The following is a 54,143-nucleotide window of genomic DNA, read 5'->3' as shown; positions in this document are numbered from 1 at the left end:
TTTAAGTAAAGAAATGTATTGCATGAGAAATGGAAACATTTGTTTTAATTATTAGACATGCCAGCAGTATGGCTCTAGGGATGGCAATGTCAATGGATCCACCACGTTGGTCCCGACTGAACAACTATTGAATTATAATTACCTTGGTGATCCCGACTTTTCATCTTGCATCATCATTGGGTAAACATTTCAATGTGCCCAATACTTTATTTTTGTCTAAATTAAAATAAAAATAAAACGTCATACTTGCTTAGCATCAGCCACATCAGCAATGTCATTATGAACATGGTAGCATGCATTTTGCTCAAACCACTGCTGTGTCTGTTTATAGTCTTACAGAGCTGCTAGCTCAGGCCTTAGTCTTCTTTTGGAAAGTTATCAAATGTCATGGCAGAGGTGAATATTGGGACATCTTTCCAATCAATCATTTTCTGTACAGATAGTACAGAGTGTGATAGTAAAGTGTGCAACAGTTCATTCTTTGCAGACATATTTTGTTTGGGAACCTACAGGGTTCATTGTTGGGCTCCATCATATTCCCATGCATGCTTCGGATTTGGATGTTTTAACAAATATGTCAGAAGTTTAAACTTTTATGGCGACCTAATACCCGAGTGGTTAACCACATGCCTTGAACAGCAAGTCCCCAGTTTGATTCCCGGCTGACCAAACAGTTTGCTGCATGTCATTCACTTACTCTCTTTCCCCACATGTCCGCTCTCTCTCTACTATCACTATCAAATAAATGCATTAAATCCCCCCCAAAAAAAAAAAAGTTTAAACTTTGTAGAAAGAGTTTAAACTTTGTAGAAAATTATTCTTCATTTTACATGTTTTTTTTTTGTTTGTTTTTTAAATGACACATTTTGCATCCAGTTTTGCATTCCATGCCAGCAACTTTGCCACAAAAAGTGCTGGTTGTTATAGAGATTGCTACCAAATGAGGTTTGTTTTTTAGATTTACCTAACCACCATGAATGTCGTTGTCAATGGTAAGCCAGTGGCCAGAAACATGAATGAAAATGTTCGTGTTATCTGGATTCTGGCAAAACAGAGTTGCTCTTATTTAATTACATTAAATTGTTTTTAACATTAAGCTATACTGAGATGATACACCCTGCTTATATTTCTTACTCCTCTTGCACTTTCAGTTTGTACAAAACTTAGTAGCTTTAATTCTAACTAAACAAAAAGATAGGCTCACAAAACCCCAATTTTAGCATTGTGACATAGTTTGCGGTCTTACTTAGATGGCATAAATGGATCTTGACCACCTTAGATTACAGACCTGTTAACACCACATTAAGGAGTGATGAACCTTTTAAAAAAATGTTAGAGAGAACACTTAATAATAATAATAATAATTTAGTGCAAATGTGACATAGATATAAGTGATTTCAAACATCAGCTCACTGACTGAGGAGGGATAGGACTAAAACATGCAATAACACAGAAGTCAAAGGTAGCATAGCTCTTTAAAAAAAATATTCATGAGTCATGTTAAGAACTTTTCAAAAACAAAAAAAAAAAGTGTAAAATAAACATGTTTATTTATTTTAAGAACAAAGAAATAGAACAAAACACTGGAGTGTTATTTTTACATATTGTGACAATCAGTTTTGACTTAACTTGCTTTTTTAAATCCCAACAATTTATTTGAGGTGCAACCACTTCAGGTAAACTTCGAGGACTCTCCTGTGCAACCTGTCCTACCTACATTAGTTAACAAGTGAGTGACACCAAGGTCAGAAGTGAGGGAATGTACACTAGTGAATCTTGTTGAAGAATTCCCTATTAAAACTAGCATCAAATTCATTATCTAAATTCAAACTACTCTGACTGGAACACAGGCTGACACTGTGTAGCACAATACTTTTTTGTAATGCCTCTTAAAAAATGACCTATGGCTGAATGATGACGTTATGTCTTAAATTACATACATGATTTAAATTTGATCTAAATATTCTTTTAAAAACGGACCAACTAAAATAGCTTCCACAGGAATAATTACTCCATAGATGTAGCTTAAAATGATGTCATCCAGCTCCTTTTTTACACTACATGATCCATTTTTATAAAAGCTAGAAGTTAATATAAAGCTAATATTTCACATTTTCAAATGAATCATGATTACATCTTTTTAATCAATTAGTCTTCTTTGGGAGATCTATTTTACAATGATAAAAATGAGTGTTAAAGTGTAGACCAGAAGAGTAAGCTGTCATAACCAGTTATGGCAGTTAGTTCCCTCCAATAAAATTGACCATTAACACTTTTTAATACTGTAAAATGACAAAATATTGTAATATTATCTGACAAAATTGTCAGTTGGCATGACACAAGGGGAAATAGGGCCATTACTCCATCCTAATGTTGGAATAATGGTCAAACACAGACAATTACTTTGCAAGCTCATTCAAAAGTCCATTAATCCAAATACATCCCTTCAGTTCCAAGGAGAGCCGCTCCTTCAGTCTATCCGATAAGTTAACTGAGTTCATTGACGGTGACTCACTCCTGCTTGATCAGCACGTACAGTACAGGTCAAACTATGTGGTCTGTGTCTGCTTCACTTTAATTCTGTGGAAACAAAACAAATAAGTCTGTCTCGAGTATGAAAACACTTTAAAACAGAGAAAACATTTTTGAGTTTACTACACAGGTACACTGCAATTTATTCAGTATTTTTACGCAGTTTAATCTGTCCCAATCACAGTAAATCTCACCTCTTTTCTTACGTGTGTCGCTGTTGATGACTACGGTGGAGAGGCCGGTGGACTAAATTAGAAGAGAAAAAACAAATAAATTACAAATCCATTCATGACTCGTCAGTTCAACCACAAGACCAGACCACCTATGATCTGCCTTAAAAGGGGAAATATGGTCAAAAATATTAAACAGAAACAACTCTCTTCCAAATCCAAACACGTTCCGTTTCACAACTGTGAACACTACAATAGAATAAAACTAATTTGGGTCTAAAAAAAAAAGAAAGAAATATCATCAATGGTCTATGGAGCAGCTACAGACTTTATACTCGATGACATGCCAAGTTTGAGACTTCTCTGGTTTCTGGCTTTAAGAGAGAGTAGCTCCTGTTCACAAATATTGATTGAATTTTCCTAGGCCATGGCAAAAAGATATTGGAATTCTTAAAGAAGTATTTTACTGTTGGAAAGAGGGTCTTTTCGTAAAACTGGGCTTACTATGCAGAAGAATTGCAAAAAAAAAGTAAAATTGGTTTTGTGTTAAAAGTGTAACTTGGAGGTTTTTCTGCTGGCCTGTGATTAGGGAGATCTGGACACTGGTATGATGGAAGGAAGTTTAACATGGTTTATTTACACATTATTATGATAGAAAGTTGGTTGAAAATCGGCAAAGTATCCCTTAGGTGGTGTTCCCCTTTAAGGCCCATGTCTGATAACCGCGATCTTGCAGGTTCATGCATTTCACACAAGATTAGTTTAGTTTTAGAAAGTATTGGGAAAGTGCGACTGCAAACAGGTCAAACTGTGCCTGGGTGATTGTAGCTCTTCAAAGGGCTAACAAGTAATTGCTAGATCTAAATATATATCTACACAATATTCATATTATACAGCTGTGGGATATATTAATCACTAAAGTCACAATCGGTGCTTATTCTGTCCAAAGGCCAAACAAGACCTTTATATGTCAGCAGAGGCCACATGTTAATGTTAACTGTAAGTCACACTGATAGAGGAGATTAAAATAAAGAAAAAGATTTGATAAAACTTTCACAAACACTTCCAACGAAAGGCATTTTTCATTTACAGGCTTGATGACTGCGTGTACAGAGAGGGCAGCAAGGACCTTAACTTTGACCATCCAAGAAAATAATAAAAGGGGAGACGTGTGTGTCCAAAGAGCCTAACTTTAATCTCCTGTTGTGTTTTTATGAACTTTCATCTACTGTCCTGTAAAAAAAATGCATGTCTGATTAGAAAGAAAAAGGACAAAGTGGAGCACAGAAAAAACAAGTGACTTTAACATACCTGCCAACGTGCCGGGAGGCATTCTCAAAAAACTTTGTTTTAGAGGCGACACTGCAGAAAAAGAAGAAAACCGACATGATGGTATTGTAGATAAATATATGATTAATCTTATAGCTGAGATTCTTCATTAAATCCTTTGTGATCCACCAGTGAACACATATTTGGTAGACTGCACTTTGTATACTCCACTCCCTGCTTACAGTATATGGTTCTTAAATACTTAGCTACGAAAGCCAAGAGCAGCCACTAATGTTATAATTATACCTGTGCTTTTCATGTTAGAACAATCAAGTCCAAATGTCTTCAAAAGTTCAAGTTAAGTAGCTTGTTTTTCAAATATAACAAAGCTGACTATCTTGCTAAAAAGGCCTTATTGGGATAAGATAGGGAGCTAATTATTATATTACTCTAAGAAAACAACTTTGTTATTATAAGATAAGATAAATAAGTTAAACATATAATCTGAGTTTTTTGTTGACATATAATGACCTTTTAAGTTGTTACGGTAAATGTGTTAACAGTTGCTTATTTATATTAGCAACATTAGCATTCATTATGAGTTGTGTTTTTGGCCACCTAGTTTATTTAAGTGAAATATTCACTCCTTTTTTTACCTCTGTTTTTGGTCTCTACCACCTCCTGAGGGAAATATCGAATTATTTAGTTGCTTAATGCTAAACTATGTTCACCAGCTATTTGCTAACTTTTTTAGAGCTTTTAGCCTGAAAATTATGTTGATAAGAGTCAAACAAAACAGTAAAGTTTAGGACTGTAAAACCCAAAACAATGAGCTGAAAGATCCACAGATAAGCAGGAAGAAGAACTGAAGTATCAGGTGTTAATTGTCTGTGGGTTTGTCACTACAAGCAACTCCTTTGACATTCAAGTAGTCCATTGTTTACTCATCTTGGGATAACCAAATCTAAAAAAATAATCGTCACCTCGGCTGCTACTGGCAACATTTTCATTCTTTGATCAGACAGCTGGGATTATCAAAGCTACTAATGCCTTGAGGTTTGCTGATTCTGACACTCTGGAATTTGCCTGTCTGGCACCATTTCCCAGTGCATTCCTTTAAAAAAGGTTCGTTCCTGATCATATATATGATATATTTATTTCTGTATACAAAATGCAAAGGGGAATTTTTATTTTTTCAGTCTGGGATTTGTTAATGACCAGCAACAATAATAGCAGCAATAACCCTAGTGGAAACCAAGAAAATAGCATGTATTGCCCCATACACAGGGCAAACATGAGAAAATGGCTCAATCTGGTGGAAAGTAGTAAAAATTACAAGTTTGAAGCTCTTGACTGAAAGTCTGATATAATGAAAACATGATTTTATGCTGTAGGATTTTATTTTGTGGAATCATAAATTGGGATTTTTATGAGTTTTAAATGGGACCATTATTGCCCTTAAGGGTCTGATTGTCTGTATTTTGGCTACACAGTTTATTTTAGACTTATCATAGGAGCGGAAGTTAAACAAAACCCAAAAAACAAAAACTCACACCCTTGCTAAAATGTATGTTAACACAGCCAAAATTATTGAAAAATGTAAACTAGTGAAAAATGTTCCTATAGTGACACACAAGGGTTATTATTAAGATCCGTATCATTGGATATTTATTGGAACTCTTGACCAGTATCCCAAAAAAGTTGATGTCTGAAGAGCACTAACTAGGATGTTGCTGAGCTCTCGTTGCTGGCTGCACTCGGGGTCTTCTGTGGAGCGGGGCTTCTGGAGGGCGGCTCAGGAGGCCTGACAGGGGGTCTGCAAATGGCATGTTTCTCTGTGGGCCTTGTTCTGGTCAGAGCATCAGAATCCCCTGAAAGAAAAAGAATAAAAATTAAAATGAAAGCAAAATTAAAGGTTGTGATGGGTCAAGAGGTAAGGAAACACATTTTGACATTCACTATAATATGGAGATGCTGAGAGTTGGAGTATGCTTAGATAACTATTTTCTAGGGAAAATAACACTGTAAGAAAGCAACAAAATCAGAAAAAGACTTCATGTCTGCAAACAAGCTCTGAATAGCGACTGCTTCATCACTGACCATACAGTAAATGCTTGCATAACACTCATTTGATTTTCCGTTGATTACCAACTTCTTAGTGACATTGTTCATTTAAAATAAACAAGCTAAAAAAAAGAAAAATCTAGCTTTTGTTTGATTAAAAATAAATAAAAGGGTGGAAAACCAATTACAGATAACTAACAGCAAATTTGTAAAACAAGGATGCAGCAGCTGGACATGTTACAGCCCACGTCATAAAGCAACACAACACACTACTACAACAATAAAAAAAACAAATCCAAAAGGAGATAAGACTTATTTTCAAGGACTGGATGTAGCCACATGACAAAGGGAAAATGAGAGCTGAAAATCAAGAGCAGGCAGACAATGTCTATGACCTTGTCATGTCCTTACATATCCGACCAACGCATCACAACTTTACCTTCTACATTACATTATATCCCCGTCTTCCCTTTTTTGAAAGCATACCTTCTCTGGTGGCTGGTGTTCCTTTAGGAGGTGGTCTTCTGCTCTGGAAGGATGGTACTCTGCTCACATAGACTCCAGACTCTCCATTTGCTGCTGAAGATGAATCTGGCTTTTGCCTTGTGTTGTCTATCTTGCCAGAGTCAGAGTCTGAGTGTCTGTCCTGACGGAAAGATGGTCTGGGCATCAATGCTAGTCTCGGAGGAGGTTCTTTTGGAACCATTGGAGCACAGCTTAAAGGTTTTGTCCGCTGCAGGGGAACAGGGTTCGTTGAGACTTCCCCGTCCATAACAGAGCTGTTGTTCTGGCCATCTGTTGCAAAGAAACAACATCCCGATTAATGCAAGGTACTGACTACTTGGAGTTGACAACAGCTTAACACGGAAAAAAAAGAATGGGATGTTGTTCTTCCTATCGGAGTACAGTAACTTCAGGCCTCAGTCAAATGTAAATCTTTTCCTGAAATCATGAAATAATGCAAGTTATCTTCAATGTGCAAGAAAAACAACATGCCAATCACAGGAAAAGTGTACTGAAGGTCACATAACAATACAATGTACAGTAAATGAATGCAAAAAAACATTCAATAATCATTAAATCGGTAACACAAACACAGTGCTAACCAACGCAGGGAGGACAAGTTGCAGGTGCTGCAAATCTCTGTTCCACAGTGGATGAAGGGTGGAGACGCACCCACTTAACGAGTTCAAACAGACAGAAAATTACACGATTTATCCAGAGGCCTTTAAAAAAGTCAGATAAAAAATGTAGAGTAGATACGTTTATTTGTTGAAATAAAAGAAAGCACCAGTTACCTGTCAACAATAAAGGATAAGACATAAAGAATAAGGACAGAGGATAAATATTCTGATTTCACATTCTTTGACAAACAAATGAAGGAGTCCATGTTTAGAATCACACACACACACACACACACACACACACACACACACACACACACACACACACACACACACACACACACACACACACACACACACACACACACACACACACACACACACACACACACACACACACAGCAATTAATTCAGCCCAGATAGGGTGGGATAATGATGAGGATGACGACAACAATCAAGCCAAAATGGGCTGGTAATTACTCTCTGTGAGGAAGTGGTCTTGACCAAGAGCTTGATAAACACGAGGTGGCCGCTTGGAGATTGTGATGGGTTGCCGCTTTCTCGGGGTGATCCGCGGAGGAGGGACAGGTGGGGAAGTGCTGTCCTCTGGCATATAACTGAAGATCTGAAAAAAAAGTTACAGTAAGACTTTGGTTTAGTGGCTACTATTACAGCCTGTAATGGAATGAATACAATGCCATACATGAGAAGGAGCAGAAAGAACAACAAAACTGAAAAAAAGAAATTACTGAACAATCTCAACAAATGTACTCAGTACAAATACCAAATTAAACAATGGCAAACTAATGCTTCTGCTGCACAAAATCACATTCAGATGGGAAATACACTTATTCGCTTTCTTGCCAAGAGTCACATGAGCAGATCAAAACCACTCCCATAGACGAGAGTGGTATCAATCTTCTCATCTAACGCTCGACTAGAAAGCGTATAAGCTCATTTCCTAACTAGTCCTTTAAGTGGTACAAAATGCTACCGGACAAAGGCTGCGTTCTCTGAGAACGTACCTTTTTGGAGTGCTCAATCAGAATCTCAACAACAATATTTTGGAACTTGATATCCAACATGGCCGCCACAGTCTCCTCCTTTGCTCTCATCAGTGTGGGTCCAAAGATAACAGCCATGTTTGAAGGGGTCATCCGGTTATCTTCACTGTGACTGCACACACTATAAACAAACATCAAGTTTGGTTGAATAAAATGTAACTCAACTGTTGGCAACACGGCAATTACACATTTATCTCAGCTCATTTCAGAAAGAGCGCAAAAGGTCCTGTGGGAGCAGTAAAAACAGTAAATTACAACAATGTATGCAGGCACTTACTTGACCAAGTGTTTGATAAGCATCTCCAACATCTCCCGATTCTTCTCTGGTAGTTTGTAGGAAAGAGAATGAATCTCACTCAGTCGAAAGTCCAGATTATCCGATTCTGCGATACAAAGGCAACACAAAATTACCTAATGGAGGGATTTAAAAAATGTATAAAATCCCATATGTATGTATGTATGTATGTATGTATGTATGTATGTATGTATGTATGTAAATCACTGTTTTTCATATGCTTTAATTTATATAATAGCAGTATAATTTAAATTCAGGTTCACTGAAAAACATTTGGGATAAATAACCGAAACAATTCAGTTACATATAAGCATGAAATGTTTAAAAACAATATGGAATATGGCACAGGCATACAGTGCGATGGCATGAGACTAATAAAAGAAAGTTTCCCAAACAAACTCAGGCCGTAGCAAAAGGAGCCCCTATGCATCAACTACTGAATGACATTTCCAAGAAACTAAAGCGTCCATTTGTGTTACTGTAACATCCTGACAGAATGAGGCTAATGCAATTAAACTCATTGTCCTCTCGGTTTTACAATGATGTTGTGTGACAGATAAAAACAAGCAGGGGACTCAGATTTCTTTTAGTGTCTCCCAGACAGACCTAGTGCTGCCTGTTAAACTGCTGAACCTGCAGCCTGCCCAGTACTGATGTACAAATGCCTCATTGTATCCCAGCAAAGCTTATCCATGTTGATGTAGAGATAAACAAGATACATGGCAAATTCATAACTACTACCCAAACTATCTGAAAAGATTATCTGATATCTACCCACAAATGTTATCTGAGTCAACAGTCAATCTCAGAAATCTGTATCACTTAAATGCAACATATCCTTAAAACCAAGAAAAGACTACTTCCATCCATCCATCCATCTTCGTCCGCTTATCCGGTGTCGGGTCGCGGGGGGAGCAGCTCCAGCAGGGGACCCCAAACTTCCCTTTCCCGAGCAACATTAACCAGCTCCGACTGGGGATCGAGGCGTTCCCAGGCCAGGTTGGAGATATAATCCCTCCACCTAGTCCTGGGTCTTCCCCGAGGCCTCCTCCCAGCTGGACGTGCCTGGAACACCTCCCTAGGGAGGCGCCCAGGGGGCATCCTTACCAGATGCCCGAACCACCTCAACTGGCTCCTTTCGACGCAAAGGAGCAGCGGCTCTACTCCGAGCTCCTCACGGATGAGTGAGCTTCTCACCCTATCTCTAAGGGAGACGCCAGCCACCCTCCTGAGGAAACCCATTTCAGCCGCTTGTACCCTGGATCTCGTTCTTTCGGTCATGACCCAGCCTTCATGACCATAGGTGGAAAAGACTACTTTTAAGCAACAAATGTACACAAACTGTGTTTTCCATGCACACATAATTTTAGAATTTGTCTAATCTTTGCAAAACGAAAGTATGTAGACTTTGGGTACTTTAAGTACAGAATGAATAAGCATGCATGCAGTGGAGGAATTGTTTTCCCCTATTGCATGCAAACAGGTGAGGACACATGAAGACGCTAACAAAACTTCTTAATCTTTATCTCTTGGATAATTTCCAAAACACATCTTACTTGCAGCACACATAAGGTCTCTGTGTAGACTGTAGGTCATCAGAGGTTCAGACAAGCTCCTGCAGGGAGAGACACAGACACAGACACAGACACACACACATACACACACAAATTACAATAGAAAGTACTCAGGGAGTGCAACCTCTGTCAAGGCTACATCTGTTCTTTAATAACAAATGCTTTAATGTGCATCTGGATCCAGGTGGGCACATACACAGGACAGATAAAATACAAAACAGACATTCAGAATTGATCATTACAACAATGTCAGTAAAAGAACAGCGGTAGACATGGAACTACACAGTGTTATTCAGTTATTCCACAAAACCAACTTTGTCTCCTACTCGCATGCATCTACTCACACACACAACCATACCTCAGATAGAACTTCAGTGCACTTGTGATGGTTTTATCGTCCCAGTCGTTGCTTTGAAGATCTACATCTCCAGGGTTTGTAGGGTCTATAAAGGAGCAAATCAAACCAAACGAGCAGAAAATATTTAATGGCATTATGTTAAATTCCATGGAAACAACACTGTCAACCACCTGTGATTAGTACCTTAATTGTTCAAAGTAACTGGCTAGCTGTGACATGTGGTAGTCATAATTAAATAATCAGGAATTCACGAGACATACAGTGATCGCAAAAATGAATATATATATATATATTTTTATTAAAAAGGGAAAAAGGCACATCAAGGTAGGAAAATCAGAGATGTGAATCATAACATTATAGATGACTAATTTCAGTTACTGTGTAAAATATCTGCAGCAATAACTGATTTTGGGCATTTTAGAGCTTTTTAAATGAAAACAGCTGCCTGTTGCGGCCAAAACATGATGCTATGAGGAGTGAAAAACAACACTGAATTTGAGGGTCGGAAAATCAAAGCCTTATAAGACTCTATAGAGCGAAGTTGAGCTGAAGAGAACAGCACAGTCAAGTGATAATTCTTTGTTGGTTTGCCACTACAAGCGCCGCCTCTAATGCATAGTCATTTGATCCATCGTTTGTATACAAATCTAATTTATAGCCTCTTTAAGGCAGAGTGCTTCAGAGCAGGAGCAGTGCTGATATTTCCTTGCCATTCATGCAGACAAGCTTCACAAAGTGGCTGATTTCTGCTTTGTTTTACAAAAGAAAAAACACAGAGAATGGATAGATTAAAACATGTTCACAGGCTTATATCCTTACCAAAGAAGGCATTTAAAAGCTTCTGCACTTGGATGTTGCTGCCAACTGTTCGGTACACTCCTTCTTGTGTTACTCCTGGAATGAGGAGATGAGAAATACAGAGTGGTTAAAATATCCCACATGCTTGTCTTCAGAGCCTGCAGGAACCAGAATTAAGATACAGATGTTCTTTCCTGATTGTGAATGCTTTATTTAACAATTTAATACTGAACAACATGGATCATGAGTCAAATGACATGCTGAATCACCCTAATGGAGAAAAATATAGTGACTGTAGAATTATGAGATTAACCTCTTCCTTTAGGATAGAGTTGAGTTATTGGGCTTTTAAGTTTTAGCATGCATGTAGAGAAGGGGTTTTGTTAAAGAAATAATGGTTAAAAAAAAAAAAAGAAAAAAAGAGATGTGATGATTAAAATTCTGTACAATTTGAAATAGACTGTTATTTCAGATTACTAGTATTGTAATCAAAGACATTTATTCCCTGAGAGCAGCCTGCAGGCATGGAACATGTAACCTATGACTCAACTACGCCTCCTTCAGGGCAAGTAAGCAAACTAACAGAACTAAAGACAGCTGGGATAAACCTCTTATAGGACCCTTTACCTTTTGTTTCAATGTAGTTGATGCACTTTCGCACAAACTTGAATCCAATCTCATTCAGTTCCACTGTGGACGTAAAAAAGATGAAAAATGAGCAGACTCAAGATCAAACAATGATTTTAAGACAAATCTTCTAACTGTTAAAACATGAATACAGATGCACTCAATCGCATAACATCAACATCACAACGTAAGACTTTGAGGGTAATGATGACTGACTTACTTTCAGCTTGCTTGTGAATTGGGGAATGATAGATCTGAAATGAAGGAAAAAAAAATGTAAAAAAAGGAAATTGAGGACTGTGAAACATAAGGAAAAACCTAGGAATGGGCTACAGCATGATTAATGAACGGGTCTTTCTGAAAACTGAAAATGAGAGAAACTTGATGATGGCAGAAGGACACAAAGCTGCTCCACTGAAACCAACTTCCTGGATACTTTGATAGCTTCCCGCATAGTTTATGGGACACACTTTTCCAGTTAAGTTTACTTTATAAGCGGATTCAAATTGCATGAAAATAATAATAATAATGGAAACGGAGAAAACGGAGAAAAAAGGATGAGGGGACAGAATGTGTGTCTTGTTAACTGGTGGAAAAAAGGAATGATTCGTGAATCAAAAACAACCAAAGAAATTAAAAGAATTCTTATTAAAACCAGTACGTGACTACAGGCATAGTCAACTCACAGCCAGCACATCCAACTCAAAGTAGTTCTTATATCAAAGCATTGTCTTTTTACTCCCCCAAAATAGCTGATTCTGTTTTCACTTTGTTCACTCTGTGGCCCTCCTCATTAATTTATGTCAGAGGTAAGGGCCAGCTACAGATCAGCTGGAGACAGCACAGCAGAGTCGTGTTCAAGGATTCTTCAGCAGTGCTTGTTGTCACTGGCGGTTTACGTGTTCAATATCACTATCAGGCCATGACATTGATTAATTCCTGAGAATAAAACAGCTGCTACTTCATTCTCTGCTTTGTTTTGGAAGAATCCAAATCTCTCAAATCGATGTTCTGTTTTGACAATGAGTTACTTTAATAAAAATATAAGATCACATGGTAGCTATGCTTAAAAACTGACAAATCTGATTTATAGATGAAAAGATAGTGTAGTTACCATCAGAGAAATTAACTACTGACAGTAAAAACTCAGCTTCCCAATATTGTACTGTACTGCTGTTCCCAATATTTGAATGATTGATTAAATTTCAGTGGCTAAAAAGAAAATTACCAAAATGTCCTCTCGCTTAGGCGAGTTTGGAGAGGAACATTCAAGCATTTTTCTCCTTGTCCCAAAACTTTAATGCCAAATGCTTTGAACCTATTAGAAGTTCCAGTAGAAAGTGCACAAAAGGGGGCCTTAGAGTGATTTGTAAGTTAAGTATTCCATTTGTCATATTGGCACACAGGTTAATGCGTGTCATCGACTGCATGGTTTGGAAATATGATACATTTTCCAAAAGAGAGCCTTATGGACTGATGGACCAGCCGGCTGCCTGTAGAGACCGGCGTCAGCCTGCTTTTGCTTCCAGAGCTCCTGGGGATATTTATTATGGGCACAAAACCTCTAAAATGACGGCCAATGTCTTTCCACTAGGGCTGCAACTAACCATTCGTTTTATTATCACTTAAATCTGCAGATAAAATGGAGAATAGTTTTGTCAACGTCAGTGACATCATCAAATTACTTCTTTCTCTGACCAATAGTCTAAAAGCCAAAATATATTCAGTTAATTATCATATAGAACAAGGAAAATTTTTTCAGCTCTAGTGTCTACTGTATGTCAATAAGTGGGAAATGCTACTTTCTAGAGCAAAAATGATTAACACTTTTCAGCAACAAAATCAGCATGTTTGAGAAAAGTTCCAGGCTCAAGAGACTTACAATAAGACAGCAGAGAATGAGAACTTCTCAAAAGATGTGCAGAAACCTGTTAAAACACATAACCTTATGCATCGACATGCTGCACTATGAGGCTAAAACAAAGTGTCCATATGACCGCACCTTATATTTCAGCTATTCAAAAAGGCTAAAGTGCATTCAGAGTGTAATGAAGTCGACAGTATTCGGTGTGGCAGAAGAAATTATTCAGAACAGAACACCACAAAGTTGATCCTTGTCCGAGACTCTGCAGACCTGGCAGCAGTGCGATGCGGCGGGTCTTTGCTTGACAATATTTGGGCAGAGTGGGTGGGAACGCTCTTCAGAAATGTGCATAATCTACAGAAGTCATTGGGGAAGTTCCACAGGAAGAGGGCGCTGAAAAGTGTGTTTTCTGTTATTTTCACATCCTCTGACCTCTATTGGTTTTGTCCACATCTCACATGACATCCAGCATATCCAGTCTAAACCATAACCATTATGAAACCGGTCTGACAAGAACCGCAGAGAGCATCAACAAAAAAAATAACAAAATGAAAAGCTACACCCAAAAGAGGAATTAACATTTTCTTTTACAGGAGGTTTCCATTAACACCTAAAAATGAAAAAATGAAAACGGTGTGAATTCAGCCCTGCTGTACGGGGCTAGTAAGACTACCCAGGTGCCATCATTTAGCTACACAATGATGGCATTGTGTGCCTAACAAGCTTCAGTGCATCTCACAAATTTTTAATAGAGGAGCCATAATGAGATGACCCATGCCTACTACTGCGCTGCTTAACAAACGTCACATGTGAGCGGTCATGTTTCTTACATGATGGATTTAATAACAAAACATGATATTTTTTCCTTAAAACAAATACACATTATTTTAAACTACTTAAACATCAATGTAGTTTTCTCGCTCATTTGTTCCAGTTTCTCTCTCCATGACAATAATCTTGATCATTTTAACTTCTGCAAAAAAACAAGGTTGTGATTACAAATTTAACTACAAGCAAACATTTCAGTAGATTTGATTTTAAACAGGCTTGGATTGACTCTACAGATTGGAAATGGAAACTCGCTTTGGGAGTTTTATATGTCAGCACAATATCCAGGAGCCATGTCTCCCCTTAGTAGCAGAGTCCATGTTGCATTGTAGATATTTTGGCAGTAAAGCAGTTTGCACAAAAATGATATCTCAGAGAAGAATAACCCACACAGAGATGATATGAGGAATTAACTCACAGGCTCTTTTCCATCCATGGCCTCCATCCACAACTTCCTGTCTCCCTCCGAAAGAGCTTGGAAAGTGACGGGTGTGTTTCTATGGAAACAGTAAAAATAAAAAGGACATTAAAAGAGGCAAATTTTCCGTCACATGTATACTGCTACAGTATCCAACCAGTTTAACGTCTTTTTTTCTAACTCTATACAGATCTTACACATTTTTCAAGAAAAACAGGGTGAACAAAATGACAAGAATGCCACAAGAAGACAAGTGTCTTTGGAGAAACTGATTAAATCCCATGTGTTACTGATGGAGGAAGCAAATGAAGATGAATAAGACAAGTGTGAAGAGATGATGAAAATCCATTGTTGCAATCTGTCTTCTGCAGAAGCAACAAAACCTGGTGCCAATTTTTACAGCTTGTAGGCTACTGAATCAATTGTTAACGAAGACAACTGTTTTACGGGCTGCCAACTACACTAATTAACTGACTACAAAAACATTAAAAACTCTTATAACACAACTTTTAAATTGACAGTTAAATAGATAACCCTGGTATCTGTAGGAGCTACAGTACATTGGCTCTGACGTTAGTGATATTCATGCTTTTCCTTGTTTGTTTCAAAGCTCTTGCATGTCAGTACGCCTGAATGGGACACCTGAAACAGCCAATCAAACACTTATGTATGCTGGGAGGAAGACAATTCCAGCAAACAAATTATCTGGGATATAAAGAGCATAGGAATATACAGGCCCGGTGTTAACTCCTTCTCGGGTGGTCAAAGGTCAGGGTGAGGTACGAGCATTTCTGGGGCATTCAAGCATCTTGAGTCAACAACATTACCTTCTACACTAGACAGCAATGCCACCTTCAGTTTATCAAACAGCCACCTCCTCATCGTGTTGTTCAGTTCACACACTGGCACAAATGAGTTGCTCAACATTCAAAGACACTTTCAAGCACTTAATGAATCCTTCCAGCAGCTCCTGAACCCTTTAAAAACACCTTTGCAAGTATTTTCATACATTTAAAAAAAGCTCAATATGACAGGGCAGCCTGTGGCTCAAGTGTCTATTATGCATTTTGTACTGAATGGCCTGCTTATATAAACATGAGCTTGTTGTGTTCCTCCCCCTGACATCCCAGAGTTTGCCATCTGTTTCCAGCCCGTGCCCGTTGCTTAGGGATTATTTGGGCTACAGTCCATTTAGCCCTCACACTCTGTCCTCGTGAGCCACCTGTTCACCTCGCTGCCTGAACCTATTTATCCCACAAGGCTTTTGTGTTTCCTCGTCTCACAGTAGAGTACAGATTTGTTTGCGCTAACCTCTCGCTAGTTTCCACATCAAAGCAAAAGCGCTTGTCTATGGACTCTGTCTTCCGGCGGATGCAGGATTTCAGTGTCAGTTGCGTAGTGCCCTGCAGAGAGAGAGAGAGAGAGAGAGAGAGAGAGAGAGAGAGAGAGAGAGAGAGAGAGAGAGAGAGAGAGAGAAAGAGAGAAAGTCAGTATGTGTCATGGAGACAATGACAGTAGAGCAAGCAGTCTGAGGGTATAATCTGGCTACAGATATTGTTAACGTCTGTAGTAATAATTACATATTTCTTATCAGTGAAGCACCTGTTTAGTTGTAGGCTTCTGTTCACAAGGCACCATGACCAGCTGTCTCCCCTCCTTGTGATACTTGCAATAATATTTGACCCATGACACGCCCAAAGCCCCTGTTGGGACAAAAAAATAAAGAAGAGGACAGGCCTCGTCAGAGGGAATTCCAGCAAGAGCATGTACACGTCTTAATCTTCTGTATAAACATCTAGTACACGTACACTTCTCCTGACAGTACAGATAACCTTCCATGGGCAGAAAACTGTGCATTTTACAGATCTGGGATGGGTGTTTCATTCTTTTCATCAGCTCCTCCATCTCCTCGCGAGTGCTTTCGTAGTGGTTCCTGGTCTGCAGGCAAAACCAGACCGCACTTTAGAGTCTTACGGGCATTCACATTAAAAGGATGTTAAATCTCACTCATGGCATCATTTGTTGCAAGTAACACAACTTACATTCTGCAAGCTGAGCTGCAGTTCTTGCTTATAAGGCATGAAGTCCTGAGTCATCTCCACTGTCAGGTTGTTGAGTGTTAGAATGCTGTGAAGAAACGCCAGCACCTGTCCAACCAAAGCACGAATGACATACTACTTTCAGACCAAAAACAAAAACAAAAAAAAAAAACAATCCGGCGATTTGCTGCAGGGAGTCACTTAACAAAACGGCCCATTTGTGCGACGTCTTGTTCGGTTATTTAACCCTCCAATGTAGCGCAAGCAAACTTTATACTTCACAATTACTGTTTTCCGCCCGATCGTTTACAGATCTCGACGTTTCCGACTGCACTTGAAGGCAGCTTTATTTCACAGGAGACAGAGAGAGAGAGAGAGAGAGAGAGAGAGAGAGAGAGAGAGAGAGAGAGAGAGAGAGAGAGAGAGAGAGAGAGAGAGAGAGAGAGAGAGAGAGAGAGAAAAGAGAAGAGGGAGACATAGCGAGACGCTTTGTTGTTGCAGGGAAAATTCTGCTATTACACAAACTCCCGGGCAGTTCAGTGCTTGTGTACATCGTGTTTTACCCTCATAGTGTTTTAAAAGTTTCTTGTGGCAGCGATAAAGGCAGTGATCCCGTTTACTGTACGGGATTATCACACCGCCTCAAAACACACGGACAAGTCTGATCGCCGGTTACATGATTGGCTACCGCAGTTTGACGTGGAGTTGCGTTTCTTCGAGTGCCCCTCCTGCGGAAAACCTTGCCGCAGCCTAAACGCACTACACGCATTCAAAATGAATGGAAAGAGGCCTAAGATTGCTGTCAAGAAGAGTTAAAACAAAGAAACCACTGGCATTAAAAATAAATGTGTGACCACTGGGATTTTTTTTTTTTTTTACATCATCTATCATCAAGTTCTCCTTCTAACTGTACCTTATACTTCCTAGATCTCTTGTTGTGCTTGTGTGTGTAGCAGCAAAGAGGAAGAGTGGGAGACCACAGGCAGCACTCACCGGCTCAACCACATCAAACTTCTTCCGGTCCTGCACCTGATGGATCTGGTACACATACTCCACTGATGATTCATAGAAGTTCACACGCTCTCTGTCAAGGAGTTCATCGGCCTGTAGTAAAAAAACAAAAACAAACAGTGACCTCTTTGTCGCTTAGTTCAACATTTCACAACACAGCTGATGAACTCGTTGTACTTGTTGTACTTCACCTCTTGAAGTTGGCTCTCTTTCTTCTTGGCAGAAAGGTTCAGGTGTTTGTCTACCTGGGAGTGGTATTTTTCACTTTCCTTCTCAAACTTCTTCTTCTTTTCCTGCAGGACAGATGTGGTCATTGTGAAAATGAAAGATTAAATGAATTGTTTGGGTCATTGTTTTATCTGGCACAACTTGCCTGTCTTGAAAGACAAATGGTCATTAGACAATTTCATCTCTCATTCAAATTCATTCAAAAATGAGCTGTTCTCAGAAACTAATACTAGCAAGATTTTTTTTTTTGTAGATTTTGAACGGCCAATAGTGGATTTTTCAGGCTAATACCAATTTTTTGAGAGCTTAATACATTTAACATGTTGGCCAATATTACGTTTTCTTTTACATTAAAACCCACCTTTGGTTAAAGATCCCTTAATTTTATAATTGTGAAGATGATATATACTGTACTTTATACTGTGCTAAGCTCCGGAGAAAAGCCGCGGTGACGCTGCAAATTAGGTTCAGAAGGAACTTGTTTTGGTGGAACATGTCTACGTTTAAAAGTTGTTTTAGTCGTGCAACAGAAAACTCAGATTTGACAGATAGTCTAGCGAGTGGTCTGGATTTACCCTGCAGAGATCTATGAAAAGGTTAATCATAGTCCTCATAAATTTCCTGGAGTTTAAAATGCCAACACAAAGGAAGCCCAAGGCAATGGCTATCCGGCCGAAATGAGTGAAATCTGGTGGATTTTCCGGCGGCAACGGAGCATTCCCGGAAGTGGGAAGTCATGGACATAGACTAGCTAAAGATAAACAGTTGAACTAGATACCTATAATATTGATAAATGGTTGAAATAGTTAACTAAAAGAAATTGACAAATGGTTAAAAAACAAATAGCTGAAAGTAATTAAGAAATGGTGAAACATCAGCTTCTGCCCTCCAAGTGGTAGTATTATGAATGCAAAGTTGACCAAACCAACCTAAAGATAGTTCATTAACGTCCAGTTTAAAATCAATTCAAATGATCATATCTGAAAGAGGTACTTGAGATCATCCGATAGGGCTGTGGTTTCAGATTTTAAAAAAAAGGTCGGGGACTTCTTCTAGTAAATTTCACAGTTGTTTTCTTCTTCTTAGAACATTGTTCACTCACGTGTACTTTCTCATTGTAAAAGGACAGGATACCTTTTTCTCTTATAGAGAAACGCCTGATTTTCTTAACCAGTACATTATTTTGTTGAAATGAAAAATTATTGTTTTTAAAAAAGGGGCCAAAATACACATACTTCTGTATAATTGGCAGTGTTCTGTGCATTGTTAGCATTCATTTTCCAAGTCATGTAGGACCTGCATATTTACCAAAAGCGTCTGGTTATTAGGGGGAAAACACTCTTTTGATCACCAGAGCACAAACAGAAAGAAAATGTCCTTCTGAATAACCAAGGTAATATCTCATAGAGTTTCCTAATAACTTTAAAAGCTAAATAAAACATTGGTGAAGGAGCACACAAGGAGTCTCCTTAGAAACACATGAGGTGTTCTCAACTACAAAACTGCTTTCAATAAAATGTCTTCACACATTGAAGACTCAGTCAAAGAGGAAGAAGAGAATTATTGTTCTGAAATGGGTGCATTTTACATACATTCATAAATAGATTTGGGGAAGTAGCTCATAACAACTGGTTTGGTCTGTGTAAGTACCTCAGAAAGTTATATATTGTATAATGATTTGACTCTCAATGCATAACAATAGCACTGGTTCCAGCCTCCAGGACGGACTGCTTTTACTACAATTCACTCACAGAGCAGAGGAATCAGTAAGAACACTCACTTTTGTAACTCCTATTTGCTCCTTTCTGAACTTCTCCAACGGCTTGATGAGCAGATCAGAGGCGTTCTGAACCTGGACAGGCAAACATGGAGCAGGCGTTACTGCAGTGCAATTCTACATGCACACACACACACACACACACACACACACACACACACACACACACACACACACACACACACACACACACACACACACACACACACACACACACACACACACACACACACACACACACACACACACACACACACACACACACACACACACACACACACACACACACACACACACACACACACACACACACACACACACACTGTATTTGCCACAGGTAGGACACACTCTTAAATGTACTCTACACTCTATAAATCGGGTCTGTGGGACACAAAACTGTTGAAAGGAGCGTTGAAATGTATTTTTAAGCAAAATTTACCGGATGACCTGCAATTTTAAAATGAGATCTGTATCCAGAAAACCCAGTCTAACAGGAACTGCTGCTCCTACTGGCATGACAGGATTGCAGAAGTGTACGTGGATTAAACAAATAAGATTAGTTTGTGCCTGAGTAAGGAAAGATGTGCAAAAACATGTGCGTAATAACAATATAAATTGTGAAAAAAAAAGCAAACTGGTTAAAATACTACCCCAGAACACCAGAGAATAAAATATTCAGTATTTACAGTATAATAAAAAGTGTGTGAAATAACAGCATCAGACGTGACAAAAACAGCATGAAAGTGTACCAACATGCAGGAAATATTAAAACTAAAAACCGAAAGGGAAACTGACAACATTCCTCTCATCAAGCAAAGCAGCACATTTGCACACACACAGCACCTAGGTGTGTGGATGTTTCTTGTGATTAGAGCTGGGCAATATATCAATATTATATTGATATCGTAATATGGCAGAAGTGGTGTCTTTTCCTGGTTTTAAAGGCTACATGGCAGTGAAGTGATGTCATTTTCTGAACTTACCAGACTGTTGTAACTGTTCTATTATTTGCCTTTACCCACTTAGTCATTATATCCACATTACTGATGATTATTTATCAAAAATCTCATTATGTAAATATTTTGTGAAAGCACCAATAGTCAACACTACAATATTGTTGCGGTATCGATATCGAGGTATTTGGTCAAAAATATCGTGATATTTGATTTTCTCCATATCGCGCAGCCCTACTTGTGACAGCAACTTTCAATTAACAGAGGCAGACGGAACATCGACTACACAAAAAAAAAGGTGTCGATTTTGCATCATAACAAACAGGAAGTTAGCCATTCGTAACAGCATGTGCCAAAGGTTTCCTTCCAAGTGGTCTAATCTTTAGTGCAGGATATGTTAATGTGGTTTATAATATCTAATGAGGGTTGAGGATACAGAGTCAGCTTGGAGGAAGTTGATAACCCACCAGCATCATCCTGTCATGCTCTGCTTCCTGCAGGAGTCCGGCAAACTCCTGGAATGACTGAGCTGGGGGTGAAAACACAAAGATGATGACTGGAATGAAGACTTTGCACATTCTTATCTTAAGTGTCTGACGCAGGAAACACAATTGAAAAGATAATAAAAGAAACACACAGTGCTTACCAAAGTGCATTAGAATGGGCTTTATGATGATAATATTTCCAGCTATTTTTTTATACACTTTTGTCATTAGGCTATGAGGCAGAAGTTTTTCCAAGCCAATTTGTTTCCTGATTCCTCACATTCAAATTGTGAAGAATTGCCAAGTGGCTGCCAAAAAGGTTCTCTCAAGTTAGAAAGTCAGTTCCTCATCATAACTTTAATAGTCAGTACACATAAACTGGGTAAAGGAGCGTGTCCGCATATCTTACCAATGTTAATCTCGTCATCTGTCAGGGAGTCACCGATGAAGTCGAACTGGAACACGCTGAGAGTCTGGGAAAGCTTCTGTACTGCCACAGAATAGCCTATAAAAACAACATTTAGTCCTTCTGAAACATCTCAAAGGAGTTCCAAATGCCTCGTTCACAACTACGATATACCATTATTTATCCTTTAAATTCAAACTAACTCTCGTCAAACTTAAGTGCAGTCCAGGATTATTGAAACTGCGTTTTTCTTTTTTCTCTGGTGGGAAAGCTTAAAGTATGGGAGACATCCTCGGCAGGGTCCATCAGCACAACAGCAGCAAGTATGCGGTCTATGCAATAGATTATCCCTGCTTTGTCTGGTTTTTATTATCAAAACAAAACAGTCTGCCGGATCAATACTGTAGGGCTGTTTGCTTGAGGAACTTGGCTAACATGCCTAGAATCATATTCTAAATCCCTCCTTAAATCCTTCTTTTTGTATTGGAACCGTTTTCAACTTTCCATCATTTCACATGTTTTTTCCATCAACAAATTGTGTGCTCTGTTTAATTTGTTTATCTTAGCATTCTTGCTTTAATAGGGCCTTTTTTATAAGACTTTTATTGTAAACAAATTGCAGGGGAGAACGCGCATATTTTACAACACTTAAAGCTGGAGTTCAGCGTTTAAAGTGGAAAAAGTTCTACAGTATCAGTGAGTAGTGATCATTAGGTCTTGAGATGTTTTTTTTTTTTTTTTTTTTTTTCTCTGGGTGCAGTTTATCCCAACAACGAGCACTCATGACTCTGGCTATTCTGTGGACTGAATATACAGCAGGATCCTCACCACTCTGCAGCACTGCTAAAGAACCTACATTGACGTTTTTTGTTTTCGAGGTGAAAAGCTGGTCACTGGTGATTTGGACAGCGGAGTGGTAAATTGGCAAGTAAAAGAAAATAAAAATAAAAAAAACAGTGTTCGCCCTCATGGGTGCCACAATGACCCAAATATACAAATCTACTGCTGTCACTGGCTGTGGTCCATACTACTGTACCAGTGGTCCCAGTCTACAGTAGATATGGCAGACAACATGACACAGAGAGGAGAGGTGCAAAAGCAACGCAGAAAGACAGCTGTTGTTTTGAAATAAACAGAGCCAGACATCCTGCACATCTGCACCAGATATTTGCCTTTCAAGGCGGGCTGTTTGGTCCTCTCCCATGGGAGCACTATAGCACCTCCCTGAATAAGCCTCTCACACCCACATTGATCCTGTAGGCCCTTAAAAAGGCCCCACTGATGCTGCTGCTGATCCTCTGTCAAGCGTCATCACACCACTATAGTCACATGCAATGTGCAAATAAACTGTTGTCGATTTAAAAACAAGAGTTCATATTTAAGCACACTTACCTTTGATTGCAGTTATTACACTGTTGCCATCTTTTATCAACTCTTTAAGAAATTTGCTTGTCCTCTCCAGCTCCAATTCATAACATTTGAGAGTCTCTCTGAAGTCCGGACTGTCCAGATAGCAATCACTAAACTCCAGAGGAGGGTGCCCCATCTTCTGGACAACTGGGTTTTAGACAATAGAAACACTGAATTTATCCTCGTGAGCCACGCAGCCTACGCTCGTCTACCGCACACTAGTCATTGCTCCTTCGTTGAAGCGACTGCACGCACATCTGCCTATAGGAGCAGAAACCATGGTGTCCGTGGGAGCCTGCGGCAGCCGCTGGTCAAGTATGAAGTGCTCTAAACAGCGATGAGGCACAGTGTTGGTTCACTTCCCTCTTTTCCTCGTCTGACGCGCTGTTTAAGCTGTAATTTGGTTGTATCCTGGTCCTCTTTGCCACTTTTTCCTTGTTGCGGTGTCGTGATTAGAAGAGCGGCTAGAATCCATTTGGACGCATCCCATTCCGAAATGTTTTACCCTTCCATCAAACCTCCTTCCATCCTTTACCTTGGTTTGGAATCTTTTTTTAAAACTTTTTTTAAGGTAGCAGTACGCTATTCAACCACTTAATACGTGTCAGTAAATATATATATTTTTAAACAGATATATCACACACGTTCTAAAATCCCACAGCTTGACAAAAAGCCTAACACAAAGCTGAATAGGACGTAACCAACTGGCGCTGGACTCTCTAAAAACTTCCCCTTTTCCACACCCAGGAGGTTCTTAAAGGGGCTGCAGCACAGTTGCTGTAATTGTGTTGACGATGCTGCTTTCAAATGCTGTTGGAAGTGCTGAGTTAGGATTCTGAACTTCTGAATGAATGGGCCAATAAGCTAATTGGATCTGTTTCCCTTCTGTTATAATGCAGCTGGTAGTGCCCCCCTCGGTTGTTAGGGTTAGGATTCAGGTTTGGTTCAGGTATATTAGGTAGGGGGAGGGGGGACAGATCTTGAGGGGGAACTGAGCAACTGATACAACAATAACTGGACAAGTGAAAATTAAGAAAAATGTTTAGCCCAGTGATTCTAGTAGGCCTAATATAAATATAAATTTAACCTTGGGAAGTAATGAAATAAAACAAAGATGGAAAAATCTTTTTGGATTGGTCACAACCAGTTGCAAATAGACATTGGATCAACAAGGTTAGAGTGGGTTTATGACCTGAAACAGGGTACATTTATGTGGGATATTAACACCACAGGACCGGCAACAAGGTGCTCTTGAGCAGATCAGGCTCTGGTTGTAAGCTTTAGTGTGAATGTGGACTTCCCTTAATAAATGAAATAAAGGTTTAGCTTGCTCATGTCTTTATAGCTCTTTCATTTAAAGCTACTGTAGCTCTGTGTGGAAAGCAATTTTAATTCCAAAGCCGCTCATGATCTAGACACACCTGCACCGACACATTAACGGGTGGGGCCCTGAACATGTCATCAGAATATGATTATTTCACAGTGATACTGTAGGTCACGCCTGCATGTGACTGGGCGTTTTCCTGCATTTTATAACTGGTCTGGTCACAGGCAGCTTCACCTAGACTCCGTCACAGCCAACACAGTCTCACTCCCTACTCGTTAAATGTATGACGCATGGTCAAGAACCCTGGCGTCAAGTTTCAACGAAAGAGGTGTACCCTTGACGTTATTTTTCGACGAGGGGGTCCGTCAGATAGACATTCATGTTATTCCCTCACCGTCAAATACCGACGAAAGAAAAAACGAAATCTGTGACAGTTATTATTGGTATTTTTAGCCCAATAACCGCTGTTTTAATCAACATTATTCACGAGATATTATCATGGTTTATATGTATTTATTTTAATGTTATTATTTCGGTCTATTTCGCCCAGGGAAGCTGGGTTGCTTTTTTGTTCATTTATATTTTTTAAACTATAACGCTACATCTGTCAACATTTATTTAGGTGTTATCATGGTATGCATTTCTTTATTTTAATAATATTACTTTGCTCGTATTACCGGTGAAAAATTACAGTATATGCTGTAATACAGAACATTACGATATGACCCGAGCTGGACGCATTCAAAGCCGATGTCCCCCAATGCAATGCGGCCATTCATTTCAAAGAATCGGGCAGCGATCAGCGGGTCTTTAACGCCAGGATCGCTGATTGTGTCACCAGCAACAACACGTTGCTCAGTTTTGTTCCAGTAAATTATGAACCATAATAACGTTTAAACGAATCCGAGGGAAACTCCGGAAGTGACGTAGTACGTCCCGCTCAGCAGATATGAAGATAAAAATATATAATATTCGTAATATTGATGTTTTTTTCTAACGTTGCATTTGAGGAGTTACACAATAAAGTAAGCAATAATAATAAAATACAGTTTCATGAATTTGTCTCATGTAATGTGTGCTCGGCCGGCCGGCCACGTTTAAACGAATCCGCGGAAGTGACGTTGTACGTCCCGCTCAGCAGATATGAAGATACTTTATTGTCCCCAATAAAGTTTAAACAAATCCGCAGAAGTGACATAGTAATTCCACACCTCATCTGTGAAAGAATGTTTCACGTTGTACGTGAGAATTTACACAATAAAATACTAATAATGAAAAAATGGTGTTTGATGTTTAGCACTTTGATTTGCCTTATATATACTGTATAAAAAACAGTTGAATGTTTAGAAATACAGCCTAATGGCTTGTTTGACTAATTTGCATTTGTTTTGACTTGTACTGTTGTGAAAAACAATAAACTATGTACAAAGAGAAGCATTTCTTATTTTATTTTCATAGTTATTTAAAAACACAATTTTCAAATTTGGCAGTTGATGAATATTAATAGCAAAGACTAAAGAGGAAAGACATGAGTATATTTATGTGTGGAACTTAGTTTGATTTAAAATCACACTGCATTATTAGTTGTTTTAAATAAATGACTTTTTTGAATTATCAATTTATGGTAGGCCTAACATAATTATTATATTCAGAAGATGATCCTCATATCAATCACCGTGGCTACAGCTTGTAGCCATATCCTTTACTGAGACTACCTTTTCAAAATTAAGAAGGGACTAGTTTTAGGAAGCATTTTCAGGAAATTAAAAGGATAAGCAGATTGTTGCCGAGGTTTTTATTCACAGAGTAAGATGTACAACATGTGTTTTGGCATTTTTGGCACACTTCTACCTTAGCTGAGAAAAGGGTCATGACATGGGTCAGAGCAGTGTTCTCAACCTTTTTTCCTTGGCGCCCCCCCTACTCATGTCTAAGAAAAGAAGCTGAGCCACCAGAAAACAAAGTTGAGGTAACTCTCGACATAAAGCCTTACTTTCTTTTTTGATACAGAGGAGTTATTAGCACTATTACATTTCTCCGCCATGTTTCATTCATAATGCCGTAATGGCCAGGAAAAACGACCATACAACAAAATATATTTCATACAGACTTTTGTATACATTATATATTCTAGTGTATTATCATAATTTGTTTAATATGTGCAAATATTTTATATAAGGTTGGGAACCACTGGGTCAGAGGATATCAGAGGTCAGAAATTATGAACCAATCCATTGGCTCTGCTCCAGGCACCTTGGTGTTCATGTGGACAACACCTTTGGCTGGAAGGCCCGTCTTGAAACTGTGTGTTATCATTTAGAGCAGACACCTACGGTGAATCAGATGGTTTATGTAATACAAGGCTGCACAGAGCATTTTATTATGACTCTCATGAAGGTTGTGGAGAGGAATAAAAACCCGTCCCTCCAGGCAAGCACATATGGTCTGCTCTATCTTTATTCTCCATGAGCTCTTATCCTTTGGCAGAAGATATGGGTAAACTTAACATTTCTAAACTATAGGCCTAATGTGGACCTACCTCAATTACAACTTTAAATAATGTTGCTTGAGGCTGCAGGTGTTGTGCAATAGCTTCATAATATGATGCATATAGGGTTGTGTGTTGCTCTTGTCACGGTTTGTGAAAGATGAGCAAGATTGGCTGTGTGATGTGCTTCAGTCTGACTACATATCACTTTGTTCATGTTGTTTTTTATTGTAATTTGTCAGCTGTATGATAAAACAATATTTCAAGTGTTATTTGTGAAGCATTTGAACTCAAGGCAAATATCCCTCTGAACAATTTAGTATCGCCTGCAAAGTGGTCTCCATGATGTGTAAAAATTGTAGGACTATAGCAAACACATCGTTGGAAAGGTCTCAACCTGGAGAGGAACATATGTCAGTCTGAAGAGGATACATTACTCCTGCTTTGAAATATTGACCTCTGAACCTTGAACCCAGCACATGTTTGAAGGATTGTCATTTAGCAACAGAAGGTTCTACACACATAAGACCAGCTGTTCTAAAAGTTCTGGACCTCAGCTATCATGTAGATATGGTCACCAAAGTTTACCCACTGTGAGCACTATCAAATATGGTAATATGCTAGTTTCACCTATTTAACGATTCAATTTTTAAAATCTGATGACACCAGTGTGTTCTCCATCCCACTGGTGGTAATTATGAGAAATATAACAATATACTTTAAAACTACAACTCCCATAAGAAACGCCACAGAAGCTGTTACAAAGCTTGAGCACTTGTAGTTCTTCCGGGGTGGGTGGGGGGACTCGTTCGGCTCCTGTGTTTCTGTCTGTCTGCCGTAAGATGGCTTGATTCCATTTCAGATTGAGGCCGCCCGCCGGCCGGCCGAACACACAGTACATGAGACAAATACATGAAACTGTATTTTATTATTTTTGCTTACTTTATTGTGTAACTCCTCAAATGCAACGTTAGAAAAAAACATCAATATTACGAATATTATATATTTTTATCTTCATATCTGCTGAGCGGGACGTACAACGTCACTTCCGGAGTTTTCCGCGGATTCGTTTAAACGTTATTATGGTTCATAACTTACTGGAACAAAACTGAGCAACGTGTTGTTGCTGGTGACACATTCACTGACTGTATATATGTATATTGAAGCGATCCTGGCGTTAAAGACCCGCTGATCGCTGCCCGATTCTTTGAAATGAACTGCCGCATTGCATTGGGGGACATCGGCTTTGAATGCGTCCAACTCGGGTCATATCGTAATGTTCTGTATTACATCATATACTGTAATATTTCACCGGTAATACGACCAAAGTAATATTATTAAAATAAAGAAATGCATACCATGATAACATCTAAATAAATGTTGATAGATGTAGCGTTATAGTTTAAAAAATATAAATAAACAAAAAAGCAACCCAGCTTCCCTGGGCAAAATAGACCGAAAAAATAACATTAAAAGAAATACATATAAACCATGATAATATCTCGTGAATAATGTTGATTAAAACAGCGGTTATTGGGCTAAAAATACCAATAATAACTGTCACAGATTTCGTTTTTTCTTTCGTCGGTATTTGACGGTGAGGGAATAACATGAATGTCTATCTGACGGACCCCCTCGTCGAAAAATAACGTCAAGGGTACACCTCTTTCGTTGAAACTTGACGCCAGGGTTCTTGACCATGCGTCATACATTTGACGAGTAGGGAGTGAGACTGTGTTGGCACAGCATGTAATTACAGTAATCCTGCGATATCTTTAGACTTATACCATGGAAACATCAATGTAAAACTATGTATATCACACAAAAACAATAGTATTACAATCAATAAGGTCACTTGAATTGATTACCACTTTAGAAATATCATAGAAATATCAAGATATGTCTAAAAATGGACTGGATTACATATTGGTCACTCCCTGATGACAAATGTTTTAAATCACCTGACAGATCTGCAGACATGTTACTCTCTTGAGAGGCCTGTGTTGAGGTGTTGCACTTGAGGAATGTAGCAAAATCCTGTTGGTGCACTGCCACTTCCCCAAGACTGAACTCACTTCTGCAGAGTAAGAGAATCAATTGCAAATGCAACATATTAAAACATGTTGCAATAACTCTTAATGACCTCCAGATGTCATAATTTAGAGTACACTGAAGCAGGGGACAACCAACAGTATCCTGCAAACATACACACACACACACACACACACACACACACACACACACACACACACACACACACACACACACACACACACACACAAAAACCACATCAGTGATGGAGATGTTGCCGAACAGGACATAAGTGATTATAAATGATGATCCCATAGGAATGTTTGCACACAATTACACATCTTGGTAACACCTCTCTGACAGGCAGCAGCAGCAGCAGCTAATAAAGTCAACAATATGGTCATGTTGTGTAGTATAGTATAGAGCCCTTTATACAGTGGTGGAAGAAGTATTTAGATAATTTACTCAAGTAAAAGTAGCAATACCACAGTGTAGAAATACTCCGTTACAAGTAAAAGTCCTGCCTTAAAAAACAATAGTATTAACATCAGAATGTATTTTATGTACCAAAAGTAAAAGTACTCACTATGAAGAATGACTTCAGAATAGCACATATAATAATATATCAACATTTTTTTACTTGATTTGTATTTTGTATTAATAATTAAAATCTGCAAAGTAACTAGTAACTAACTAAAGTTATCAAATAAATGTAGTGGTGTAAACAATATTTGACTCCAAAATATAGTGGAGTATGAAGCAGCATAAAATGGAAATACTCTAGTAAAGTAAAGTACCCTTAACATTGCACTTTGAGAATATGTATACTTACATTCCACCACTGCCTTTTTCAGCATAACAACCTTCACAATATGTGCAACTGATTCTAGTGTGTGTTCACATCCCAGAGACTGAAATCAGATTCAAGATTCAAGATTCCTTTTATTGTCATTCAGCAAAACACAGAAATATGTAAAGCATGAACAAAATTACGAGCAGGGCTCCTTTAAAAACACAGCTTGAACGAAACATGGTAACAAAATAGAGCTCTATGAATTATAAGATTTGATACTGTTCATATATAATAATAATACATAATAGTTTTTTTTAAATTGGTTTTGATGATTCTGCTTACTGCTGGTCACATCTTCCTGGTAGAGTTCATACTGTTGTTGCCAATACCTTTGAATCAAGGGCACAGGGTTGATAAAAGTGTCCCATGAGGATATCTACTGCTATTTATGCTGTGCATAAACCATATCTATTTTTAAAATCAAAATTGCAATGCCCATTTTTATGCTGAGTGACGATAAAGTTGTGTATGCTTCAGGTTACAGTCTGCTCTTGACAACCCCCAGACCTATTTTATTATTCTGAAGCTTGTTCTAGGCTCCAAAAAGACAACACATATGCATTTCAAACAGCATGGAGCTTTAATATTCCTACTCAGAAAGGAGTCATTACCACTAAATGCATAATGAAAAGTGTCAAAGCAGGTCTCCTTTCTGCAGTATCTGCAGAGTTTTCCCTAAACTGGCCGTGCATTAAACTGGACTGGACCATCTAACTGTTCATATAGATCAGGGGGAAGGTATACAATATTAATAAGGGAACTTAAAACTCCATACCTCTGTGACGTTTTACAGGTGAAAATAAAAAGTAATACAAAACAATGCTTGTGTGGACTTTGTGGAAATGCTTCAATACGTATGATTTTTTTGATTATTTAGAAGTACTTGAATACCTCACTGCTAAAAACAGTGAGCTAAAGAGGTTATTCAGTCTAAAAACCAAGCAATTAATCCCACAGAAACACGTCAAACTGTGGTCTCATCAAGTACAGTACAGGGAGCAGGTTGAGTCAGTGGTCAGATATTAGGCGGGCAGCAACAATGTGGATGTAAAGGCTGAGCAGAAAAAACTAGATAATTATTGTGATAATAAACTCTTGTTCCTTATCTTAAGATTTTATGGCTCATTCTTTGTTTTAGACCTTTATGTTTTACTCCATATTGCGTCAAAAACACCCTCCACTTCCACTGCAGAACACAGCACAATGAGGACGAGAGGACAAACTGCAGTCCCCACACAGATTCCTCAGCTGGGCAGAAATTTAAACGTTTGATCTGAATTCTGAAGCCGTTTGTTTGGTGTTTGTAAATGGGGCTATTGTATGCAAATATTGCGCACAGAAGCATATGACCGCTCCAGTGCAGGGCAGTGGCTAGTGTGAGGGAAATCATTAGCAATGCAAAGTCATGGTGCTCTGATACTCTTGTTCACAGTCACAGATTGAAAAAAAAAATCTGCTAATGTCAACGTAAATTTTTCTGGATGTACTTTATTCCAAACTACAGCTGAAGGTGAGTCTGCTTAATTTCTAACTCTGTTATCAGGTCATGTAGCCGAGGACGAGATTAGACTGTTTGTTTTCAGTGTGTCAGATGGTTAAATCCGTGTTCATGGGTAGTTTATGCTGTACTGTTATGTTTCAACTTGACTCTGAAGAAAAAAAAAATCTTAAATACACAGTTAGAGTTACAGATAAAACGGTGACACTCCAGCAAGTATGTTTTTCTACACACTTCATCCTAAAAAATGCCTTTATTATGATGATATTCAAACAAAACAGTATTTATTTTGCAGTGCTGATTCATGTTTACGTATAGCTATGCAGCTGATCACGAAGATTCTCTGAATCATCATACGTTTAGAACCAAATGATCCCTTCTTTAATGTACATCAAAACACTCACACAATCAAAAACCACACATTATTTTCCTGCCAAAAAATTAAGAGTACAGACACCGTTGTGTTGGGTGCAGATGCCCACTTTGCATGCTACACCATGGCGACTGGTGAAAGCACGTCACATGACGCATGGTGCCAGACTTCAGTGTTGCACTCTTAAGTGGCCTGCCAACTGCAGAGGGGGGCAGAGAGGCATCCTTCTTCTCTGGATTCACATCCATGCCAAACCAGCGGGTCAACATTGTCTTCTACACTGCCTCCTATGACTCTTACACCTCCTGCTGAGCCGGGTAACAACTCTGACATTAATACTAGACTGGAAAGTCATGCTTGTTGGGGACTCAGGACAACCAATAATGATCAGCACAAAGGAGATAAAACATTTTGGATGCTTTTTAGGCTTGAAATTAATTCTAGACTTGAAAAAATCTCATGATTTACTAATTTGGTGGAAAAAGTTAAATAAACTGGAAGTGGGATTAATTTTTATTCAAGTATCAAGTGCTCTAACCTCACTTTTGAGTGTACTCATTTCTAGGTACAGTATTGTGTAAACTGTTATGTAAGCTCTACATTTGCCCTTAGACTGAAGTTGTGTTTGTAAGTTTGTTTCTGAATACTAATACTAATATTTTTTTTAATATCTTATTTAATAATCTTGCCATCTCTTGAGTCTCTGGTCATCAGTGGACACAACAGAGAGACAACAAAAGGTTAGGAATTGAACCTGCAACATCTTTACTGTCTGCTGCAATGACTATTTTAATTATTAATTAGTTGCCAAGCATTTACTTAGTGTGTGTAGGCTAAAAGAAGAAAACAAACTGTAAGTAAAGATATGACCATAAGCTTTTTTTTCAGTGATTAAAATCTACATTTTTTAACAGTATATTAAAGAAAATGTTTTCTCCATTTAAAGATCATCACAGTAACTGCTGTGGTACATGGAGCAACACGTGTCAATTTAATAAGAAAACAATATCTGTTAATGATTTGTATAGAGAAAACATTTTTCAAGTTATCTACCATTCAGGAGCTGCTTAAAGGTTATACTGTATTAAAAAAAACTACAAAAAATTACAATCTGATCTTAATTTGCCCAGGAGTTCAAACTCAGCCTCAATCTTTTACAAAGTTGTGGGGAATCTCCCTAGCTGTGTTTATTAGGAGACAAGTCTCTTAGACTTGTACTGGCTTTACCGCCGCTTCAAGGATTGATCTCCACCAGTGGACGAGTCAGACAAAGCCTGATTTTGCTAATAGATATTGCCTTTTTTGAATCTCTAATCACAAGGCCAAAAAGTTTGGTTTCATTTTGTAATTTTTAAACAAAGAAAGACCAAATAGGAAGACAATACTCCTATTTTTACTGTGGAATTTCTTATTTGGTTTGTGTTTTTTTCTTTCTATTAGCTACTTTTTGTGCTCAATGGATTTGTTCTGTTTATTCTGTTACCTGTTCCTCACTGATTTACTGTAGGTTTGTTTCGTTTTGTGTTGCATTATATTCCTTTCGTATTGTAAAAGCTTAAATTACGAAAAAGAAAATAATATTTAGCACAATATTTTCTCAGCTGTTGAATTTTTCATGTGTTTTCCCTCAGACCCGGAACTAAAGATGAACTGGGCATCGTTTTATGCAGTCATCAGCGGTGTGAACAGACACTCCACAGGCATTGGTCGTATCTGGATCTCTGTCCTGTTCATTTTCCGAATCCTGGTTCTGGTGGTTGCAGCAGAGAGCGTGTGGGGTGACGAGAAGTCCGGCTTCACCTGCAACACCCAGCAGCCGGGCTGCAACAGCGTCTGCTACGACCACTTCTTCCCCATCTCCCACATCCGCCTCTGGGCACTCCAACTCATCCTGGTCTCCACTCCTGCGCTGCTTGTAGCCATGCACGTGGCCCACCGCCGCCACGTCGACAAGAGGCTCTACAAACTCTCAGGGCGGACCAACCCCAAAGACCTGGAGCAGATAAAGACTCAAAAGATGAAAATCACAGGGGCTCTCTGGTGGACGTACGTCATTAGCCTGTTGTTCCGTATTGTCTTAGAAGTAATCTTTATGTATTTGTTTTATATGATCTACCCTGGTTACAAGATGATCCGGCTGGTGAAGTGTGACTCGTACCCCTGTCCCAACACAGTGGACTGCTTCGTGTCGAGGCCCACAGAGAAGACTGTCTTCACTGTGTTCATGCTGACTGCGTCAGGGGTTTGTATTCTGCTCAACATTGGAGAAGTGGTGTTCTTGGTAGGGAAGGCATGCAGTAAGCATTTGCACACTGCTGGAGACTCGACTATGGGGGCATGGATCCAACAAAAGCTCTGCTCGTTCTAATAAAACACGCAGATTTCATACTTGCACATAGGGAGATATGTATGCGACTTTAGATCCAGTTGACAGCCAATAATATAACTTGTGAGTACACCAGACTTTTTTGCTGATTTAAATCCAACTCTGTGTCATGGCAGTGTGGGCAGCAGTGTTGGGGAAGTTACTTTTAAAAAGTAGTGTTTGCTTGTTACTCGTTACTTCTTAAAAAAGTAATCTGTTACTTAGTTACCCACTATGGAAAGTAACTTTTTACTTTACTCATTACTTTTACGTTACTTTTAAAAGCAAGCATCTCTAGCAGAGAATGAAGTTAATTATACAAAACTATGACCATAAAGCCAATCTCTGGTTTATCAGTGAAGTGTCTGAACTACACTGCAGACTGGATTCTCTACTCACAGAGTCACTGCTGATTCATTATGAACGAGTCCAGCGCGGGTTAAATGCACATCAGCAGGTCATCGGCGTTACACGGTGTTAGTGTATGTAATATTTGTATCAACTTGTACCAGTCGCGCAGCCACGATGGTCCGTGCATTGTCGTAGAGACATGTAGCCTCTTTTCTGGAAATCCTTGCGTGTCCGTGCAACCGACACAAGTCCACAGTGGTCCGCTGCGTGTATGTATGAGGCCATCTCCACCGCATCCATCTGTGAGGTTGTCAGCTTTGTGTCTGCCTGGCTCAGAGCGCCGTCCAGCAAAAAGCCACGAAGCTTAAAACACTCTCAAAAGTTAGCTTTGGCTGCTTCTCGCTTGCGATGATTACTCTGCTACCAGCCTCTGTCACGTACCATGTGGAGCTCGTAAGTGCGCTGCTGAGAAGGCAGTGTTGCTGTCAGAACTGTCCCTGGGTTTCGTTATCAAATTTTCAGTAGTAGCGCGTTACACTACTTTTTACCCGAAAAGGTAGTCACGTTACTGTAATGCGTTACTGACGCAAAACGACGCAGATCTTGGCAGACCTCGGCAGACCTCGGCAGACCTCGGCTGCTCCAAATTCCGTGCACTGGTGCCACATGGGGAAGCCAAAGTTGTTCATCAAAATACACTGCCCACACAAAGATGACACAGAGCTGGATTCAAATCGGCAAAGTATCCCTTAAGGGTTAATACTTCAAAGAATTCCTGCAGGAACTACAGTCTACTGTATCAACATTTTCTGCCATGAACTTAAAGACTGTATACAGCAGCACTTTGTACTGATATAACATAATAATAGCTTGATGTTTGGCCAGATGAAGATCAATTAAGTAACATTTTATGAAACAATATTCCAAACGACCACATTATAGGCTTTCACTATAATGGACTTAGATGTTGATGAAGAATTTTGGTCTTGAAATGAAAATATTAAATCATGAAATGTGACTTGTGCTAATTTAAAACCATCAGATTGTGTCAGAGAAGTGTAACGGAAATACGATGTAGTAATATTTTAATTTATAATATTTTATTATTTACATGATCGCAAACGACATGCTTCTGCCTAAATCACCATGGATTGAATCTAAGGGAATGGAGGATGTATGGCTTTTCTTCAGCTGTTATTAGTGAGATGTTATACTAATACATGGAAAACATGTGAAACGTTTGTTTCATACTGATTCTTTACTTTGGTGGTTAAATGGTTCCTTCAGATATAAACAAAGCAATAACTCACAACATAAAAAAAACTTGAATTGCAAACTTTTTGTTTCCTGAAGTTTACTAGTGATTGCTAAACATGTTATTTAAATTCATTTACTTTGAAGCTGGATGTTTATATATTGTCTGTACACAGCAGAATAAAATCAACCGGAGTTTGTGTAATTGTATATTTTTTGTTTTCTCACCAAATGCAAAACATGATTAATAGATTCAAAAAGAAATGATTATACATGCTGAAATGACTCATTTGAAATGTCTACTGCTTCTTGAAGTGTCCAATTTGACTCCAATGGGAGTACTCCAACATGTAACATTTTAAAATTGTTCTGGTGTATTTTGATAGGATTTCCTGACTAAGTGGAAATAGTTCATGTAATAACTGAAATCACCAGAGAGCAGCAGTTATCTGCAAGAAGAAGCGAAGCTGCAGTCACAGTGGTGCCACTTTCTGTGATTCTCCTCAGCTGTCAGCAGTGTAACTGCGAGAAAAAACAAGAAACTGAATGAAATTTCATCGCACATTTACTGTAGTGGCGCGGCCACCATTTTTAGAAGAGAGATCCTCGGAGACATGGTGCAACCTGTGAGGCTGATGAAGTTCTTCTTAAGCTCCTTCTGAAGGCCAGAGTGCAGGGTTTTAGGTTAACAATAGCCTGACCATGTAAAGGGTAAGTGTGTGGGTGACAATGTTTGACCCCGCGGACAGCTGGATCTGCCATGACCTGGCATGAGGGCACTTGTCTTTTTATGGAACGTGTCAACACACACCATCTATAGAGTTCTGATTGATGAGAAGCATATTGGCAGCACTGTAGCAAAAAAAAAAAATCCTCAAACCTTTATTCCTGTCTGTGATGAGTGTTAGTGGTGACTGTGTGAGCAAAAGTTGTGACATGTTGTTCCTGGGACATCTCAGTCCCACCCACACACATTCTGTTGTATGGAAGAAAAGTTAGTTTATAAAAGTTCATCAGAAGGAGGCTGATTTTGATGATGATTTTTATAGCAAATTGGGCAGTTTTTGGGTCAGAGAAGTCAGCTACAACACTGCTCAGAGTTTTCATTAATCAGCAGTAGTCATCTTGTGTATAAGATAATTTATGTATGGTGATGATCTGGCTTTGATTGCAAAAGTTGTCACTGATTAACTGCGACCATGTTGTGTGGCAATGGCTGAAAATATATATATATATATATATATATATATATATATATATATAAGGTAGCTAAAAGTGGAAGAAGACAATGTAAAAAAAATAAATACAAAATTACAAATTAAAGTCCTGCATTCAAAATTTAACTTAATTTTACTTAAGTTAAAGTACAGAAGTATTATCATAATGGGCTGAAGTACCATAAGCAAAGGTACTCAGGATTCCTGACAGAGTAATATATTATGGTGTACAGTATATTACAGAATATTTTCTTTTTGTTACAGATGCAATCAAATATCAGCAGCATTTTAAGATGTAGCAAATGTATCTTATTTATGTAGATTTTGACAGTCTAATCTGTAACAATGCCACACATTTTACAGCTGATCATGTCGACAGCTATCAAATAAATGTAATATTTCCCTGTGAAATATAGTGAAGTTAGAGTATTAAGTAAATAAGGTGGAAAAACTTGCTACTAAGTAACTACTACTAAATAAAGTACAAGACAAGCACCTCAAAAATTAACTTAAGTACAGTGCATGAATAAATGTACTTAGTTTCTGTGGTCTGCACCACAACAAAATGATGCTGTAAGTAAACTTTGAGTTGACACGAAGAATAAAGAACTTCCAGATGACAGTTTAAAGAACAGGATCAAGTCTCTATGTCTTTCTCTGTACACATAACCATTATGCATAAAGCTTATCGGTCACTCAACAAGCAGTAACGCTCACTGCAGCACTGAGGTAAGACTCTTAACGGTCCTCCACACACAGTCAAGGGTCACCATGAGAGTGACAACAAAGCCACTCCCATCACCATGAATTATATTTAGATCACACTGACGTGTAAAATACTAACGTTCATCCTCACTGGACTCTTGAGTTGCCACTCATTTGAACAGGAACACCTCTTATACTTTTCTACAAGTGGGAATGTTTTCATCTGTGCTCGCACAGATACCAGACAGGGGTTTAGTTGTGGTGGCTTGTTGAACACTGGGCATTGATCAGTTCAGAGTGGGAGGGCAGCAGGCGGGATCATAGAGCCTCCAGTGGAATCTATCTAAAAGTTTATCTTGGCGCTTCAGTTCCCTCAGTGACTTGGGAGAACATGGCCTCGCTGTGAACTGAAGAGGCTCCAGCTGACTCTGGATCTGCACTGCTGTAGGAGATGAACATTATCAGGTATGTCTTTCTTAATGAAGATACCCAAGATAATTATTTTGAATGTCTAACTTAATAATCAAAAAAACATAATACAGTTCTGAAGTTAATTTGGCCATCTACACTATTTTTTATATAATATATCTAAGTATCAATTTGGGAATGAAGACTCAGCAAGTACTTGCAACAGTTACTAATGTGTGAAAAGTGTTGATCCTTTAAGTGATCCTTCAATTCCTGGCTGACAATCTTAATGTATTTCAAACAGGTGTTAAGATTCACAGTATGTCCACTCCTGATCACTAAAGGACATGTACAACTATTTTTAAAGTACATTTTTCACTATGTTGTAACTAATAGGCTCTGAAATCTAAGCTAGAAACCTAATTCTGGAGTCAGGGAGCACTGTTGGGTCCTGTGTCACAAGGTCTCCCCAGCCTGCTCCAGGGCTTTCTCTCACAGACAGTCAGCTGTGTCCTGGCCCTTTTTATCAGCATGCAGGACACAACCATTGGGAATACAAACAGTGGATTCATGATAAATCAGTGTTTCCATAAGTCTCTTCCATACAGTAGCCTTTGGTTGTAGGGTGACCATTGAAGAAAGACATATCATATTTGTAATGATAAGCATACAAGGAATATCATAAGAAAATTGCACAGCAACTAAACAGTTTTTGTGCTTACTTGATTGAATGTGATTATAATTTAAATATGTAGATTGTCACTTTAAATTATTAAAATGAATCAGATTTAAAATTTAACAGACATTAAAACACTTGATTGAATTAATGTCATGGTTCCCACATTTAGGTGTGTGTGACACAGGTATTGTGCATGAATAAAAACACCAGACACTGTATTTGATGATGAGGAATAATAATTTTATTCTCTTTTTTCCCTTTTCGTTAGTTTAATTTCTCCATCTGATCAGCCCAATCTTTGTCCTTAATAATTTCCACCTCTGGGGTATTGATTATTTGTTTTTCTAACAGTATCACCATCCTCATTATTGTCACCATTACCACTACTATCATCTCATTCATTACTAATATCCTTTGTATTATATTTTCATTATTATGTAATTGCTCAAGAAGATGATAATGACTTTAAAAATAACATCAGTTAAAATAATAATAATAATTAAGAAACTAATAATAACAGTGATGACAATAATAGTAGACAATAACAGCAATAATAATAATAATAATTATTATAATAATTATAATAACAGTAATACTTACAATGATAATAACAATAATAGCTTCTAAATTTCTCTTTTAAGTTGCTAGAATTATTATTTTTTAATGACAATGGATCAAATGACTATATATGTAAAGGGAGTCATTTGCAGTAACACACCCACAGAAAATGATCATCCGATTTTGCAGATTCCCTTAGCTCTACGTAGAAATTAACCTCTTTCAACTGATAGTTTTGGTTTTACAGCCCACAACTTAGGTTCATTTTTACCTCTCACAGCATTGTTATCGGACCAGCAGCCAACACAAAGTTAGCAACTAGCTAGCAAGCATAGTGGAGCCTTAATCTGCTAAATATCCAAATATTTCCCACTGGAGTTTAGATGACACCAAAAAAGAAGAAAATCAGTTATCGTTGATTTCAATTTCTCTATGTTAGTATGTAGTGTACTTTTAGCAGGTTCAGAAAGTTAGAAAAGATACAAGAAAAGATAGAAAACCATTTTCACAACCACACTTTCACAGCCAAACCATGTCAAAGGAAGGGCCTGATGTGTAGCTTCATGACATACTGTACCAAGTCTGTTTAAATGACTTCGCCATGAGTCTGCCGTGTTACTGTGTGTTTATTTCATCCAAGTCAATATACATTTCTTCCCTCTCCTTACAGGTGTCTCTCCTGGTTTTGTCGCTAAAACTGAGTATATTTGTGAGTCAGTATGGGGGACTGGAACTCATTGGGGAAGCTGCTGGAGAGTGCCCAGGAACACTCCACCGTTGTAGGCAAAGTCTGGCTGACAGTGCTGTTCATCTTCCGCATTCTTGTTCTGGGATCGGCCGCTGAGAAGGTGTGGGGCGACGAGTTGTCTGGCTTCACGTGCGACACCAAGCAGCCCGGTTGTCAGAACGTCTGCTATGACAAGACCTTCCCTATTTCCCACATCCGCTTCTGGGTGATGCAGATCATCTTTGTTTCCACGCCAACTCTCATTTATCTGGGCCACATCCTTCATCTGGTCCGCATGGAGGAAAAGGAGAAGCAAAAAGAGAAGGACCTTGACATCCAGAGTGAAAAACACCAGCAGGTACTTGGCACCAAAGCCAAAAAGGCCTCAGTTAAAGACAAGCAGGGCCACGTCCGTTTGAAAGGTGCACTGCTGCGAACCTATGTCCTCAACATAATTTTCAAGACCCTATTTGAAGTAGCCTTTATTGTAGCTCAGTACTTCCTGTATGGTTTTGAGCTCAAGGCGATGTACACCTGCGACCGCTGGCCTTGCCCTAATGTGGTTAACTGCTACATCTCTCGACCCACTGAGAAGACAATCTTCATCCTCTTCATGCTGGCCGTGGCCTGCATCTCCTTGCTGCTCAACCTAGTGGAAATGTACCATCTAGGTTTCACTAAGTGTCACCAGGGCCTTGGTTACAGACGATCACGATCTGCAGGCGTGGCCTCCGAGGCCCTAACTGAGGCGGTCATGCCCTATGTCCCAAACTATAACTACTTTGCTGGTCATCCTGCAGTGCCTGAACCTTTCCCCACAGGTTCAAAGTATAGCATGGCAGAGCCAAACTCTGCCTACAACAGCAAAGTGGTTTACAAGCAGAACAGAGACAATATGGCTGTGGAGAGAAAAGGTAAAGCAGAGGGAGATGATGTAAAGGAGAGGAAAATCTCCAGCCCTGTCTCTGAGTTGCCCATTGAAAATCAACGCAGAAACAGTCAGTCAAGCAAGTACAGCAATAACAAGAGCAGGCTGGATGACCTGAAGATCTAGGGACTTTCTGTGTTTTTATTCAAGACTCAAGAATGGCAGACCATAGCCTATGAAAACATATGTATGAAACACTATTTGGGACAAAACTATTGAATGAACACAAAACAGATTACAGATAACAAATCACAACTTAATCAATTCCCCTTGGGGTATCAAATCATCAACTACGCCCACAATGACTTGTTTGTACTCAAAAAACATTCTGTCTACACATCTGCTCTTGCATTTTCTGAAGTGTTGACTTGCAGATTAATGAATATTCAAATTTGTTTTGCACTCGCTCAGTAGTTTTGACATTAATGGACTTCCATACTTGTGTGTGATAAGGATGCAGATAACTTGAGAATTGTTTTGTTTACAATTAATTTACTTACTAAAACTGTGAGATATGGAAATTATGTCAGATCAAAAGCAAAAAGCTGTTGTAGACAGAATTGACCTCTCACTGCAGTTTGAATATGTGAAATGTTTGGGAGACACAAGCTCCAGCTTTTATTGCAATGTTACTGTACTGTTTGTGGAGCATGCACAATCCATTACTTCACTCTAAGGACAAGTAAATAAATGCATGCTTATTTGGATTTTGTACAAAAGGTAGATATGTTGATACCCAAACATTCAACTGTTATACTTAATTATTATTGTGTGACTGTGTAATTTGATTAAACTGATGTTAAGCAAAGGAGTGTTCTGTCAATATTCATGTCAAGTCAGATATCAGATCTATTGTGATCATCAAGAGGCCAAAAATAACATCCATTTCTTTCTCACCTGTCATAGAAATGTCACAGATATTCTCTGGCCATATTTCTTCTACTCACATACAGCCTTTCAACAACATACCCACTGCTGGAGGCAAGTTGGTGACAGTAATAAAAACTGTCATAAAAATGAATTATTTATCCTGCAGCTCAGCAAATGTCACAGTGTTAGAGCCAGACTATATTAATATTCCCATTAGCTCTTATAAGATGGCTGATGTTTCAGTGTTTATCACAGCATTAATTCATCAAATGTAAATTTAATATGTGTGACACCTAGATTTCAAGTTTCTGGACGTCAAATGTTTTAGTCTGCACAGTTTGGTTTGCACTGTCACCTCGTTATGCACATTTGAATCATTTAAGTAGGTTAGATGTAGACTTGAAATACTAGTTTACATTCACCTCCCAGTATCAGACATGAAAAGAATTGCTCACTTACTGACTTTGACTGCAAACTGTTAACTAGATTAGTAGTTTTTAGCGATCAACATGAGCTACCAGAGGAGAGTTGAGATTCATTCACTGGGCCTATTCACAAGTTTAAAAAAAATAAATAAAGCTCCCCTTGATTGAAAAACTTCATTGTTTGAGATTAAGTGTCATGGGTTTATTCAAAAGATAATGTCACATGAGCTGAACAATTTACATCACCATCAAAAAATGCTTGCAAATATGTATTAGTTATAAATCACATGCTTCTGGACTAGCAACATCCAAACAGTGTCTTATTTTAATCTGCTATAGCGCAAGACAAGACTAACGTAGACCATAGTCTATATTGACGACGGGATAGTTATGGTGCCACCAGACGTTCTGTCGGATGTCCCTCACTTTCCGCTTTCTTTAAATTAACTTTAAACTCCAGTCGGATCAAGCAACATTACTGGTACCTCTGAGCAACGTTACAGGCTGAAAATAGCAAGTGCCCATATAATGAAAAAAACACTTTTTTCTATTATTTTGTGTCTCTGGTGCTTCCACACTCATACAAACTTGGAAAAAACAAACATCCATGCTGTTTTGAGTGAGATACGGGTTTCTGAATGTCTTCTGCCTTCAGTCTCCGGGTGAGCTGTTCAAAATCTGCAGGGCCAGAGACACAAAATAACACCCCAAATCCCAGAGTAAGTGATTTTTTCATAATATGGGCACTTTAATAATGCTCAGTTAATGTTTTGGGTGTGCATTTATGTTATCTGGGTTTTAGTTTTGTATGCTTAATTTAGTGTTCATGTTTATCTACATTTATTGTTGCACCATGACCGAGACCCGGGTGGGGACTGATGGCTTCTGGGTAGTGAGGAAGTGTTCAATAACATAAATACAGATTGGGAATTAGTTTTCTGTCTCTGGAGTGAAGCTTTCCATGCAGCACAATGCATAGGAAAACTTGTACCTTTCTGTTATTTATTTAATAAATGTATTGAATACATTATTCTTAAAATTATACTGTTAAAAAGGAAAAACAATATTTATATGTCTTTAGTAGTGATACGTAGCCTAAAGCTTTCTAATTGTTATGTTTCTTTGCATGTTTATCTTTAATGTAATCTCCCAGTAGATGTTTTGGTCCCACTCCGCCCCTGTAAAGGAGTGTATTCCCGAGACCATTTTAGCGCCGCCCAAGACAATTGTGATTGGTTAAAAGAAATGTCAATTAACCAGAACACGTTTTTCACCTATCCAGGAATGTTATGTGGAAGGACCAGACCTTCCTTTGCAGCGCATTGAAGATAGGTATGGCAATACAAGACTACTTAGGCCAAGTCCTTATGGACTGAGCTACTACGGCCTTAAAGATTGAGTGTGTAGGATTTAGTGGCATCTAGCGGTGAGGTTACCGATTGCTGAAAGTAATTGCAAGTTTAATGTATTGAACACATTGTTAAGCATAAAGCTAAAGATAATATTATTGGATGATCAGGCACCTGTTACTGATTTCATAATACAGGTTAACATATCTATTAACTGGATGGAATATATTTCTAGTATTTTAGAATAATGTGATATTACTGGTAGTTTTCCTACGCCCAATATTACATTTTACACATTTCTCTACATCTATGGACTAAGATGGCTAAAAGGCCCCTCATTGTACATAGACCCACCAAGCATGTAGGAAAAGCATACATTTGTGATCACTCATATTAAATAAACATCATAATTCAAAGGCATTATGTAATAAATAGAGGGTTTGTAAGATTTGTGTAACTGTGTTGTGCAATCACTGCTACGGTTCGATTTGCCAAGTGTATATATGCAGCCCTGCTATTTTCTGCCTGAAGCTGCCATTTTAACTGCTTGGTTTCAAGCAGCTGCAGCAAAATTGCACACACATAGTGTGGTGTGGATGGACCCGTTACCAAAACACATACCATCATTCACTGGTGAGAGCTCTGCTTCAAAGACCTCCTCACTGCTGCTATAAATAGCTCTAATGCACACTTGCAGGATATTGTGGGGTATGAAGGGAAATGGGGGGTAGGGAACCAAAAGTTTCAATTCCTGCATCAGCAACAATAACAAGTTGTTAAAAACAATTTAGCCCAAATAAAGACTAATAAAGACTAAAGAGAAAGTTTATTGCGTATGGTGCACTGTGTCATCTGCCCTGCAGCTGATTAACAACCGCAATGGTTTCATTCATTCAGGCAAATACTATAAAAAGTTGTTGGCTCTGTGTGAGGAACAGACCCAAACGTTTTTTACAGTTTTTAGCAGTAATCCAGATAAAAAATCTATAGAATTTAGTAGACTTTTTTTCTGCTTGGGGTGGAGATGTTTTAACATTCTAAGTTTTATTTAAAATTTTTAAAATTTGTTTAAAATCTACAGACAATTCTGCAGTATTCTGCATCCACAGATTCCGTGTGGCCCTAGTGATGAAGCTTTGTTTGTTATTCAAACTAATTTTAGGTTTTCATTTTATTTTGTGTCTGACAAGTTTTAAATTTAAAAGCACCAGCATCATTTTATTATCATTGGTTTAACCAAGGCCAGTGACACGTATGATTAAAATATCAATCGTAGTGCAAAATGGTGGTAGTCTGGTCAGATAGAAAAAATGCTTAAGCTCTCCATTGGCTTTTACTTGTGTTATGAACTAAGATAAGAACTCTCAAACTGCCAGAGCAACCTAATCTCTCTTGACAGGACAAGGCTGAAAACTGAACAGGTGACAGGGGTGAAGGTTGTGAACTCTGGGTTACAACCATATGCAACCAAATCTCTGAGCCAGTAGTATGAGCGATAAGCAGAGACCATCCGTCACCGAGTCACTCGTAAATCAGACAGACAGAGTGCATGCTCTCGGACGAGTTAACAGAGGGACATTTCACTATTAATAAGATATATTGTGGGCCTGTATAGTTCTATGTGTTTGTCATGCCATGAAGAGGCTATTCGGTAACAATTTACTTGAAATTTTCTACATAAGAGGGAAATGACACTGTCATGAACACATGACACTCACATGACACCGTCTTGACACATGAACTCTAACCCTAACCCTAACCATAACTTGTCATGACAAAACCGAAGGACACAAAAAAAGTGTTATGTCATAAACCTTGTTTATAATGTTTTATGACATGTTCATGACAGTATCATGTCACTCTTATGTAGAAAACTTAAAGTAAAGTGTAACTGGCTATGTCACCAGTGAGCAGACAGACTATAAGTGCCCTGCTTTTTGGTCAAAATATGACCCACTAATGGAGAAAAAGGATTTGTGCTTCTCTTTCCCCAAAACATTAAAGCTTGGTCTCTAGTACATGGTAGCACCATATTTAATTTAGCTATGTCTACATGCTCCAATGTGGAAAATAAAAATTTCTGGTTTTCAAAAAGGTTGAATTCTAATGCATTTTCATCCTACTACCGCATACTGTACATGTGCTGTGAAAAGCCAGGAAGTAAACAAGTAATATCAATGTAGTTTTATGTATATCACCAAGCGCAGTAATGTTTTAAAAAGCTTTTAAAGGTCTTATTGACTGGCTGTGAAACTATGCTCTTCAAAATGCATTATAACATAACCATTATAACCTAATGTCAGGATTATCCATTAAAATGGTTATTCTTACTGTAGGCTGGGGCACCATATGAGATGTGACCCTTTTAAGGCTTTTGTGGACCCAGGGACTGTAGATATTTATTGTTTGTTGGTGGTGGGGGGAGTCAGCTGTTGTGAGGGAGGGGCGAATAATTTCCAGACCTGTGGGTGACGTTTGGACCTTCTCTCATGACTATGACAGATACAATACACATGTATTGAGTCATTGCTTCCTTGTATCAATTGACAGTGTAAAAATAATGTGTAATGTGATAGAAGTTGCTCGTAGTGATGAACCTACAGAGAATTATAACCTGAATCTGCAGCTCTCCTCGGCTTTATGGAGTTTTAAAGCAAGTTTCAGCTCATTGTTTAGCTGTCCAATACACAACTTTAATGTGTTGGTTCACTGTACCGCCTTCATAATGTTGTTTTGGGCCACAACAGGCAGCTGTTGTAATACTGAACATAGGCTACTATTCTTAAGCATTGAGCAAAAGCTAATATTAGGCTACTGCATGAATATGGACATGCTACAGATTTCATTAAACAGGTAAACATATATGTAGCTGGATAGAATCTATTTCAGATATTGTAGAAGATAATGATATTACTGGTAGTATCCCTAAATCCATCTATGGAGCCTAAATTTATCTATGGACAGTTTATGAAATGGCTAAAAGGCCCCTCATTGTACATAGACCCCCCCTTCCTTCCTTTGTTGACCAAAAGGAATTTTTACTTAGCCCTTTGACTGTCAGAGGTGTTACAACAATGCAGACTGATTATCTTTCAATAACTATATTTATTATACATTCGATCTTACATAAATATCCCTATATTGTATGCATATAGACAAATATAAACATGACTTACTGACAGACAACGCAAACAGGCAGAAGCCTCTGACCCTTAAAACACACAGAAATAAGTAGCCATTAACACGTCAAAAGTTACATTTCAAGTAATGTTTGTGTGTGTAGATCTAAGGTGCTTCGGGTAACACTCAGAATGACCCAGAACATATTATTCATAGAATTGTCACTCTTTATTCTGATACCTTTGAATGGAGATACAAAATAAATAAATCATAATCAAGCAGGTAAACAGAAATATCTGTGCTTTGCATATTTTGCAAAACAAGCTTTTGATCAAAAGCTACAGGCTATACCAGCTGTAGACTACACTTGCACATCTAAGGACTTGATTAATCATATACTGATGCAGGAGCTGGAGAAGTTTTCCATGCCTACTGTATACACTCAGATGCTTAATGACAAATCTGACAGCATGCCAGAGGGATGAAGATTTCCAAAATCTGATTTTCCTTCCTCTGTTCCGACAAAGTATCTCCTTTCATTTATATCCTCACCAAGCGGAAACCACTAGCTATTTGGAGCTAGAAAACATCATCTTAGGGGACTTTTTCCAAAAGCTATGCCTAAAGAAATAGTTTGGACATTAGTGGGCATCACAAGGTTTGTTTTGTCTTAACCACTTTTCAACATGTCTTTCTCTATAAAGCCCAACAAATGAATTCTTGAGAGCCAAAATTTCTAATCTTAAAGATATTATCAAATAGTCAGAAATAGGGTTGGGTATCGTTTGTTTTTTTTTCGATTCCGGTGCTAAATTGATACTTTTAAAACGGTGCCGGTGCCTAAACGGTGCCTGAACCGGTACTTTTCAATAAAGTTAAAAAATAAAATAAAATAAAAAAAATAAGGGTAGTAAACAACAGTCAGTGACTTGTTTATTGCTAAGGCCATGGTCAAAATTAAAGATTTAATAATAATGTAATAACTATAACAATAACTTATTTCACCAGTAAATTGCTGTTGAACCCCAGATGGGAAAAGGGTATTTTACAATTACTGTCAATGCACCACGAGGCTACCAGTTTTAAGTGAATCTGTGTTGTTTAATTCCGACAATGGCAGCTGCAAGTGAACGCACCGTCTGTGTTGTTTAATTCCGACCATATAAACATACTGTATATCTATGAATTGCGACAACGGCAGCTGCTGCGCTGCAGAGCAGACTGTTACATCCCGCTGTTGAAGTCCTCCACAGTGAAATACAGTCACACTTTACACTGTTTAACGTTAGCTGTCAGCATTTTAACCATGATTAATCCAGCTGCTAGCTAAAGGTAGGCTAACGTTACATGCTGTCAGGTGTAGTGTAAAGTCGAGCACCGAAATGAGGCACCGACACTTTCGTTCTTATTCGGTCTCGTTACTACCGTTTACGTCGGCACCGAGTTTCGGTACCCAACCCTAGTCAGAAATAGACTAAGCAATAACATAAAATGAAAAACTCAGAACCCTCACAGAAAGATTACAAGAGGTTGTAATTTGCATTTTAATAATAATAATAATAATAATAATAATAATAATAATAATTTCATGACATTCAGAGACATAAGAAATGCAGCATGAAACTGCCAGGGAACACCCATACTGAAATGGTCAGACCATGGTCAGAGATGATTGTTTTAAATAATGGAAATAGAGTTGCTGTTTTGAAAGGTTTCTGAGCTCTCCTGTTGAAACTCTGCCACTTCAGTAGTTTCATTATGGCTTTAGGTACTAGCCTGAAACCACAGATCGAGCTTTGGATTTAAGCAGTGACACATCAAAGATGAATGGGGTGTATTTTGATATTCTAACACTTCTAATGAATTACTAATAGAATTAGTATTGATTAGTCATCAGTTATCAGTGAGAAATGTGTCTATTCAGATTGAATGAGTAATGGGTGTTTGCAAAAAGCTTATTTTCAAAGAGTATGTAGAACTCACTTAGACAATCTATATCAATTAACCCAATAATTACAAAATGAAATACATTTCAGATTGGTCCTAAAATCTTAAGTGAAACAGCGAATGGCAAAATAAAGACAAATATAGGACACAGAATTGCACTTGCGCTTTAACAGCTTCTAAAACACGTTTCCCCCCTAGACAAGCAGAGATAAAGCTCTATGAATATGGCCCCTTGAGATGACAAGCTGCAGCTTTAGCAGTCATGACCTTTTGGAATCCAACGCCTTTGAGATCTGGCCGAGATACGGGCATATCTAACAAAGTATGAATCTTCAACAACTGTGCAAATGATTCACTGAGATAGAAGCAAAAACAAAAAGAAGCAGAAATTGCACAGATAAAAAGGAAACACTGAAAATACTGAAAGTCAAATCTGGCTTTCTGTAGCGAGCAGTAATAGTTGCTGTTCATTGAAAGCTAGCATAATGTGGCGAATCCTGTAACTATGCTACACATGCTCTATATTTTAATGTTACAGACATTTGTAAGCTATATATGATATACTTTATACATCCCAGGTTGAATAAAATATCCCTTTTCTCCTTATTATTTTACACAAATTGCACCCTGAGATTTGATAAAACAAAATGTCCTTCAAAAGCTCCATGTCTTAAGCCTCATAATACAATACACGACTATTAAACTGATCTTTATGTACAAAATGCTGCACTTATACTAGAGAACATCCTACAAATACAGTAAGACGGACATAAGCGAACAGTACATCAACCAATCACAATCTGAAGATAACACGCTGCACATTTCTGAAGCGGGTGCAGAAGATTTCCCTGCAGCAGCACTATAAATTCAAGCTATTTTACCTTGACAGACCATAGTTTCCAGTATGACATACTTGAAGTCATGCTAAAATATTGTTACTGCATGTGCTGCTGTTGGAGAAACGAGACAAATGTGTGGCAGTACAGACAGCATCCTCTCGTGTGTTATTGCAAATGTATAATACCCTAATTGAATCTTTCTTGCTCTCAATTAAATGTATCTGACATCCTCACTCAGATAACCTCTGAAATAAATGTATGGCTTTCAAGGACAACACTACTGCTTGTCCTTACTCACTGTACTACTGTTTATTCTGTCTCCAACTGGAATGCTGGTGTTTTCTCACAATAAATTGACATTTACAGAATAACACTAATGTTGCCTAAGAACAGGAGACACTGAAGTCACGGGACACATTAGCATTTACAGTTTGTTTCACTATCGCAGTGACTAGTTATCTGCAAAAACAAAATATCTTCCTAACCTTGTCAAAGTCATTTGTTATGGATTTGAACCTCAGCATGACATCAGAGACAGACGGAAGGACAAACTCTTCTGTCATGTTTCTAAATATAGGGGACAGTACTGTATGTCCCATGCACAATACAAAACTATACCGGTTGTGCTCCATGGCATAAAAGGGAAACAAATGTGTCAAACAAAATTTCCATAAAATCCGAAAAATCTGAGGCTACATAAGAGAATGAATAACCCTAATGCATAATCAGATTTGAGGAACGACAGCTTACAGTATGCAACAAGGCCTAACATGAAAATGCACTGAAGGTGTTGGTCAGTGGACTGTAACAACAGTGCTTGTGTCTTAAAGTGACTTATTTCATTAGCCATCGTTGCTGATCGTCATCTGCCTGAACATCGAAGCCGCACACGCACACACACACACACACACACACACACACACACACACACATTGCACCCCAGATTTAATCTGATCTCCTTTTCATTTATGATACCACTTTAGCAGTAATTTTACTGTGTGCCTTGCAAAAAAACTGCTGCCCTATCCAAGTGGAGAAAGGAAATTCATGGTGATTTCTGGGTTTGAATTAGAAGCAAAGTATCAATTCACTAATGTTTCCTTTCACTTATTTGCCTTTAGCTTCAGCTGGGCAACCCTAGCTTGTCCCAGTTTAGTCTGAATGTCGACAGGCCTTTCAAAGAAGCGGACTATGGTCGGCTCGTTCAGCAGAGAAGCCAGGACCTGCTCAAACGAAAACGACCAATCCAGCTCTGTGAGGTCGGGCCCTGCATCCTGACTGTTGCAGGAGCTGGAGGTGTCGGAGTTCTCTGGGGTAGTAGAAGCTTCTTGGGTTGAAGACTCCGCAGCAGCAGCGTTGGCAGGTTTTGTGGACTCGGGCGGGCTGCTCGACTCATGCAGCCTCCGTCCCACCTCTTCCATCCTCAGGAGAAGGCTGGTTACGTGGGCCACGGCTTGGTACAGCGACTCCTCCTCTGGGTCGCCATGAAAAATGTTGTACAGGGTCTTGGAGAACTGGATGAACTGAGTCTGAGATAGAAAAAAAAAATAAGAAGCTCATGTTGTACTTTATTGGATAATTTGACATATCAAATAGGCTGTTTTATTGTACAAATGTGAAGTTACATTTCTTTTTGCCACTTCAGATAGAAAATGTTGTCTTCAGGCAATAAACACAACATGGGTTGAATTACCTGATTAATTCGGGGTAGGTCCTTGATGGTTTCCTCTTTCTTAAGTATTTCGTTTTGCCATTGTTTCAGGTAGGCCTGCAGGTCCACTTTTCCTCTACCTGTTAATTTCGTACACACACTCAAAACAATAATCACACAAAACTAAGACATTTACAGTTTATTTTATATAGTCATGGAGTGTTTGTAATCAAATGGGTGAAATCCTACCTCTTTCAGGGCTTTTCCTTATCACACCATCTTCTGGTAGATCAAATGCTGAAATATAGAAGCAGCATGTGAACAAACTGTATAGAGAAATGCTTCAAAAACAATCAATAAATTCAAGGAAATCAAGACAGAATTATGACAGAATATAGGAGGAAAGTACGGAGGCCCTGAAGGGCAAAGCGCAAAGACAAAACAGAAAACACAACAGCAAATTGCAAAACACTTTGCTTTCCCCTTCATGGCCACCGTAGCAAAAAGGGTGAAGGTGAAATTTAAGTTTTAAAAGAAAAGAAAGAGTAAAGAGGCTAACCAGCGAGTCTACTCAAGTGAGAAGAGTCTTCAGGCACTGGAGTAAAGTGCTGGATTCTTTGTTCCTTTATGTGCAAAGGACTACCTGTAAAAGCTAAAAGATACCAACTGTTAGTGCACTGAGAGGAAAGATGAAGAGACAGCGGTGATAGAGGATCCACATGAGCAATGTAAATGAAATGTGTTGAAGAATTTGACTAAAGAAAACATAGATATCCATATACACTGCCTTATCAGTTTATACAGTTTACTGTAAGCCCATCTAGCAATCCTGAAAAATATTGCATCTTACTTTGCTTTACGTCTATGCTCCAACCCCCACCAAGGACTCTGTGTTTGTGTTCATGGATGCATGTCAGTTTGCACTGCTGGATTACACAATAACCCTCACAAGCCAGCAGTGTCATTATATGTGTCTGATAGCTCCGTGCAGCATAAGCGGCACAGCCGGAGGATTGCCATGTTGGTTAGTTGTTCGGTGTGTCTGTGACATGAAATCTGTTGCTGATAAACAGGATCCAAACAGAATGAACCTTATAAGGTGCTATAGGTAGGATTGGGAATACCAGGACTTAGCCAAAACATCTGAACATCAACAACTTCTCACTCCCTCCCCCCTTTCTGCTAAAGCCCCTCCCCCCACAAGGGAGAATTAATTTGTGTGCATGAGCAGTGGTTGACACGCAGTTAGACATCCCCCCTGGCCATGATTGGTGAATCTGAACAGGGAGCGGTGGATTTTTGCAAACCGCACTACAGGCTGTAGGTGGTGCCAGAGGAGCCAGATTTTTTTTCTAATTACCTGCTTCTGGAACAGAGGGGCAGTTTCAGCAAATATGACAGAAAGTTAGTTTTATAAGTCTTACCTACGGCACCTTTAATGATTTTGGTGACCTTTCCTCACTTGCCAGACTCCGGCTTAAATTTCCACCTAAAATCTAAAATCTTATTTAAAATCTAAAGGGCAGATGAAAATGAAACTATTGATTATCTGCAAATTTTTATTATCTTCAGAATTTGACCTTTCCCTCGGGTTAGCGATACATCACATGATCCCCTTTGCACACAGATAACTAATGATCAGCTGTGAAAACATATACACTAAATTTTGACTTGCACACCAGATGCAGTAATGTAATAATCCATTTGCCATGCGTTGACTTGTTCACGCTCCACAGATGTACAACTGTCAATAGTAAGTGCAATCCTGATTTTAACATTCTGAGCACTCCCATTTGTAGCTAATGTTCAAGGTACAACGAGACATTTTGTTGTCCCTTCAACCAATCAGGACACAGATGATGTAACTGTGTAGTCATTGAAGTTGCTGAATACAGCTGCTATACTTTGTGTTTGGACTGAAAAACCTGCAGACTCTCAGCTCTAAATAGCACATGATTGCATTTCCTTGATCAATGGAGTGTTTGGCCCCGCTCCTGGGCTCAGGGCTGTGTTTCGAGTGTTTAAGGTCACTGTGGTTTACTTTTTCAGCTCCCTGCACACTTTCCGAAAGTCTACAACTCTGCCGACTTTGCATGAGGGAAACACCCACAATGCATAGCGGTGTGACGTCAAAAACAGGTGATGACAGTGGATTCTTGCATCATAAAAACCAAAAACTGTGTAGTTGTTTGTCTAATGATAGCAGCCGTGGTGACATCAACTATTTTGATTCGGTCCAAAAAACCTCTTTTACTTCTACACAAGAAGCAAACAACAAACTGTCCACTCCATTAAACTCCATACTGAAATATAAGTCTCACTTCCCTTCTTCACTCTAAGCCTTCCACTTATCAGAGTGTGTTTGGAGCCCTCACACCATCCTGCGTTTAGACACTTATAGTGATGTCACAGGTGACGTGGATTAAAGTCTGTGAGGGTTCAGTACTGGGGACCTGTCCTCGGTGCTGAAGCATCACGCACTCTACACGAGACACAAAACAAGCTTTGCTGCTTGATGTTCACTGGCCTGGCACATCACAAACGGTGACTCAGTGCTCTTCTGCTGCTAAGCTGTCAGCTGTAATTTCAGCAATTCATCCTCATCACAGATCCTCCTCAGGGAGATACTAGTCCACTGCAAAATGCCCCTACAGCTCCTTACACCCATCGTTGCCATGGTAAAGTTCTTTCACCCAACATAGACTATTCTTACCCCTGCCTTGAAGCATGCACTGCCACATCATGCAGAAAAGAGCCACACATTCAATGACAGTTTCTACCCCCGGGTAATGTGCTCACTCAACAAATGCTGAGTTATTAGCTGGATTATTTAAATGACAACTCCTACATTTTCAAGCCCAACAGACCCTGATGGTCATCTGACCT

At 38.7% G+C, this 54,143-nt stretch overlaps 4 protein-coding genes across 5 annotated transcripts in view; 2 read left to right on the top strand and 2 right to left on the bottom strand.

The window, feature by feature from the left end:
* Positions 1 to 1,533: 1,533 nt before the first annotated feature.
* On the bottom strand, positions 1,534 to 24,033 carry ophn1 (oligophrenin 1). The gene is made up of 24 exons (XM_028595594.1): positions 23,277 to 24,033; positions 21,888 to 21,983; positions 21,461 to 21,522; positions 20,044 to 20,115; positions 18,227 to 18,328; positions 18,018 to 18,128; positions 17,028 to 17,132; positions 16,794 to 16,923; positions 16,588 to 16,688; positions 16,297 to 16,388; positions 14,986 to 15,064; positions 12,096 to 12,129; positions 11,876 to 11,938; positions 11,270 to 11,344; positions 10,451 to 10,535; positions 10,075 to 10,133; positions 8,501 to 8,606; positions 8,185 to 8,344; positions 7,640 to 7,784; positions 6,522 to 6,830; positions 5,695 to 5,842; positions 4,014 to 4,064; positions 2,727 to 2,778; positions 1,534 to 2,580 (listed from the first exon to the last, which is right to left on the bottom strand). The coding sequence occupies exons 1-23, from the start codon at positions 23,428 to 23,430 to the stop codon at positions 2,757 to 2,759; spliced, it is 2,361 nt and encodes a 786-aa protein (XP_028451395.1). The 5' UTR covers positions 23,431 to 24,033; the 3' UTR covers positions 1,534 to 2,580; positions 2,727 to 2,756.
* An 8,067-nt stretch (positions 24,034 to 32,100) lies between these two features.
* gjb1a (gap junction protein beta 1a) lies at positions 32,101 to 34,232 on the top strand. The gene is made up of 2 exons (XM_028596133.1): positions 32,101 to 32,181; positions 33,496 to 34,232. Exons 1-2 carry the CDS (start codon positions 32,154 to 32,156, stop codon positions 34,230 to 34,232), a joined length of 765 nt encoding a protein of 254 aa, XP_028451934.1. The 5' UTR covers positions 32,101 to 32,153.
* A 3,908-nt stretch (positions 34,233 to 38,140) lies between these two features.
* gja2 (gap junction protein, alpha 2) lies at positions 38,141 to 41,503 on the top strand. The gene is made up of 2 exons (XM_028595422.1): positions 38,141 to 38,221; positions 40,072 to 41,503. Exon 2 carries the CDS (start codon positions 40,121 to 40,123, stop codon positions 41,180 to 41,182), a length of 1,062 nt encoding a protein of 353 aa, XP_028451223.1. The 5' UTR covers positions 38,141 to 38,221; positions 40,072 to 40,120; the 3' UTR covers positions 41,183 to 41,503.
* An 8,387-nt stretch (positions 41,504 to 49,890) lies between these two features.
* The window catches only part of tbc1d8b (TBC1 domain family member 8B), a 15,591-nt gene continuing 11,338 nt past the window's right edge, over positions 49,891 to 54,143 (bottom strand). Inside the window, exons 18-21 of one of the 2 annotated variants that reach the window (XM_028595360.1) lie at positions 51,817 to 51,909; positions 51,507 to 51,554; positions 51,300 to 51,397; positions 49,891 to 51,135 (exon numbers count right to left, since the gene is read on the bottom strand). In XM_028595360.1, coding sequence (XP_028451161.1) covers positions 50,710 to 51,135; positions 51,300 to 51,397; positions 51,507 to 51,554; positions 51,817 to 51,909 — 665 coding nt within the window. In that variant the 3' untranslated portion in view covers positions 49,891 to 50,709. The remainder of the gene's footprint in view (positions 51,136 to 51,299; positions 51,398 to 51,506; positions 51,555 to 51,816; positions 51,910 to 54,143) is intronic. The other variant, XM_028595361.1, reaches the window with a different exon arrangement.

Source organism: Perca flavescens, chromosome 13, assembly GCF_004354835.1.
Source record: "Perca flavescens isolate YP-PL-M2 chromosome 13, PFLA_1.0, whole genome shotgun sequence".
NCBI lineage: Eukaryota > Metazoa > Chordata > Actinopteri > Perciformes > Percidae > Perca > Perca flavescens.
The sequence above is the reverse complement of the archived record's forward strand: the minus strand, read 5'-3'. Positions and strand labels throughout refer to the sequence as shown.

Bases quoted from the DNA above. Each gene is read 5' to 3' on its own strand.
- gjb1a (XM_028596133.1), top strand. From the start codon at position 32,154: ATGACTCTTACACCTCCTGCTGAGCCGG. The intron at 32,182-33,495 runs GTAACAACTCTG...GTTTTCCCTCAG, and splicing joins TACACCTCCTGCTGAGCCGG to ACCCGGAACTAAAGATGAAC.
- ophn1 (XM_028595594.1), bottom strand. From the start codon at position 23,430: ATGGGGCACCCTCCTCTGGAGTTTAGTGATTGCTATCTGGACAGTCCG. The intron at 16,689-16,793 runs GTACGTGTACTA...TTGTCCCAACAG, and splicing joins TCTGTACTGTCAGGAGAAGT to GGGCTTTGGGCGTGTCATGG. The intron at 4,065-5,694 runs GTTAGTGCTCTT...CTTTTTCTGCAG, and splicing joins GAGAGCTCAGCAACATCCTA to TGTCGCCTCTAAAACAAAGT.
- gja2 (XM_028595422.1), top strand. From the start codon at position 40,121: ATGGGGGACTGGAACTCATTGGGGAAGCTGCTGGAGAGTGCCCAGGAA.